The sequence below is a fragment of the Myotis yumanensis genome, unplaced genomic scaffold (genome assembly GCF_028538775.1).
Source record: "Myotis yumanensis isolate MYYU_CA2020_CCGP unplaced genomic scaffold, mMyoYum1.0.hap1 SCAF_14, whole genome shotgun sequence".
NCBI classification, from domain to species: domain Eukaryota; kingdom Metazoa; phylum Chordata; class Mammalia; order Chiroptera; family Vespertilionidae; genus Myotis; species Myotis yumanensis.
The window spans coordinates 27,165,560-27,236,506 of NW_027223765.1; the positions used below are offsets into that span (position 1 = coordinate 27,165,560).

The 70,947-nt window shown below is 51.4% G+C and overlaps 1 protein-coding gene across 1 annotated transcript; it reads right to left on the reverse strand.

Moving 5' to 3' along the window:
• Window positions 1–9,836: 9,836 nt before the first annotated feature.
• Window positions 9,837–53,894, reverse strand: KY (kyphoscoliosis peptidase). Its single transcript, XM_070391219.1, has 11 exons — window positions 53,756–53,894; window positions 50,599–50,661; window positions 46,593–46,655; window positions 35,830–35,904; window positions 33,992–34,054; window positions 31,973–32,055; window positions 28,809–28,917; window positions 27,458–27,575; window positions 19,355–19,543; window positions 17,888–18,078; window positions 9,837–13,497 (listed from the first exon to the last, which is right to left on the reverse strand). Exons 1-11 carry the CDS (start codon window positions 53,889–53,891, stop codon window positions 12,602–12,604), a joined length of 1,986 nt encoding a protein of 661 aa, XP_070247320.1. The 5' UTR covers window positions 53,892–53,894; the 3' UTR covers window positions 9,837–12,601.
• Between the last annotated feature and the right edge of the window lie 17,053 nt (window positions 53,895–70,947).

A 70,947-nucleotide genomic window follows, 5' to 3' on the forward strand; every position in this document is an offset into this window, starting at 1 on the left:
ATTTGTGATATAATATGTGCCTCTATTAATTAGTTAAATAACATGACCGAGCAGCAGGTCTATCCCCTCCTATGCTTTGAAGCAAGGATGCATGAAAATAATATTTTGAGGTGTCTGCCACACTGTAATGAAATATGAAAAGATCTGATTTCCATGGGAAGAAAGCTCCAGGTCTGCCAGCACTGCTGTGGCTCATGGCCTAGAATCCTAATGAAATAAAAGCTCAAGTTCAGGGAGAACTATTGAGAATAAGGATGTCAGTGTTTTCTATCCGAATTCATGGAGCCCTAAATTCTGTCTTTGGACCCCATATTAGGGAGTCTGTGGACTCCAGGTGAAGAGGCCCTGAGCTTCCTTATGCTTTACCTCCTGTCTGGTCAGTCTGGTTGTCTGTGAACATTCACTTGTGTAGAGGGGGCAGTACTTGTGCTTAGGGTCACCTGTCACACTTAGTCTTTAAATGGATGGGACTGCAAACCGACTTACACACATTCATGGCACACATTTGGGCATCTTGGAGAACTAGTGTTGTACATTAGGCAAGTCAGAGCATTCCACCTGGGTTACTGGCGAGCCTTGGGGTCTTAGAAGCCCTTCACATTTGGGGCGGCCAGGCCAAGCCCAGGATGGCCAGAGCTTCTGGCTTGGAGCTCCTTGGAGGAAAGCCAGGTTTGGCTAAGCAACCCAGAGTCTCTGTACAGTACAAACCCAATGAATGACACATGGCATCTTGGGCTTGCTGCATGTGACCAAGGGGAAGCTGGACCACTTGTCCATCTTCTTTGATACTGTGGACAATGGGCGGGGCCCCTGGCATATTGGAGGAGCTGGTGCTCTGTGCACTAAAGGGGAAGTTTGTAGTCCCAGTGCAGCTGCCTGGGGACAGTAAGGCAAGGGACAGATGGAGGGTGGTTGGTATAGAAAGGCCAGGTGGAGTTCCTATGGGTGCAACTCTAGATAGCATGTCCAAATCTATCACAAAATCAATGGTCTGAATCTTTCTGGAATCTCAACTCATGTACTTTGGACCCTTGGCCTAAAGATAAATACCACAAACAAGGCCAAAAGTATTCTCCAGCCATGGTCATTGAATCATGGCTGTCTGCTGGCATGCCCTGCTGCCTCTCACCCCAAGCCAGCTGCAGGCTAACTGATCCAATAAGAAATTCGTGTTTTGCATTATTTAACACTAGACCTGAAAATGTTTGATTGGATTTAAAATCTATTCATAATATTACCAGAAACTTCAACAGTAAATTTGCCAGTGTATGAAAAGGAATTACAATTAGAGTCTTTAAATACAATTTGTATTGATGTAATTTTCAAATTAATGTTGTAATGAAACTTACTACTTTGCAAAGTTTCTCATCACAGCAAGCTAGGAAGAATTTAAAGACATTGTTAATTTAAAAACATCATGATCAGAAATTGTGTGTAACAAATTCAAGCATAAATCCTGATATAAAAAGTTAAGGTCACGAAAGAAAGCTCAGTTTTCATTAAAGTTTCTTGAAAAGATCATATTGGAAGTTTCATATAAATTCAATGTCTTTTCTAATACTTACATTTTATTTTTATCATCATAATTAAATACTGCAGAGAAAATGTAATGAAATTTGTTCCCTATGGACACCCTTAAATCCTCTTTCGGTTTCCCCCAGAGGGCTGTGCAGATACTATTGTCTATGCTTTTCGGGGGAGGTCCTCTCAAATATTCAGCCATGAGGTGAGAGACCTTGTGGCGAGGACCTAAGTTGTAGGCCAGCCCTTCCACCTCTTCCTTTCTGCCTCAGCTAAAATATTTCTGCAGTTAAAACCTCATTTGATTAACGGTTAAACATATGTGGGTTACCCAGATGACAATTCATCCATTTATTAATTCATTCATCAAATGTTTAATCAAGCAAACCTCTGATCTTAGAAGACTGAGCTCCTGCTAATTCCCTGAAGATGCCACACAGACCCCAGCTCCCTTCACGCTCCCAGAATCTCTGACAAGTGCATACGGCGGACACACCTGCGCTTTTAGCAATTTGCATTACCAATGCTTACAGTCAGCTCAGTGCCAGGGCCATGGGGCCCAGTGGAATGAGTCTGAGAGCGAAGAGGAATGCCTCAAAGCTGCCTAGCCACTCAGCAGCTGTCTGCCCTTGGGCGGTTCTTCCTGTGCAGAAAGCAGACTCTGATCCTCCCTCAGCAAGGCTGCTACTGCCCAGGTGAGACGCTGAACGCTGAAGGGGGAAGAGAATCAAAAAGCTGTAGATGAGGCCTCAGCGGTCGCATCAGGCATGGAAGAGGGCAGCTGTGGGAAAGCACCCACTCAGGGTCAGCAGCTGACCCGGCCTCGGGGCCTGGGAGACGATCAGAGGGGCAGGAAGGGGTCACTGGAGAGTCGAGTCAGTCTGTCCAAAGGTGGCCTGCAGCTTGGTTTTGTTTGGAGGTTTTCACAGGCTTCTTGGGAGATGCTGGCCAGTCAGCTTTTAATGTGATTTCCTGATTGGCACCGATTAACCATTTGTATGCCATAAGCGTCTATAGACGCAAGCGGCAGACCTTTTTTAATTAAATTCAAAATATCGTGACAGTTAACTGGTTAACTTTTTTTAAAAAACAAAACAAAAACATTGTGCAGGCTGAACAGCAAAGTTTGCAACCTCTGGCCACACCAGTGTTGGGATAATAAAGATGGGCCCATTACCACAGGCACGATCCCCAGGAAAAGGCGTGGGGAGGGCGGCAGGAGGAGGCCGCTTGCCTCATCTGCAGGGTTCCCAGGGACACCGATGCCACAAGAGCTGGCCACGTGTGCGCTCCATCCTCCAGGGAGGAAGGGCTCATTTTGCAAAGAGTTTGACTTCTAGGAAGAGAAACCCATAAAACTTCTAGAAGAAAACAGGAGACAATTGTTGTGAGCCTGGATTAGGCAAAGACTCTTTATTTTAAAATGGTGGCATGGATCATCTCTTTCCTCTTGGGTTTAAGAAATGCCACCACCTCATATACGCTTCTAAGCTTACATAGAATAAAAGCTTTTTGAAAACTTCCTTGTGGCCCCTTCTGTCTCCAGGAGCAAGCTCTCCTGGTGACAGCACTGACACTTCACAGCCATATTTTTGTGTGTGTTGTACACCTGCGCAAAGAATACATAGCACGGTTTCATGCATCATGACTGTATTTATATGCACTAGAAACAATTAGATAACGAGCTTGAAATTGATACCATTTTCCACACAACTACACACCTGATAATACCTAGAAGCATATCTAATAAAAGGTATGCAAGACTCCACAGAAATCTGCACCTCACCGAGAGAAAGTAAGAACGGGCCCCCTCATTCTCCGAGGTGGGAGACGGGAGAGGGAGGATGGGGTTGGAATGGCATCAGATGTCCACACACTGCCTGACCCACCAATATTCATAACGTGGACATCATTATGACCATGGAAATATCAGGATGCAGTGGACTATAATTAATGTGACTCCCACCATGGAGTTAGCATTTATTTTGTTCTCTGCATACCTTTCACCAAATAGTCCCCCAAACGCCTTAATGTCACTACAAAAATCCCTCAGTAAAGTCACCTGCATCAGGTGCCCAACTGATGGGTCCCCTTTTATTGTCTCCTAAGGTGGGCTTCCTGGGCCGGTCTGCCCTGCTCCTCTCTAGACGGGTTTGATCCTTCCTGCTGGCTGCACAGCCAGACACACCCCTACTGTCCTCCTAGGCTCCCTTTGTCTCTCATTTGGGTAGGATTCCCCAGTCCCAAGCGGCCTCTGTTCTTGGTTTACACCCTCATTGGGTAGCACTCTCTGCCAGTGGAAGGGCTCATGGGAAGCTCTAACGCCTTTTCTGTCCTCATCTTGAACATCACACACCCTCCTTTCTGCCACATTCTGTTTGTTAGTAGGGAATCACCAAATACAGCTCCCACTTTAGGTGGGTGGGAATTGCGAAGGGGGTAAGGGTATCAAAGAATTTGTGGGTATAACGTTCCAGCCCCACAGATGTCATCTGTAAGCAGAAGGGGTCCTAGGGGGTCCCGGTTCTTTCACTGGAGTCCTGCTCACAGAACCTGTGGGTCTTGTCTAGTGTTGCTCAGAGAGGACTCTTCCAGTCTGTGCTTGGAGAGTATAAGCCAGGCCCAGGTTTGGGGTGCTAAGGTGGATAGAGGCTTGGGGTGGTCTCACCACTCAGTACACAAGTTGTACATATTTTTAAACTCTTACCTTTCTTCCGTGGCTTCAGATGTTGGCTTGCAGGCTTTCTTGAGTGGGAGGGTTTCCTCTCTCTGGGATCCCCTTCCCTATATCGAAGTTACAGCTGTTCTACCGGCTCCCAGACCCCAGACTAGAGCTGGGCTTTGTACAGATGGCTCAGGGCTTCCTGCCGGGTGGTCCCGGACTCTAATAGGTAAGATCATGAGCCAGTGGGCATATTGGCTCATTTGGACCAATTTAAGGCCATTACCCATGAGGGAAGGGCCTTTGGAACAGAGGTGTCCAATAAGGTAACAGCCGCTCGAGGAAAGGGGAGCTCCTGGTCTCCGGGAGGATTCCAGGAGAGGCAGGGTGGCTGGTGTTGGAAACAGGGTTTCTTCTTACAGAGCCTGAAATCAGTGACGTCCATGGTTCCATGAGGGGCCTGGGCCTTTGGATTCTTCAGGGAACAGTATCACCCTCATATGCGGTGACCACTGTGGTGTGTGTGTGTGTGTGTGTGTGTGGGGGGGTGACAGCCAGCCCTCCCTGAGCATTGGCTGTGTGTTGGGGACTGGCCTGTTCCCTGTGTGGGTGTTAGCGCATTCCATCCCCACAAGAAATTTACATGGCCAGGCTCTGAGTGTCATCCCCTTAGCTGCCAAGGAAGCCGAGACAGGCGGCGGCAGACCTGGGGTAGCACTCCTCACGGTGTCCCATCCTGCTGTGTCCCCCAGGGTCTGAGCCCAGGCCCCCAGCCTCAGGACGGCCGGAGCTCTGTGAGGAGGCCTCCAGCTAGCTGCAGGGCTCTCCCGGTCCAAGCCATGTTTGGAGAAGGGAAGAGAGCCTTCAATCCCATAGTCGTGGCTCCTGACTGCGCAGGACGGCTTTCAGCCAAACAGGGACCAGCGGCTGAGAGGTCATCTTTCCAGAAAGAAGCCCATTCGCCTCTTTTATTTTTCCTTTTTATTGAATGAATTGGAGTGACACTGGTTAACAAAATCATACTGATGTCAGGTGCACAATTCCACAGCACGTCATCTGGACACTGTCCCCTGTGTTCACCACCCCACGTCGAGTCTCCATCCATCACTGTTTATTCCCCCCCCCCCTCCACCTCCCGCACCCCCAGTCGCTTCTTTTAAAAATGGCCTTTCAACACTCTCGCTGAGCTTTAAAAATGCCAAGCGAAGCTTTTACTGACAGCGGGCTTCCTCCCATGACCAGGTGACATCTTCTCCTCGTTGTGTTCCTCCTGGGAGAGGGGAAGGGGATCCGATGCCGATGAAATGGGTGCCCGAGCGTGCCTGGTGCCCACGCTCGCCCCAGACCCATGGGCGGATGACCACAGAGGAGCTGGGGGTGGGGGACAGCCTCCAAATGCTCTGGCATCTCAGCTGCGCTTAATTTTTCATGACATCATAAAATGTTAAATTTCAGACCCTCTGGGTGTTCACATACATACAGATACATACACATCGCAAGGTGTTCACTGGGCAGTTTGCAATTCTGCGGTCATTTTTCTTTAAATAAACGTTTCCTTATTTTCCCTTATCACCGTTGTTTGTCCGTATGGGAGCTGCCGGGGCCTCTCACTCCTGACATCTGGGCTGCATTAATGATGCTGCCCAATTGTTCCTGGTCACTCACGGAGTGGCTGCCTGCTGCCCTCGCTCCACCAGCCTGTCCACAGAACACCCTGCCCCCCTAGAGGGGGCCGCCTGGGTCCCCCACACCCACGGTGAGATGATGGCTGATTCCTTGTGTCAGGGAGGCAGTCAGCCGTCCCTTTGATGAAAACAAAGGATGCCAGCAAGCGCTGAAGGCAGAGGCTCCCTGGGAAGAAGGGCGCTCCTCCCATCGATCCGTTGCCCCGATTGCACGCATGCCCAGCCAGGTGGCCATTTCTTTCTTCCTGGAAACAAACATTCCCCACAGGGCCCCCGCTTACACTGCGTTAGTTAGCGGGGATGAAGGAGGAAATAACTACGTATTTAGCGGTGGTAACTCAACAGTCTTTTCGGTCAACTGCCCATGTAAATAAATCCAGTGATGTGTTCATTCATTTCTGAAATGACAAATTGATGTTCGCTTCAGATTTACTGATCACTTATTCCAAAGGCAAGGCATTGTTTGATCATGGAGATGAAATAGCAAAGGGGGTTGGCTCAGGTTCGCTCCTCCTGGAGCAAAGGTCTGTGCACTTGTGTGCTAAGGTGGGTACGTGGAGTGGCACCTCCTGGAGCCCAGAGGTGGTCAGGGGGCCTCCCGCGCATCCTTGAACTCACGGTTTGGCAGTTGACTGGCTGTCAGTCAGTGGGCTAGGTTGCTGGGAAGCCAGTGCTCGCCCACGGATCGGAATCACCTCCTTTAGTATTGTGGTCTTAGCCTGAATTGGCTGCCTTTAAGTCAGGATTGGCAAATGCATGGCATATCTCACCCTTCAATCGAGGGGCTGTGGCTCCCTAGCTAATCACAGCACTCCTTCCTGCAGAGCTCGATGTGACCTCAGAATCCTTCTTAACCCCGTGCTCCGGGCAACAGTGGCCAAACATCTGGAGAGCTGGTGTCAGGTGAGGCATGAAACACTTGGCAGGCCCTGTCCAGGTTTCCTTCTCATTCTCAAACCCTCCCGAAGCAGCTTTGCCACCTGGAAGTGCCAAGAACCTCGAGGCTCATTGTCTCTGACACCTCACCCTGCAGGCGTTCCCTGCAGGACCAGCCCTGAGGACAGCCTTGCTTGAAGAACCCAGCTCTGACTGTTCCCTGGAGCACTGTTTTCTAACGAGCAACTCTCCTGGAGACAGTCCCACACCGGGTGGGAAATGTTTATGCATTTTGCTCTTAAATAACCAAAGATTTGCCATTCCACAGCTCTTTCCTAAGATAGCATGTTCTCCTGGGACTCAGGAGCTTTCTCAGGAAGGTTTATTTGTCGGGCTCCATTTGGGTGGGTGTGGGTGGGACCAGCAGATGCCCTCGGCTCCATCTGTGTGCTTTCCAACAGGAGCACCCAGCTGAGGGTATAGGATCTCATTTAAACGGGGCTGGGGGTGGGGGAAATCTGGGCAGGACCCCTAACTAGATTGAGAAAAGGAAATGCCATAAAAGTATTCATGGCCCCAGGGAGTCCCTGAGCGTCCTCTGCCACCCACCTACCTGTGGGTACCATGACTTACAAGGTGTAGCTTGCTCACCTTCAGGGCTGCGCCGCTGCACCCTGCCTCAGGTCCCCACCTGGCCGTGGTGCTCAGAGCCATCCTACGCACTGTCGCCTGAGAGTGAGGACTGCAGTGCCTGGCCTCGGAGCCCCCCAAGACGGAGGGGATTCTGGGATGTTTCCTGTCTCCCGATTAAGAGCAGTTTTTGTTTGAAGACCCACCTTTACCATCAGTGCCTGAGGCAAATGATGCCTTCTCCATAGGTGGGTGGCCAACTTCTTCTGGAAGGCTTTCATGGAAACCTTGTCTTAACACGACCCTATAGTCCTGGTGTTCACATAAGAGGGGGAGCCATGGGGCAGGTAGGTGGAGGGTTCCTGCCGTCATAGGAAGCAGTCACCATCGTGTAACGGAGAGACGAGGAGGGCTTGAATTACGGCAAAGGCCGTGCAATGGAGTGGACGTGGAATTACTAGTAGAAGAGTAGGTCAGATATGAGCCACAGCCAGCAGAGACCAGATTTCATCATTGGGCGAGGGGTGGGGAAAGGGGATGAAGGAGTCACTAGTGGCCACCAGCAGTTTAACTTCGGTACCTGGGGGATGGGGAGGCATTTGCTGCCTTGGGGGCCTAGGGGGAGTTGGAGGTACTCGAGGCGAGAAAAGTGACTTTGGTTCAGTATCTTCTGACTCTGGGATGCCTGTGAGACATCTGAGAGAGGACGTCTCAGCTGCCGCCTGACTTTTCATTTTCTTTCGTTCTGCTTGCAAAATCAGAGAGAAGCAACATAGTGGCAGGGGCTGTTGCTTCCCCTTTGCTCCGAGGCCGGGTTCTCCCCAGCCCCTTGCCCTCAGGCGAGAGAGAAGCCAGCAGCACCGTCTGCTGGGGGCTGCAGGGCCGGCTCTCATCGCAGCGGGGCCCTTCAGATGTTCCGCAACTGACAATCCCAGGTCTACCGCCTGCCGGCACCTGTTCTCCGAGACACGGCATCACAGGCCCTTCCGACTGGAAGGGACGTTAGAGGTCACCATTCCAGCCTCGGGTTGGCATTCTCAGAGTGTTCTAACAATTCGGGAGTTCCTCCGTTTAGTCACGCGAAGACTGTTTCTTCTGACTCCCCTGAACATGCTGTTAGAGGCAGGGTCCCCCTGTGGGCCTCCTTCCTAAGGAGGCGCATGTGGGACTCCTGTTCGTGGATCTCGCAGCGAGGGCCACGACCGGGCGGTTTGGGAAAACACATTCTTTTTGTCCTTCACCGCACAGCTACGAGAATGGTCTCCATGGTTACGGCCGCTTCCTAGAGGTGTCTATAGATTTTCATTTGCTATATTTCCCTAAATGTCTAATTTATGAATAATCTGTTTAGAAAGCCTGCTGGAAAGTTTCTGCATGTATATGACTATCAAGAAATATATATTTATATATTCAAATAAATAATACGGCGAGAGGCATTTTGGGTAGATATTTTTTTTTTTTCTCTCCCACTAAAAACAGAAATTCGGACTGACTTTAAAAATTTCAAGTTAAACAAGATTCAATGAAAGAAACACTGCCTTCATGTTCTTCAAAGGCATGTGAGCAGAGAGGGGCGGGAGCTAACCTAATTATGTTTTCTTTAATGTGAAGTAGCTATTTGCCTGACATGCCGTTTGCATCTCACCACCACATTCAAATGGCTGGGGCATTGATTTCTCCCTCCCATCCCTCGGGCTTCCTTTGAACATGAAAGTGTTTCTTCCTCTGTGTGTGTGTGTGTTTCCCCTTCTCGTGAGAGCAGTGATAAGAATGGATCGATAATTACATTGTTGGATAAAAATGAATATAAATTTTATTGAAAAACAACACCAGCAACAATGTGGGAAAAGCATACTCAACAGCCACCGGCCCACACAACTCGATGCACGCATAATGAAGAGTCATCACGTCGGAAAGATGTCCAACTAGTGATTCCCAAGGAAAAGAAATGACAGACCTCAGGTCACCTGGCGTGGGACACAGACGCCCACCGCGAAGGGGCGGCAACACCGCCGGCCCTGTGCTGGCTGCAGGCGGTCAGGTGGGACCGGTTTGGAGAGAGCCTGGTCCTTGCCGTTAGTGTGGCTTCTAACACGTTTCCACGTCCCACGCCCTTTGAGAAGAGGATTTCACAGACTCTATCGGCAACTTGTCCCTCCTGCTTAACAACAGGAAACAGTTCTTTATGTCTAGCCTAAATCCTTCATGCCCCGGTTCATCTATTTATTTCCCTTTAATCTCAGCAGGCTGTGTGTGGAGTCTGTCCTGGTGGGACAATGTAACGTATGGGGAACTCACAAGGATCAGAATCAGACTGAAAACGGAGCCCAGCTGTGCTGGAGCCGCTTCCCAAACAAGCTGAAAAGAAGTTAATTGCCTTCGCGGGTGTAGCCCATTTGCTCCTGCACCCTCCCTCCTTCCCTCCCGAACCCAGAACCCACCGCACCTTTCCGCCTGCGGCCTGAGGGCTGGCCATCCTGGACTTGCCAGCCAAAGCTCTCTGAGTTTGACCGGCTTCGGTCCTTCACTGGCATAGCAATGAGTGTGGTCAAAGCTGTCCCATCCTGTCCCACGTGCAGTGTTTCTGTTTCGGGGATTTCCCCCGAATCCTATTATAGTCCGTGTCTTCTCGCCAGGCAGTCCCCCAGGCTCGCTTCACAGCTTGTGCGTGGCAAAAGTGTGCTCGGTGTGCACACGAGAAAGCACTGAGAAGCCACGAGAGAGCACCAGGTGAATTTAACACAAACATCTCAGCAGCACTTAACAAATTCTGCGGAAAAACCCTGGCGAGAGGGTCAGCCTCGCGGAGGTGTGCAGCGACGACAGTTCTGCACGTTGGGCACCAGGGGGCGCCCGTGCCATTCCACCGGCCGCGGGGACTCAAAGCCGGGGAAACAAAGACGGGGATTTGAATAAAAGACTTCAAAAAATGCAACCCCAAATTCCACCCTGAGCAGCATGCGTGTAAAAATTCATGAATATGGGATTTCATTTCATGTATTTTTACTTCAGTGGAAGAGAAATGCAGGTGATTTTCTGGCTGTGTCGACAGCTGTCTTTACAACGGGGGTGCCTGGTTAAATGAGGAGGGAAGGGCACGCGGAAGCCCCGCAGGCACTTTGAGAGGCTGGGCCTCCGTCTCTGGACAGCTCCAGTTTTGCTGGGTGGCATCCTCTGCATGGTCCAGAATATATTGATTAGGTGTATTGCTTTTAAAGAGATGCGTGTCTTTCTCGGCAGGAGGCGGCCTGCTCTGGGTCCAGTGAATGACAGGAGTCATGGAAGGCACTTATTATTTTGATGAAACAGCACATTCCTTTCAGCCCATAAAATCAAAGGTGTGAGAAAAGGCTGTTTTGAGGGTGTAAGCACTCCCCTTGCTTCCCTGTGGTGGAGCACAGCGGTTCCTTCTCCCAGGCCTTTGTGTGTTCTCCAGGCAAGTGACATGGTGCTGAATGCCTGGGTGGCAGAGCCTGCCAGAAGGCACTGGACGCAGGCCAGGGTCGCTCAGCCCCCCGTGGGGGTACTCCCCTCGGGTCCCAGGGCCGCCAGCCTGGTGGGGGATGACGGAACTTCAGACAGGTCTGGGTGAGGAGGCTGCTGCCACCCACCCTGAGCTCTGGGATGAGGGGCAGGGCCCCCTTTGTTTCCTCTGTAGCCCCAGCATGTAGCACAGTGCCTGGTGCTTATTAAATACCCCCACAAACATGGGTGGAATACTACACCAATGTGAGGATGAAGGCAGAGGAGGCTGAGGGTCCCTGGCTGACCCTGGCTGTAGCTGAGCCTGGGGGCAGTTGGAGCAGCAGTGGGGGGAGGAAGTGCTGGGCAGTGCTGGCTCTCAGGGGTGGGGGCGCTGAGATAGGCAGCGGCCACAGAGCTGGAGAAGCCAGGAGGTCAGCAGGGGCCACCTGGGGAGTCTCTGTGTGTTGGATGGTGTTGCATCAGCCATGCAGGGCATTCTCCATCCTTCTCTCTCCCCTGCCCCTGCAGGAGCCGGCCTTTCCACTGTTGCCATGGCAACGCCTGCCAGAGGTGCTGCTGAGGGCCAGCTGGACAGTCTCGGACCTGAGTAAGCAAGAGACTCCGAACTGTTCCCATGGAAGGTGGGATCCCGAGGGTCTCTCTTGTCAGAGAAAGGGAGGGAGATGGGATAGGGATGAGCACAAAAACTGCTCCCAGGGCAGGCTGAGGCCCCCCCAGCTGTGGCTTTGCTGGCGGGGACTCCTGGGGCCTGCAGAGCCCTAGTTTCTGGGAGCCTCCTTGGCATTGCAGGGTTGCACTCCTCCCTCGCCTGGCCTCCCGCCCAGGTCTGTGTTTAGGGTTATCCACAAGGCTCCCCAGGGGCCTGCAGGCCTCTTGAGGCTCCCTGTGCAGGGTGCAGGCTCAGAGAGGGCCTGGAGGGGCACCCCCAACTGATCCAAGGGTCTGGCAGGCTCCTCCGGGAGCACAGAGCCGGAGGTCTCGGCCCTCGCTTCAGCACTGAGCTGTGGGTGTCAGAGTTGCCTTTGGCAAAGATCTGCCAGGATACCCAAGAGTGGGTACTGGCTTCTCTCTGCTTCACAGTCTCCTCATCACATCTCTGTTGCCACATTTCCAGTGTACACAGGGGTGGTGGGGGCCACCAGCCTCCAGCCAGTTGGGGGAGCTCCAATCCTCTTCACACCTTTCCCCCCTGGGCTCTCGAAAAGCAAGAAGCACCTAATGAAGAGGCAGCAGGAATTCGGAAGATGGTCAGGTCTGGGGAACAAATGATAGTCCGACCTGGGATCCAGGAGTGAGTGAGAAACACTGTGATGCTACTGGGAAGGGGATTGAAGGCGACTCAGCCTTGCAAATCACGTCCCTCTGGGGCCCAACAGAGCATGAATTCTCTCACCAGCACGTCAAGAGCGCCCAGCCTGGCCAACACCCCTGCTTCCCCACAGCAGCCCTACAACAACGACAACAGCATGAACACGAGAAGGGGCATCTGGGCAGTGGTGTACAGTTTACAATACCGTGGATTTACATAGCACCTTTTTCTTCTAAGGGGCCTTTGCCTCTGTCCCCCTCGGCCACCACCACCACTGAGCGAAGCCCTCAGAACACAAACATCACAGCTCCGGCAGCAGGGCGGGGAGACAGAGGCAGAGGCCTGGGAGTGATTCCATGCAGACTCAGTGGTGTCCAGGGCTCTCTGCACTTCCCGGGGGCCCTCCCTGGCGGGGTAACAGGGCCCGGGCCCTCACTGGTCGTTCACTTTATATTTCAGGATGTAGGAATAGAAGTTGTGGTTGGCGTTCTCCAGCACCATGACGTAGACTTCCTGGCAGCCGGCCGTGCTGCAGCTGCCCTCCCAGTAGCCCTCGCTGTTCAGGGTCAGGGGCCACGTGTCCTGCCCCTTCACCAGGGCTTTGGCGACACCGTGCAGCTTCAACTTGAATGGGACGTTGCGGTTGGCGGGAAGCACACCCGACAGAGGCTCCAGCAGCTCGTTGTCCTGCCCCCAGTTACCAAAGCTCTCGGGGAACATGGGCCAGTTCACCTTGGTGTTGGAACAGCACAGGAGATAATTGAAGACAAAGGCATAGTTGCCCGGCTCCTGCCTCTTCTTGACGAAGATCTTGAGGGCAAACTTGCCAGCGTGGGGCAGCTGGACTTTCAGCTCTGTCCGCTTCTCCCGGTGCAGCTGGAAGATGTAGCGCCGCTGCGTCTCCTCGGTGACGGGGCCGTCGTCCCCGTGCAGGGAAGCCAGGACGCTGATGCCCTCCTCCACGCCGAAGCTGATGGAGCAGCGCCCGTCGCTGGTGTGGATGATGGGGTCAGGGTGGGAGGGCTTCCGGATGCCCATCTGCTCCGAGAACCAGCTGGGGCCCACGGGCTGGTGCAGCTCCGACGGCAGCCGCACCCCCACGTCCACGTAGTTACACTTGAGCGTGTACTCCAGCACGGAGCTGTAGATGTCGGAGTTGCCTTTGGCAAAGATCTGCAGCTTGTGGGTGCCCATGGTTGGAGGGTAGACATCCAGCTTCATCCCGTTCTGCTGGAGTCTCAGCAGCCCGTGCTCCTGCTTGCCATTGAGCATGAACATGAACAGGGTCGGGGCACAGCTCTCCACGGTGATTGTGGCCTTCCCGTTCACTGTGGAGGGAAAGCCAAGGCCGGGTGAGATGGGTTCAGCCTGTGATGATGTGCTGGTAAATGGTTAACAGCTGGCTCTCTGGATGCAAAACCCTGACTTGTAGTGTTTGCCCCTTTCCATGGTGTAAATACTTTCACCATGATTGATTTCAAGTGTCCAATGTGATGTCCCCAAACATGACATAAGCCAACTGCAGCACACCCCGGGGAGGGTCCTCCTACCCGCTTTAGGAGGTTCTCTTGGAGGGAGTTGAAAGCTGGGGTCTCAAGAAAACAATCGGCCCCCAGCTGTCTGTGCTCACCTCACTCATCTGATTCACCTTATGAAAGCTGCATGGAGACCCAGCCTGATTCCAGAGCAGGGGAGGGGCCCAGGAGTGAGGAGGGCCCGGGCCCCGGCTGCAGAGCCACCCTGTGACCATCTCCTCCAAGTCCTGAGCCTTGCTTTCACACCGCTCCCTCCAGCATCTGCTTATTACAGTGACAACAGCTGTCACGTCAACACATCACCTTAAAAATGGTTTGGAATGGCTTCACTCCTGCTCAAAGGGTGGGGTTGCTTCCTTGCTCCACCCCCCTCTGCCTCATGCTTCCTCATGGGCGTGTCTTAGCCATGTTTGTGGAGTGAAGATCCAGTGGGTGCACAGGAGGGTCTTTGGCCTCAGCCCTCCCTCTGCCTCTTCCCTTACCCTCTCAGGCACTGCCAACTCCTCACCCACCTTACACCCCCAAACCCTTCCCCCCGGCAGGTCCCCTCTACTCATTTGGCTCTGAAATCTGGCCTCTGTCTCTATTCTCCAAAGTCTTCAGTGGCCTTGGAGAACCCAGGCTGCAGGCCACACCCTCTCCTCCCCTTGGGCCGCCACCCTCTCCAGCTTGGCCCCTCTTTCCATTCCGATGACTGCCGACTGCTATCATTCCTTCCCTTTCCATTACACTAACTGTGGGGTTCTTTCTGCTATTTTCGTTTTCTACACTCTTTGTCTACAGCCTTCAGGACCTATGGGACACCTGTCCCAAGGTCTCCTCCCAAGAAAGTGACCAAGAACAATAGAGGGTTGCAACCCTCTCCCTTCACTTCCTCTTCTAAGTCAGCTCAGTGGGCAGAGTTATCTCAGCCCTCAGCTGCTCGTGGCCCCGTCCTGTTCTAACATCTGAGTTGGTGGTGAGGTGCCCCTGCAATTCACGTTTGATGTGTGGGACACCCGCCGGGGCCTGCACACGGCAGCCTGAGGGCTCCTGTGAAAATATCCCCCCTGCCTCTCCTGGGCTCACTTCTGCGGTCACCACCCAACAGCAGACCATTGCCCAGGCCTGGCCAGCACCAGGGGCCTCCTCCTCAGGGCCACAGGGCATTTTCTCACATTCTCCAGGGGCACTGCCCTTCACCCCCAGGACCCTCTCACCTGTTCTTCCCCTCCACAGCATCCCCCAAACCTGGGTAAGACCTGACTGCCAAGGAGCCTTCCAGACCCCCCAGATGAGGCTGAGCATCCTGAAGGCCCCTCTCCCGCCCTGCCTCCCTTTCAGGAACGTAGCACTGCTGTCATGAATTTGTCTTATTTTAAAAAATACTTTGATTGATTTCAGAGAGGAAGGGAGAGAGAGAGGGAGATAGAAATATCACTGACAAGAGGAACTCATTGATCGGCTGCCTCCTGCACGCCCCCTACCTCAGATCGAGCCCGCAAGCCGGGCAGGTTCCCTGACCAGGAATGGAAATGATAGTGGAGAAGAGCACGTAAGAAGAATAGAGCCACAGTTGTTTAAGAATTATTCACCTTGCGAGCTACAGATAAGAAGGTTTCTTACAGACCCGGGGAAACTGGAAGATGTGTGGCAAGAAGAAAACAGAGCTGTAAAAAGATAAGAGACACCTGGGGCCCTCAAGTTTGCCTCAGGAATGCTGACCATTCTCTGTCCCAGGAAATGGCAAGCTGTTTTACTACTACTGAAAATTAACTACCTTGTTATTGGACTTCAAGATCCTGGAAGGAGACACACAGACCCTGGGCCCTGCAGCCATGTCCTCCCCTCCCCATCACCATCCCCCTTGCATGCAGCCTTTCTTCCTTATTTCTATACTAGAGGCCTGATGCACAAAATTCGTGCAAGAGTAGGCCTTCCTTCCCCCGGCTGCCAGCATCAGCTTCCCTCTGGCACCTGGGACCTGGGCTTCCTCTAGCCACCAGCAGGGACCCGGGACCCAGACTTCACTCACAGCCCCGGCTTTGTCTGGAAGGTCGTCCGGAAGGACATCCAGTCTAATTAGCATATTAAGCTTTTGTCATTATAGATAATCAGCCAGCTCCTAGGAGGTGGGAAAGCAGATTTTCCCGGATGACCTGCTGCTTCCCCTAGTGTCAGCATATGTGAGCGTTACTGGAATAAATGCTCACATAGGAATCAACTCTGTCTCCGCTTAATTGGCTCAGGTAGTAACAGGCAGCCCAGACCCATGGATTGTCAGGTTTCAGAACCGTGACCTCCTGGTTCATAGGTCAACGTGCAACCACTGAGCCACACTGGCCAGGCATGAATTCATTTTGTGTAATGTCTGTCCTCCCTGCTGGGTGGGGGTGCTGTGGCCAAGGGGCCCTCCTTTCCTGCTTGTCCCAGTGCCACCCAGAGGGTTCTTGGCAAAGGTGAGTGTTACGGCTGGGGACACAAAAATAAAGGGCTGGGGCCACCTGGGGACGTAGGAGCCCATGTCCCTTTCTCCTCCCTTCCCCTTCATGGCCCTCCCAGCTCTCTGCTCTCAGTGGCTTGCCACCCCACTGTCCTGTGCCCTCTTCCTGTCCTGCTTGTGCACCCCGGTTTCCCTCTTCTGCTTCCTCCCCACCCCCACTCTTAACTAGCTCCAACCCAGAGGCATTCTTTAAATATGCATCTCGAATATGGAATCACATTGCAGATTACTATCTAAGAAAGCAGCCCGTGCTGACATTTCTTGCAAAGGCACAGTCAGCTCGGGGGCACTAGTTAGATGTTGGTGTGCCTGATGCATTCGTCCCTGTGGCTCCTCAGACGACAGGCTCCCCACCTGAGGAGACCCTGGCAGCCCAGGCCATCCTGCCTCATCTCAGGCCAGTGGCCTCCCGCTGTTATTTCAGTAGCAGGAGCCCCCAGGTATTTGAGTTTTAAAAAGTAAGCCGGATTCAGCCTGGTTAAGGAAACCCTTGTGAGGCAGAGGGACAAGGCAGCTGGAACTAACACAGCTGCCCCCATCCCCTGGCAGTGGGCCCACCCACAGGCCACCCTGTGTGTGCGACCACTAGTGTGAGCTCAAGCCTTCCTTCCTGAGAGCACACAGGCCCCCTGGGATTGGAGAGGGAGAGCCCTGCAGGCCGTCCTTCGTTGAGGTGGAGGGGAGCACTCGGCTGTGCTGAGCCCTGTGGTGTGTCTAGCCATGTGCCCAGCCCAGGACCAGGCACCAGGGCCTTGGAGATGCATAAGACACAGTCCTCTGGAGAGAGTCCTGCGAGGCCCACGACCACAGTTTTGGATCCCTGGAGGCGGCCCCCATATGCCTGATAAAGTGCAGATGATGCCGCCTTGGGGACGTGGAGAGCAAATGTCACGCAGGCCAGCCATGGGGACAGCTCAGCTTGGGGTCCTGCACTGCCCAGCCCAGCCCCAGGGGAGCTGGCTGGAAAAGGCTGGGTCCTGTCCCGGGAGGAGAGAGGTGGAGCAGAGGTCAGCAGAGCCAGCAGCATCCCGGGCACGGAGGAGGCTGCGCTGCCCTCTGGAGCCTGGCTTGGGTCTCTAGCCTCAGGCTTCTGGAGCTTGAGCTCAGAGGTTCCCGGAACATGTCCGTCCTCGAGACCCAGGATGCCTGCTCTGCTCCAGCTCCAGCTCCAGCTCCAGCTCAGTGGCCACCTCCCTAAGAAAGCCTCTCCCCACTCTGGGTCCTGGGAGACCCCTGCCACTCCGGGCTTCTGGTTAGACCACTGACACACAGAAACTGACCAGCTGGGCCAGCCGTGCTCTCTGCCGAAAGTTTGGGAAGAGAATACAGCAGGGCAGTCAACTTCAACTGGGAGGGGGTGCAGCCAGGGCTGAGCTGTCTCTGCTGCTGGGAGCTGAGCGAGGCTCAGCCAGCGTGGGGGACTCAGCCCTTGGGTAGGAAAGCCCGCAGGCTCCCTCCATGCCCCCATCTTGGTACATCCTGATGTGAGGAGGCTTCTGTCCCTGCACGTGTGACCAATGGCTTGACAGCTTTGGCTGCCTCAGTGCCCACCCCCCACCCCCCCGAATGCCCCCACACATACAGCTTACACCGAGCTCACAGGCCTGGAAGGACAGTCCCATGGGGGCCCGGGCGCCTGGAGGCACTGAGCAGGCTGCCCTGACCCTGCTGCGGGCGCACCGGCCACCTGCCCGGGGTTACCTGTTCTGATCACGGGAGTCTCCGGGTGGGCACTCAGCATCCCCTTGTTGTAGAACTCACTCTTGTGATACATGTTGTTCTCGAACTGCCTCAGGGACTGCGGGGGTTTCAGCAGCTGCCAGTTCTTGTTGTCTGGGAAGTGGTCCTCGATGAACAGAGCGGGATGCGTCAGGAAGTAGAACTCATTGTAGCTGGAGCGGAGGGAAAGCTGGTCAGCAGCCGCGTGGGGTGTGCAGGGCCAGCTCTGTGGAGGGGGAGGCAGGGCCTTCCAGGGGGGTCTGCGGGGCCTGCTTTGGGCTAACACACCCCCAGGAGGGGGCCTGCCTACTCTCCAAATGGGAAGAGGCACCACCTCCAATCCTGACATGGGCGCTGGAGACGACCCCTCAGGGTCTGCTTCTCGAAACAGGAGCCAAGGCAGGATGTGAGTCCCCGTCTAAAAGGCCACAACCCACAGCTGTGCCTGGGAGAAGGGCCCCCTGTTCTCAGAGCCAGAGACTTGAAGGGAACAAAAGGCATGGCCTGCGCACCAGGCGCCAGGCAGTGGAGGGGAGGGGGCTGGGACGGAAAGTGCTCAGGGGGGCCGGCTCCATCACCCCCTGGTCTCCTTGCCTGAGCAGCTGTGTGGGAGGAGGCCTTCTGCAGTGTCTAGGGACGACCCCATGTGGCTCTCTGGGGGTCAGCGATGGGCATCAAGAAGAGAATGGGGAGACTCATCTGAGATGGGGAGGCTCTACTTGGCCCAAAGCGAGCAGTGCCCGGAGCTGAAAGGTGAGGAGGCATGTGAATGCACAGGTCCTGCGTGTGTGTGTGTGTGTGTGTGTGTGCACACATGGGCGCACGTGCAAGCTCTTGCATTTGTCCTGTATGTGGGGCTGTCAAGATTTAAACTGAAAATATCAGCGAGAGAGACAACACTCATTTCTCTGGTGGATCTGAGCTGCTGATGGACATCACAATCCACAATGAATGTCAGGGCCGTCGCTTAAGGCCAGGGTTGGCCAGAGCCTGCACTCAGTGTGGCTCAGGGTCCCTGCACACCATCAGCACCCCTTTCTGCATTCAGCCCAGAGAAGAAGAGACCGACCTGGTGTCTAGGGAGCAGCAGGAGAGGGTGCGGGTATCTGCATCATGATACAGTCAATGGCCCAAAACCTGCAGGGAACCCACGGGGAGTTAAAGAAGGTTCCTAGCCCTGCCTTCCCTCATACGTGGCCCGCGGGCAAAGGCTGGAGGCTTTTAGTTCTCGGGTGGAGGGAGTAAGAGGGAGCCAGAGGAGTTCTGCCTGTGCACCCCGTCAGTTCTGGGCCCTTATAATTGGTCTGGAGCTGGCTCACTTTGGGGCTCGAGGGAAGGTGGAGCAGCCAGCAGCAGGCCGAGGCCTCCCTGGCCCTCCTTCCCTCCGGCTGCCTCCTTCATCCTTGGCTCTCCCCGTATCCACCTCCCAGGATGGAGACTGGTACTCACAGGAAGGTGAACTTGGAGGTGGTGGTGTCCACCAGGCCACTGCCCCAGGTGCTGTCCAGCAGGTGCCACCTCCCTTCCAGGTACACGGCGTTCCAGGCGTGGTCAAACTCCCCCGAGAAGCTCTGCCCCGTCTGGTAGCCGAAGCCCTTGGAGTAGCCGGGCACCGTCATGCACTGCACTCCAGCGATTCTGGGGGCGACAGCGGGTCTGAGAGGCGGCTCCTGCTGGGCTGTCCCCCCCCAAGTCTGTCTGTCAGTGGCCCCAGGCCTCCAGTGTGTCTGCTGTCCCGGAGGCCCTCTGCGTCTCTCTTTCCTTACCTCTCACAGAGCCACACACTTACAGCCTGTGGGCTGTTACCTCCAGAACAGGGGCCTGGACAGTCCTGCTGGTCAAGACTGGCTGTCATCTGGCTGCCTGCTCCTCCCTCCAGACTAAATGTCTCTCCCCAGAGCCTGCCTGGGTGCTCACCACAGTGAGAACCACTTCAAGGACAGGGAAACCAGGGACATGGTGGCCTTCTTGAACCAGAGCAGCTCTAAACACCTGTATGACTGAGGGGCGGGATCTAGCTGACACGGTGGGGTGTCAGGGAGGTGTGCTGGAAGCCGGGGTGCAGAAGAAAGCTCCGCCTGCTCAAGGTCCTCTTTGTGGGGACCCCTGGAGTGGGCAGCCTGAGTGTCCAGCCCTGACTCTAGGATCGTTCTGGTCCGACTGACAGGCCACAGCATGCGTTAAGGTCATGACTGCTGTGGCCACAGGTTTGAAGTCCCCCACAGTTGTCCTTGGGGACGTAGAACGCTGATGGGTCTTTCCAAGCTCTTGGGCCCCTTTGGTGGAGCAGCCCCTGGCGCTCACAACTGAGCTGCTGACACTTTCTGGGGCCTGGACAGTGGGGCCTGGGTGCTGGCCATGTCTGGGAACATCGGTGATCACTGGAAGCTCCAGTGTGGGTGTCTATAGCTGAAGTCCTGAGGCCCAGATCTGAGTGTTGGGGACCACCCCAAGGCCAAGCCAGAACCGGAGAGTCCTGGGATGGTTGGCGGCCTTCCTCTTCAGTACCCCAGCCCCCCAAATGGCAGCCGAGGGGGTGGACTGCTAGTCTGACTGGGGGGAACCTGTGCTAGCCCTCTGGGGCTTTTGTGTGAATTAGAAAACATTGTCTCTTCTTTGAGACACTGTCCTTTCGCTTGTGGAAATCGGGCATAATCAATCCAAAAATCCACGCTACCCGGGGGTGCATGTGGCCCCTCAGATGGGCTCCTTGGAGCACACAGGCTGCCCACAGCGCTGACCTGGTGACCTGCCTCTGCACTCCGGGGGTCACCAGGCCTGGTTCAGGGGGGACGCTCTGGTGACGGGGTCCATCCAGGGACCAGGCCCACAGCCTCAGTTGCTCTAAGCAAAAGCGGCATGGGGCCTCTCAGGTCCTGAGGTGAAACAGCCACACACTCACCATGGGAATGGAGGAAAATTCCCCTATAAAAATGAATGTTTAATGAACGATTAGCAGAATGCTGGATTAAGTGTTACATATCTATAGCTACATATCATTTGTTGAGAGTGAACGAAGCGAGGTGAGGAGCCTGCAGGTGACCACATTCCACCTGCCTGGGTGCTTCACCTGCACGGGATGAGCCCTGCCCCCCGCCCTCCCAACACAGAGCACAGGCCGCTCTGCTGGGGCTCTTGATGGGCTTGGCTGTCCCGCAGCCCCCACTTCTGCTGCAGCCTCACAGGGAACAGACCAGCTGGGCCCTGTCGGAGGACTTTGGGAGCACGTGGGGGACGGGGGCAGAAAGCAAGAGACACTGGGTCCTGATGTTTAGATTTCCTGCTGGTAAAGATAAAAACCAACTCTCAGAGCAGCAGGGCGGCTCAGAGGTTGGAGGCCCAGGAGGCAGGGCGGGGTGGGCCCATAGGAGGGGAGAGGGCAGCATGCACACCTGCAGAGCCCCTGCCTCACCTCGCTGCAGAGGAGGGACCTGCAGGGCCGCGGGGTCCAGGGGGCTTGTTCCAGAATGAGGAGATCTGAACATTTCATAGTTTTAGAGCAAACTGCCAGCAAGAGGGGAGGTCAAAGCAAGGCCAGAGGGGTGGGAAGGAGGTCTGGGTGGGGGTTGGGCCTCTATTGGAGGGCTCCACATCCTCCGAGAGGGGGTGAGGAGGAGAAATGCTGAGAAGAACATTTAGTGAGGTAAGGAATGCTCCTGAAGCAGTGCTAATTGACAGGAGCCCATAAAACTCTGCCCTCAGCACATTGTGTATGAGAATGTGTGTGTGTGTGTGTGTGAGTGCGGTGTGAGTGACTGTGTGCCCACATTCATGGAGGATGAGAGACGGGGGCGGGGGGGGGGGGGGTGGGTTGGGCAGAGAGAGAGAGTGCAAAAGTCATCTGGGATTCTGGGGGATTTAAATTTTCTTCTTTGAACTTCTCTATATTTTCTAAATTTTCAGCAATGATTATGTGTTACTTTTGGAATTGGAAAAAATGCATACTTCCTACTTGAAATTAGTTTCTTCAGTGAGTTATTTTCCTTTCTTGCCCAGATGTCTGTGCATATCGATTCTGAGTACATGTGGGGGGAGAAGGGAGCCGGCCTGTTTGCAGGGAGAGGCACTGAGTGCAGCTGCCCCTCCGTATACCTGCCCTCGGATGCTCATCCGCTCAGAGCCACCTGGACACCTAGAGTCAGGAAGGAAGGAGGCTTCACAGTGAAATGGAGCTGGTGCTGATGCGGGCAGCATGGCCGGTTCAAACTCGGCCTGAGGGTCCTCCTAGGTGATGCCGTGTCCCTGGGCTGTGTGCCATCGGGGACCCTCCCATGGAGCGGATGGAGTGGGGGTAAGATTTGAGAATCTGCTCAGGCTTGGGGTGCTCCAGGCTGGAGTGGGCGGTCACTGGGCTGAGTTAGGAGACCCCAGCTCTACCCCCAGCTCCCATGGTCACCTCCAGTGTGACCTTGCCAGGCTTATCACGGCAAAAAGAAAAGCTGGCATTCAGTGATCTCTGACAGGCCGAGGAGAAGATGGGAGGGCCGTGGGGAATGCCCGGGGCAGAATAAAGATGAAAAAGGAAACTCAGCTCTAAGCTTATGCCATGCTTGACTATGATGTGAGGGTATTTTATTACCTGGCAGCAATGTGCCAGATGATTTGGACAAAGCAGTCCTCATGTAAAGCATTATTGTTCATATTCCATGATTCTCATGCCAAATTGTGGAACTAGTGATTCCAGCTGCTGGTAGCTAGTCAGGATGACCCATGGCCATTTCATGCCATCAAGAGCTTGCTGATGCATATACTCTGGGCCAAGCACTGCACCAGGCACCAGGGAATTACTATCATATCATATCTTACAATATAGTAAAATGTAATATTCCAAACATTAAGCTCACTGGCTGCCCTGGAAGTGCTCATAGTTGGAAGTTGGAAGGGGGCAGGTAGGTGAACTGTCACTGAAATGCTAGTGATAAACAAAGCCCCGGGAAACCCAAAGGAGGAGGGATTTGCTGGAAGGAACTGGGAAGGTTTTGAAGAAGGGGCAGAGGATGAGAAACCTCCTAAAGAGCTCAGGCCAGCTGCCCTAGAGCCCCAAATACCACCTGAGGAGACCTGTCTACTAGCTCAGGCAGGCTGCAGAATCTTGGGTTTTACCTTTGACCGTTTTGAAAATCCCAAAGCCAATGGTATTAGTTGTGGAGGATCCAGACTGACTGTCACTGTGTACAGAGATGGTCGAGGCCCTGCCATTGGAGCCGCGTGATGCTGCTTCAGCCCCACACGGCCAGGGCCCCAGCAGGTGCACCCACCAGGCTCTGATGCCCCGTCCTGCATGTCTGAACCCCGCGCGGAAAAGGGGATGGAGGGCGGGCGGGAAGGATGGTGGCTGCAGGAGAGGCAACAAAGCCTGCTCTTTTTTTTTTTTTGGCATCATGTTGAAAATATTGTGATTTCAAATAGTGAAATTAGGAAATATGGTTTCATTAACTTTAAGCCCAATGCCCACTTTCCCTAGGCAAGCGTATGTGATTTAGAAGTCTTAGGGCCTTGCTGTTGCCGAAAAGTTGGTTCTCAAGAAGGTTAATATTATTGAAATAAAGATGAATTCTAAACTGGCCAAAACAGACTGTGATTTCCATTCTGCAGCAGGACAACCACAACCATGATTTATGTTTCACATGTTATGTGGTTGACTGCTGTAAATTTGAAAGTGTCTTTATATTCCTGTTATCTGCTTCCCTTTCCCTTTTCTTTTTTAAAAATATGGTTTTTTTTTTATTGATTTTAGAGAGAGAGAGAGAGAGAGAGAGAGAAACATTGATCTGCTGCTGCCTCCTGCATGTTTCCTACAGGAAATGCCCAACCCACTGAGCCACACCAGCCAGGGCCCATTTTCCTTTTCTTACATCACCCTTATGGTGAAGTCAGTAAGTGTAATCACAGTAATAACTCTTTCTTGAAGGTCCTGTTTAGAGCCTCTGAGGTCACGTGACCTCGGGGGCCTCCTCTCCAACAGGTGAGGAGACAGAGGTTCAGAGAAGGAGGCCGACTTGCCTGGGGACACACAGCCAGTCAGTGGCCAGTGCAGCTCCAGCACTTCGTTGTCCTAATGCCCAGTTTGGGAGGCTTTGCCTTGCACCAGCCCTTGTGTTCACCAAGTTATGTTTTAATCTATAAACTTATGGGTGGTATACAGAGCAAAATGAAAGGGTGGTTTGCTATAGTGATGTCATTCATAGTTGATGAATCTGCAAAGGTGGCCTTATATGACAAAGTCAGATGTCTCTTTTGGAGGCCTTATATGACAAAGTCAGACTTGGGGAAAATTTAAGGTTACCCTGGTATCTATCTGCCTCTTTAGGGAGCTGAGAAGGCTGCTCTCCAGTTTTGAGGCCTTTGGGGACATGAGATGTTTGGGGATCATCCAGGACATCATGCAAGGCAGAAGCATGTCACTGCGCGTGCTCTCTGTGACAGCTGAAGGATGGATGGATGGAAAACTGACTGACATCTGACGGGTGACAATCAGTCCCTCAGCATCAAAGCCTCAGACTAGTAATAAGCTCCTGGCTTTATCGAAAGTCCCTGGAAAATCTGCTAGCTGGTGCCCGAGCTGTGATATCGGAGCAAGGAAGGTACTGGAGGCTGACTTAGGGCCAGGGATCTGGGGAATTAAACTGGGCCCTGCAAGGAAATTAAGCAGAATTCATTAAGGCTGTGACAATTGAAGCAAAAGGAAAGACATTAATGCCAGATGATAGAAAGTCAGAAAGAAAGCGGACCAGCAGTTACAAGCAATAGCATCAACAAATAACCTCACGTTGGTTACCAGGGAAAGACGACGAGGAAATGAAGGCTGTTGTGAAAATATCCGAATTCCCCACCAAATTACTTTATTAAATCAGTCTTTAATGAGGCCATTGCAGGGAGGCAGAGTGGACTGGCAGCTGTAACGATGTCGTGCGGGCACAGCTCTCGCTAAGAGAACATTCTGACAAGTAGGCAGGGATAAATCAGCAACTCTGGATTACCTGTCTTCGGTTATTAAGGAATGAGCTAATGAATTTACCAAACCTTCGACAGTTATTTTAAAGGTAAGGGGAAGTAGGGAAGTGATGCATAGATGAGGTTACTGATCTTTAAAGCAAAAGTTAAAAGAATTCATGGAACTGTGAGCTATTGTTAAACACCCCAGGCAAATGTGAGGAGTCTTGCACGTTGGGGCCTAACTTTAAATGATGTAAAGTGTTGGAATGTGTTTTAATGATCAGCTGCAGGCCAGAATAGGGCCATTGTTAAGCATCTGGACCAGGCCAAAAGCTGACGGTTTCACTCCAGGCAAGTGTCAGTTTTCTGAGTCGCTGGGAGTCTGCCTGGGTCTGTGGGAGAGGTCCACAGAGCAAAAGCACTGCCGTACTCAAGAGAGACAAGAAAGCTTAAACACAACAATCCCAAAGCTAGGTCATCTACCCCCAAACTGCATGTTCTTGTTTAGTCCTGCAGTCCTGCCAGCAGGCAGCACAGCCCCAGTGTACAGATGAGGACACTGAGGCACCAAGAATTAAGTGCCTTCCCAAAGGCATGGAACTGACCCGTGGTAAATTAAAGACTGGTGAACTGAGGACTGGGGGGGTCTTTTTGGCATCAAGTCTGGCCCTCCTTCTAGCCCTCTATGCTAGAAAGCTTGTGTTGGGTAGAGAAGGACATGTTCTATGATTTAAAAACCCTGAATGTTTTCAAATGAACAAATTAAGATGAAAAGAATTAAGGTCTGGAAGATGCTACACACAAATAGAGCTGCAGTCAGATTGCTGGTTATTCCATATTTTAAAAGAGAATAAGGCCCATTTTTGTAGAAGTTTGCTGGAGTATCCTGTCTTTTCCTGACTTTGAGGGCCTACGGTGTGTAGGATTATGAGATGCGTGGTCACAAGGGAGGGAGGGAGAGAGGGAGGGAGGGAGGGGGAGGGGGGGGGGAAGAGAGAGGGAGGCGCTAACAATATGCAAAGACATATAAGTCCTGTCGACATGTGAGAGGAATGAGAGGAAATGAACACAGGTTAGCACCTCTATGGGAGAACAAAGCCCAGGGAGGCATATGACAATGTTATCTGTATGTGGTAGGATTCAGAGTCATTTAATTTGCTTCTTTTGGCTTCTGTGCACTTTACACATCCCCTACAATTAACAAGTATATTTTTAATTTAGAAACGTATTCAGTAAAAGCATAAGGCAAGACAGGAGCGTGTGGATGAGGTGTGCTGATGACGTCCTGGCGCGGGGCCTGGAAGGAGCATTAGGGAGAGGGGCGCCGCGAGCTCCGGAGGTGTGGGCGGCCTCAAAGGGCGCAGGCCTGGAAGGGTGGCTGGGGTCGGATTCTGGAGGACTTTCCAGGGCAGTCTTGTTCAGGAACCTGGGGCCAGAGGAGCCTGGGCAGGGGCCTGGAGAGAACCCCAGCTCCTTAAGGGGCCCAAAGGCACATGGGGGGGGACCTAGGTCTGGGATGGGGTGGCAGTGGGCACGTTAGGGGTCGTGAGGGCTGCTCTGGCTGAGTGAATGGGAATGGAGGGGCTGGTATCTTCTGCACCCGACCTGCTCTGGTTGCCTCTGTGGTCGCAGGGGTGGGCCCTGAGGCCGGGGAGGGGAGGGGCAGGAGGGGCAGGAGGGGCAGGAGGGGCAGGAACATGGCGATGGAGATGGAGATGTGGGAGGCAAGCACTGGGGGTGAGGCCAGGAATCAGTTGAGTGGGTGGATGTCTGGTAGAATAGGACACCTTGCAGCCACCTGCAACACTTGGTTTGATGGCTCGCCCCCCGCAGCCCCGGTGCCTGAGAAAACACACTCCCAGGGGCCTGCAGAGTGGACAGCGGTGCATCCCTCCCCTGGGGAGGGGGGTTTTCAGTGGCCCCTGGGCCTGGCTGATTGTGTCCTGGGGAACCCAGCAGACCTCAGAGAGCAGGTACAGGAACTGCGGGGATCAGTGGGGCTCCTCCAGCCTTGAGTCTGTCTCAGGGTCACCCAGACCTGGCAGTGATGACCCCAAACACAAATGGTTTCCTTACCGGCCAGTCAGCCGCTGTCACCCACCCAGGCAACCTGGCCAGGTGCTCACTCCCAGAGCAATGAACACGGAACCCAAAGACTCCAAGACAGACGCGGCTTCCTAGTTATTCAGCTCTTCCAACTGACAACTCTTTCAGGTAGGAGAGTTTTTGCTTCCCCTGAGAGAGGCCCCCTGTGCCAGACTTGGAGGACAAGCCTCTCACAGTTCCCTTGGCGTCAGCAGCCACTGTCCTCCCCTTCCCAAATCTGCCATTCTTCTAACCTTCAGCTGCACAGAGATGGGAGAAGGTGGAAAAAGGGCCTTTTATAACCAAATTATTTCTGTGCATTCATCTGCCATTATGTTAATGCATCGCGAAGCCTGGCAGATGGTACAAAGTCAATTATGCTGGTGTTAAAACGGGAGAAATTGACCTTTTCAGGACTCACTTGGATTCCAGAGCAGAGTTTGCAAACTCAGGTTTCAGGGCTGGCATGTGGGCGAAGGCACATAGCACTTTGGAAGGGGGAGGGGTGGGTGGGGGTGGCCTCTCTGGTACCTGCACATTTTCTCAAAGAGCCCCGCGTAGCCATCACAGTTGGTCTTCTGGGTCTTCAGGATGTTGCTGGGTTTGAAGGCCTGGCGGTCCTTCTCCTGGGCTGCCTCGATGTCGTACTCTAGAGGGCAGAGCAGGAGGCTGTGAGAGGGGGTCCACAGCCCCTGCCCTCAGCTGTGTTTTCAACAGAATTTGGGCTGGCCTCCCTCGGCCCCGGGAGAAGCATGGGGCGTGGAGGACTCTGCATACTTATCACACCTCCACACAGCTCTGCCGGCTGTTCCAGGGACGCTGTTCCTGTCCCTGCTGCGGCCCCCAAGGCCAAGGCCTCACACTGACCCACAGGGGGCGCTGAGCTACTGTCAAAGCTTGCCCCAAATAGAGAAGACTGCTCGCCTACAGCCTGTCACTCGCTAACAAGAGAGCTGGAGGCCTGGGTTGGGGCCCTGAGGCACAATGTGCACTGAGGACACAAATGTGTGTGTGTGTGTGTGTACAGTAAAAATGTTCTACCAAATATTCTGTTTCTGATCCTGCCCCCTTAAGGCCCAGGCTGAGCTGCTGGGGTTGGGGTGGAAGCAGGTGGCCCCTCAGGCCTATGGTCACACCCCCTACCTGTGTTAGGTGAGTTCATCCTAGCTGCCTCTCTACCTGCTGCTTTGGGAAGACAAAGGAAAAGCCGAGTGGCAGCGGGTCAGGAGAGTCCCCTGGTCCTTATGTCACAGGGGAAACACTGAAAGTACACCCAACCACCTGGTTTTCCATCGACTGCAAGGGGTAGCAACCACCTGTGGGGCTTGGCTTGGCTTGGCCTGGTCAGACCCCCAAGATGGTGCTGTGAAGGGCTGTAGGCGGCTCTGAGAACCTAGACACTGCGCTGAGACCAGTGGCTGAAGTTGCTAGTATGGGAACAGGAGCAGGGAGAGGTGAGCCCATCCTTCCTGGCACTGGAACTTAAGCAAACTCTGGTTGCAATAACTTTCCAAACAGCTATGACTCCTCCCCAACTGATGATCATCCTTTTTGAAAATGACCTGCCCTGGGTTCTCATCTCTCTGGAGCAGTTTTACCAGGAAGCCAGGGCTGAAGGAAGGGCCTCAGCTCTGGCCACTGGCTGTGGGCAGAGGGCCATGTGGGACCCTCTACCCAATGACCCTTCATGGTGACTTTTATTCTGCTTGGTAAGTCTTAGGTTATTCAATCTAGTCATATGGGAGCCCTTGTCCTTTGTCTTTCATCTCATTCCACACTCACTGGTGATTGAGTGAGTCCCAGAGATACTACTCTGGGAACAGGGCCTGCAGGAGTGGCACCAAGGGGGTCCTAGAACCACTAACACCACAGATGGTCCTACCTATATGGTGGCAGATCCAGATCCAGATGGCACGGACTCTCTCCAGGTCACTGTGGGCCTCCTGGAGCAGGTCATTCACCAGCTCATCCAGGCCACTCTTGACTGTCACCTGGGGGATGGAAGGGGTGTGCTGTGTCAGGGCCTGGACGAGGGCTGTGGGGAGCCCAGCACCCTGCCACATGCATCCAGTGTTCCCTTTCCTTCAGGCAAAGAAGGAAGAGGAGAGGCCCAGAGGGACAAAGGCTGGGCTGAGGGCAACTGTTGTTGGTGGTGGTGGGGGTAGCTGAACATGATGGGTAGTGCTGACCGGCTGACTCACTGGCCCTAGAGACACTACATCTTTTCTTTGTAAATTTTGGGATCAGCCAGGTGGGTATCTGGTTGGCTGTAGCAGCCCCTAGCCATGGCTAATATTACCCAAAGCAATATACAGAGTTAACAGACTCTATATAAAATTCCAATAGCCTTTTTTTTTTTCTTTTTTACCAATACTCAAATTGATATAGAATTGCAAGGGGCTGGAATAGTCAAAACAATTTTGAAAAAAAAAGTTAGACTCATATTTTTGTATCTCAAAACTTACTGCAAAGCTACAGTAATCAAAATGGTGTGGTACTGACACAATGGGTCATATGGACCAATGGAATAGAATTGAGAGCCCAGAAATAAACTCATAATACATCTATGGCTAACTGACTTTTGATAAGGGTGCCAAGTCCATTCAATAAGGGAAAGAATAGTCTCTTTAACAAATGATGTTGAACAACTGGATATCCATATAAAAAATAATAAAGTAGAACCCCCTACCTCACACCATATAAAAAATTAACTCAAAAAGGACCAATGACCTAAGCATAAGACTTAAAGTATAAAAATCTTAGAAGAAAACATGGGCATATCATCATGACCTTGGATTTGGCAATGGATTCTTAGATACAATAACAAAAGCATAAGGCACAAAAGAAAAAATAGATTAATTGGACTTCATAATAATAAAAAAAAAACTGTGCATCAAAGATCATTATTAAGAACGTGAAGAGACCACTTACAGAATGGGAGAAAATATTTGCAAATAATATATCTGATAAGGGTTTAATATCCAGAATATATAAAGAACTATTACAACTCAACAACAAAAAGACAACCCACTTTTAAAATGGGCAAAGGACTTGAATATACATTTTTCCAAAAGATATGTAAATGGCCAATAAACACATGGAAAGATGCTCAACATCATTAGTCAATAGGGAAATGAAAATCAAAACCACAAAGAGATATCACTTCACACCTACAAGGATGGCTGTAATAAAAAAGACAGATAAGAAGTGTTGGCAAGAAGGTTGAGAAATTAGAACCCTGTACATTGCTGGTGGGAATGTAAAATGGTGCAGCTGTTGTGGAAAACAGTTTGGGTATTCCTCATAAAGTTAAACATAGAACTACCATATGATCCAGTAATTCCACTCCTAGGTACATACACAAAAGAACTGAAGACAGGGACTCAAACAGATAATTGTTCACAAACGTTCATTGCAACATTATTCACAATAGCTAAAAGGTAGAATCCACCCATGTGTCCATCAGAGACAAAGGGATAAATAAAATGTGATAGGTCCAAACCATGAAATATTATCCATCCATTGAAAAGAATGAAGTTCTGATATGTGTTACAACATGAATGAACCTTGAAATCATGATGCTAAGTGAGATAAACCAGCCATAAGAGGACACATATTGTATGATTACACTTATATGAAATATCTAGAATAGGTAAATTCATAGAGACAGTAAGTAAATTAGAGGTTACCAGGGGCTGGGGTGAGGGAGAATGGGAACTTATTGCTTAATGGGTATAGAGTTTCTGGTTTTGGAAGTAGATAGTGGTGATGGTTATACAACACTGTGAATGTAATTAATGCCACTTATAAATTATTAAAATGGCAATTTTATGTTGTATATAGTTTACTACAATTTAAAAAAGGAACAAATTAGCTTTTCTCACAGGGGCCCTCAGGAGGAAAAAGGTTGGGGTTGCTGAAAATTCAATCTTTCTAGAGAAGATGGGGCCACTGGAGGCTCAGTCGAGCCACAGTTGCCCACATGTCCCTCAGCCCCCACCCTAGGGCACTCCTTGACCTATTATCTGCTGCGACTGCCCCACTGCTCACTGGAACTCCAGGACCCACTCTCTGACCACAAGGAGACCTCTGGGCCCGTCTTCTGTCACCCACTCGCCCTGCTGCCCTCTGCTTCTTTTTCTTCTATGTCCAGCACCAACGCCACATTCTTGTCTTTGTCCCTCTCACAGGGCCTAGAACACATTGCAGGTCCACACTATGGCCAGGCTGACTCCCGATTTAACCCCAAACTTTAGCCCGTGGCTTCTGGTCCACTGGTCCCCACCCCTGACCCTCCCTGGCCCTCTCTGGCTCTGGTTTTCCACTGCTCCATGACAGTGTCTGTGGCCTCAGCTAGGCTTCTGGCATTGCCCTCTGAGCCTGGCCAGCAGCCTATAGATGACTTCCTGGCTTGCCAGCCTCGGTTGGCTCATCTGACATCACAGCAGGTCCAGCTCCTTGGCCCTTCCAATCAGATTCTCTGTGGTGAGGGTCCTGCTTGGCTCTCACGACCCCAGTGTGCCCCTAGTGCCTCAGCTCTTATAGCTGCTCCTCCCCACCCCCATGCCACACGTGTCCAGGCCCAAAGATGTGAGAGCTCAGCAGCCTACACGCTCAAGGGATGAGCTTGGCTATGGTCACAGTGGGTGCTGGCCATCTGCATTTATGGTCCTCTCCACCCTCCTCCTCCCTCCCTTCCTGGGCTGGGGCTGGCATGGCTCAGTAGTAGCAATGCCAAAATGGGCAGGCAGAGGGCAGGACAGGGGGGCCTGCCAATGAAGCGGCTGCAGGGTGTGCAGCCTGGGATGGAAGCATCAGGATTGCGGTGGGGCCGCGGGTGGTGGAATGGCCTTTGGTCCTGGGCAGGGGCCTGCTGCCTTGGGCCTTCTGTCCCCCAACCATACACTGTGAAAAGGCACTCTGGGCCATCCATCCAAGAGACTCAGGATACATTCAGGAGGGGCTTAGGGAAAGGTTGAGCTCCCCTGGCTCGGGGAGCTCTGAGCCACCCTGGAGCGTGGTCGGCAGAAGGGCCAGCTCTCCTACCTGTGAGGCATACGTGTCCAGTTTCTCAAACTGCTGCAGGTCCAGGGGCATGGATTTCAGGCTGGACCGATCCCAGGGGTAGGCTGGAAACACAGGGGGGCTTGGTCAGCTGCTGAGACCTGCTGACGAGGGCTGCCTGGCTCAGGCCTCCCTGTCTTTTTGAGAAGCTGTGCCTGCCCGACTTTTAGCATGGTTCTCAGAGCCTGAAACTCTGCTCCCAAGAGCTGTCTCTCTCAGAAAGATCCCTTGGTCGAGTTGGTTTGGGGTCTTGGAGACACAGGGGAACGAGACAGTGGAGCAGGTTGTACGGTCAGTGTCACTTGCTCCCCGAGGGTGCAGGGTGGGGTCTCTGCAGGCAAGTGCAGGAGGCCGGCTATGAGCCTCAGCGCCCTGTGCATTTGCCACACATCCCGCAAGGGCTATGAGAGCCCACACCTTGGTGCTACAGACCCCAGAGTTGTGGTGAGAAGGTGAGGATGGGTGTCACCACCAGCTCCGGCCTGAGCTGCTCCATGACCCTCGCTGGGCCGGCACTGGATGAGAGGCTGTGCCAGCTGGTTAGGCAGCTGGTCAAGTTTAGCTGCCAGGAGCAGGCCGCATGGATCCTTCTGCATCTCCCCACCGCTCTAAGGTCCCTACCGTAAAGCTGTGGCCTCACTCAGCAACTTAGCATTTTCTTTCTTCTTTTGCTTCTTCTATGAGGACTAAGGCATTTCCTGGACCCCACAGCCCAGATCAGGGGTGGGCAAACTTTTTGACTCGAGGGCCACAATGGGTTCTTAAACTGGACCGGAGGGCCGGAACAAAAGCATGGATGGAGTGTTTGTGTGAACTAATATAAATTCAAAGTAAATATCATTACATAAAAGGGTACGGTCTCTTTTTTTTTTAGTTTTATTCATTTCAAACGGGCCGTAGTTTGCCCACGGCTGCCCCAGATCCTGCTGTCCTGCACAACTTCACATTAGCGCTCCCAGGAAGCCCAGCACCATCATGGTTACCGCTTTGGTGCCGGAGCTGGGACTTCTCCTCTACCATCACTCAGGGCACCATCAGTCCCTGCCCTGCGTGGTCTGAGTGCAGCCCTGGCCCAGCCAGCCCCTCAGAAGGGCCGGGGACATGGCGGCAGGCCCTCATGAGCGCCCCCATTTCTCAGTGCCCTCTCCCTCCATGGAATCTGGCTCCTGCCATTCTCTGACAAGGGCCGACAGGGTGACCTAAGTGGATAAGAAAGGGACTTGCACATCGAACAATTTCTGCTCAGTACAGCTCTGCAAATGAGGCCTCCCTGCCCCCATTTAGAAGAAAGGTGGCGTTTCTAAAATGGGACTGAAAACCCTACCCTTTCTTGGTTCTGTTTTACAATATCTGAACATTAAAATTACCCAGAATGATTTATGCCTCATTAAGTTTACCTCCTGAGCAGATTATATAAATCCAAATATGAGTTTGCACAAATACATTTAAAATGCCAGTGGCATTAACAAAATTATTTTAATTTTAAAGCCAAACAATGGGAAGAAGTGCCAACCTGTACCAAACCTTAGATGCCATCTGGTTTACTGAGGGGGAAACTGAGTCCCAGGAAAGGTGACGGGGGAACAAAAGCAGGATTCGAACCCAGGCTGTCTATCACCCCACGCAGGGTTTCCTCCTCTGCCCCGCTCTGCTTATTTGCATGCCTCCGACCTTACAGGTGCTTGGCATTCTATTCAAAGTTAACACAATTCTGGATTCTTGTTTTAATATGTTTCCCACAATGGGCTGCCTTGTTATTGGTGGGGTTTGTGCTTTAGCTTAGGGCTCACATCTGGTGTGTGAGTTTTTTACTTCGCCCCCTGTGTCCATGGCAGACATTGCTAATCATTCACACTCCTCCTCCCTCCCTGAGCCCAGAGGTGGCCCCTGACTCTCAGCACAGGGACCCAGGGAGCCATTTTCAATAGATTGGAGACTCCCCCATGAGGCTAAACCGATTCCGTCTCATAGAACGGCCCAGCAGACGGTCCTGCAACTTACCATGGGCATCCTTCCCTCCAGGCTGCCGGGGTCTTGTGTTTCCATTTTTATCACCTTGCAAACCTACAATATCCCAAAGAGCAGGAGTAGAGATGCTTCAGAAGAAACAGAAATGCAAGCACAGACGATTCTCTGTGGTCTTTGCTTCTGACCCCTCCCCTCCACTCTCCTTCTCAGAGCCTTCTTGCTCCCATCCCCACCTCCCACCAAAGTGCTGCTGGAATTGCCCTAGATATCCTGGCGGGGCAGAAGGAGGCCTGGGAACCAGGGAAGGGTGACAAGAAAGACCCTGCCGTCTGCCAGCATTTCCTCCGACAGCAACAGTTTGGATTATTTAGTGGCCCGCCTGGGGCCTGCAGCTCCTGCCCTCCCCCACACGCTCCTGCCTCCAGCAGCACAACTGGGGATGCCGGGAGCACCAGCGAATTCATGCTAGATAACCCTGGACAAGAACGGACCATGGACAGAATGAAAGTGGGGCGAGAGAAAAGTAGTTTGTATGGAGCTGAAACCCAGAGAGCAATTATTAAATTATTCCCTGGGAAGGTTCCAGGGCAACCACATCCTATAAATCCAGGACTGTTAAGGCAGGACGGTTGCCAACAGTTCTTAGACTCCATGGGCAACAGGAGAGGAACTCTTCCTGCTGATCTGAAAGCAGGTCAGGAAGATGAGGTTCCTGGTGGGACCTGGAGGAGCTGGGGGTGGGGTGCCGAAGCAGCTGTCTCATGCCCCTGAAGCCCACTGTAGGCTGTAAATATAACAACAGAAGGTCGCAGAGTTATGAAGGCCATTCTAGTAACAGTGGGCCTTTTCTTGCACCTTCATTTTTTCCCCCTATCTACCTTCTCTGGTAGAATAATGGGGGTTCAAAATAGAAGCTTGCCTTTATTGTGTCCTTAGTACGCCTGGCTTGTGCTTTGTATTGGCACTGTACCTGGTACCTCTCATTCAACTTCACGAGAATCTTATGAGGGATGCCGAATTGCTTTCCTCCTTTTACAGATGAGGAAATGGAGTCCAAGAGAGAGGTCAAGCCAGTTGCCCAAGGTCACAGGGCTGAGATTTGAACCCAGCCAGTGGATTCCCAGGGTCTGTTCTCTCTCCATTTGACTGTCCTCCCGAGATCCTGACTGCGAGGGCTGTAGGACCAGGCAGACTTGGAGGGTCCGCCTTGGCCCGCTGAGTGGACTCGGAGAGAACCTGAGTCTTGGCTGCTCTGTAGCCTCTGTTCTTCGGCTGGCATTTCTCTAGGCCCTTGTTTAGCCACAAGATGGACAGATACAGGGGGAAGTCTAAGAAGGGAGTGGAGGAGACATCATGGACCTGGGTCTGGGCCTGTGTGCACTGCACTGAGGCTGGCCACATATGGTGGGGAAGAGCATAGGCCTCAGGTGGACCTGGGTTCTGACCCTCTTCCCAGCTGGTCACTTAGCAGTTATTTCACCTTTCTGGGCCTCACTTTACTGATCTAAAAAGTGGGTATAATACTGGTATATGCCAAAGTTAACGAATGTAAAAAAAACTTACATGGTACCTTTCAGACAGTCAATAAATGGTATCTAAAAACAATAACACTCTTGTGATGTCACTCATCTTTAGCTAAATGCCTTGTTTACCCACACCAAACTGCAGACACTCAAGAATAGTGATTTCTGGGAATGGAGAAGAAACAGAACCCTGTATGAGGCTGTCATACCTGTGCCTCTTACCAGTGTGTACGTCAAGGTTACTCCTCTCCTTACCCCAGAAGATGCCCAGGCTGGGCTCTGTCCATTCAGTTGCCCTCAATCCTCCCTGCCAGACCTCCACACACAAGCAGCCCTGTACGTACGTACGTTTATCCAAGGAAAACTTCTTAAGCAGCTCGGGCATGGCGTCTCGAGGGTGGACCTCCACAGTCAGCTGCGTCCCTGTAAAGGAACAGGAGGTGACAGTCTTCCTGATGCTACTAGGAAAGGATGCAGTGTTTCACGACAGATGTTTGAACAACAAAACACAATTGGGTTTAGAGTTTTTTTTGAACAGACAAGTGATTCTTGTTTAAAAAGAACAAAGACAGCCCTAGCCGGTTAGGCTCACTGGATAGAGCGTCTGCCTGGGGACTGAAGAGTCCCGGGTTCGATTCCGGTCAAGGGCATGTACCTGGGTTGCAGGCACATCCCCAGTAAGGGGTGTGCAGGAGGCAGCTGATCGATGTTTCTCTCTCATCGATGTTTCTAACTCTATATCCCTCTCCCTTCCTCTCTGTAAAAAATCAATAAAATATATATTTAAAAAAAAAAAAGTAAATGATAGTTGGAATACTGGGGGAGAAGATTAGGATTTAAAGCATCACCAAATTGGCAGTGCGGTTACCATTCCCTCTCCCCTGTGGTATTACTTAGGTTGGACTCCACAGTAGCCCCAAACCCAGAAGTGCACAGCGGGTGCAGGGAAAAAGTGCTCCAAGAGGAGCCTTCTCTTCCAGCCTGTGGAGTGAGAGAGAGAATCTCTGAGTAAGAGAGTGGGTGAAATACCGTGTTGTTCTCCCCTCCCCTTCTGTAATTTCCTCACTCAGCCCCCAGGAAATTCTATTGGTAGTAGTGCAGAGTGATTTTGGTGGCCAGATAGACACATAAAGCTTTGAGAGAGGGCACCAGAGAAGTTAAAATTCCTAAGCATGTGGGGCAAATTCTTCTTCTTATTTTTCACTCTCTGTTCTCACTGATCGGCACCAAAAGCAGACACAGTTGTGAGAAGTACCTGGCAGAGTGGAAAAACGAAAGCTCCAGCTTTTTGGCCAGAGGACTAGAAAGCAGGTTGTGAAGAGGAGGGAGTCAGGAAAACAAAACCATAAAGTTATGGATGAACTCTTGTAGTTACCTCTGAGTTGTGTGTCCTGGGATCTCATCCTAAAATCCTATCACAGTCTTTGAGAACTAAACTATAAACTGACGAACAAAACAGATCCAGAGACATGGAAGCATGGAACAAACCGATGAATCTCAGAGGGAAGGGGAGAGGGGAGTGGGAAGAGATTAGCCAAAGAACTTACATGCATAGCCCATGGACAGACAATAGTGCTGTGAAGGCCTAGGGAGTGGGGCCACACATAAGAGCAAGGTGGAGGGAGTCATTGGTGGGAAAAAAGGGGATATCTGTAATACTTTCAACAATAGGATAAATTATTAAAAAGTAATAAATAAATAAAAGCTAAATTATGGGGTAGACTAAATGCTCAGACAGGCCACTGGGTGGTGCATGTACAGGGCAGGCAGAACCGTATAACATTGCAAAGGCTAAAATCCAAAATTACTACCCAGCATAGGAAGACCTAGGGAAATCTCAACTTGAAAAGGAGAAGATAATCCACATATGCTCACCCTACAATGACACAAAATTTGGAATTATCAGCAAAATACTTTAAAACAGCCATGCTCTAAAAGGTGAGGGCAAACAGTCTTGAAATAAATGTAAAAATACAAAGAATAAGAAAAAAATTAAAAGTTATAAAGAAGAAACAAATGAAAATTCGAGAACTGAAAAATATAGTTTAAAAAATTCTCTGGATATGCTCAATAACAGAGATGACAGAAATAAGATTTTTTTTTCTTCCTACTAACAACGTTTTAATTTTATTTTTCAATTATAATTGACATACAATATATTAGTTTCTAGTGTACCACATAGTTATAGACATTTATATAACTTATGAAGTGATCACCCCATAATTCTAATACCCATCTTATATCATATGTAGTTATTACAATATTATTGACTATATTCTCTATGCTGTAGTTTATATCCCCGTGACTATTTTTTTTTTATTGCTTAAAGCATTACAAAGGGTATTACATATGTGTCCTTTTTCCCCCCCCACCCTTGACAAGCCCCTGCCCTCCCTTACCCCCCAGTGTCTTATGTCCATTAGTTATGGTTATATGGATGCATACAAGTCCTTCGGTTGATCTCTTACTCTCCTCCCTCCTGTCCCCCAACCCTCCCTGGCCTTACCACTGGACAGAAATAAGATTTAATGAACTTGGAGATAGAGTAATAGGAATTATACAACATGAATAACAGAGAGAAAAAGTGAACAGAGCCTCAGGGACCTGTGGAACAATACCTAAAGGCCAAACATTCATGTCATTGAGATACAAGAAGGAAAGGAGAAAAGTGTGTTGCAGAAAAAAATATTTGAAGAAATTAATGAGAGAATAATCAATGAAACTAAAAGCTGGTTCTTTGAAAATATCAGTAAAATTGATAAACACTTTAACCAGACTGACAAAAAAAAGAGGTAAGACACAAATCAGAAGCCAAGACACCAATATCAGGAATGAAATGGATGGTATCACTACAGATGATCCTAAAATTTAAATGAAAAGATACAGCAACTAGAATAGCCAAACCAGATTTGGAAGAAAAAAATCAGAGGATTCCAACTATCTTATTTTAAGATATACTATAAAGCAACAGTAATCACAACAGTGTGATAGTGGCAAAGAGATAGATACATCAATCAACAGACTATAATAAATAATTAAAAAATGGAGCCACACGAATGTGGCACATTGATTTTTTACAAAAGTGCACAGAACAATCCAACTAGAAAATGGGTAAAAGAACAGATATTTTGCCAAAATAGAAATGGCAAGTAAGCACACAAAAAGATATTCAACATGATTAGCCATTCGAATGCAAATGAAAACTATAATAAAATGTCACACTTATTTGAAGAGCAATAATAAAAATATAGTGATAATACTCTATGCTGACAAGGTTCTGGAGAGACTGAAGCTCATACATTCCTGGTGGTATGTAAAGTGGTGCAGCCTCTCTGGAAAATAGTTTGGCCATTTCCTATAAAACAAGGCATATACTTAACATATGACCCAGCTACTGCACTCCTGGGCTTTTATCCCAGAGATATGAAAATTTATGCTCACACAAAATCCTATGTACAAGTGTTTACAGAAGCTATTCATAATCACTCCAAACTGGAAATACTCTTCAGCCCTAGCTGGTTTGGCTCACTGGATAGAGCGTCGACCTGCGGACCAAAGGGTCCCGGGTTCAATTCCGGTCAAGGGTGTGTACCAGGCCCTGGTTGGGGCACATGCAATGTATTTCTCTCACATCGATATTTCTCTCTGTCTTTCCCTCTCTCTTCCACTCTCTCTAAAAAAAATTAATGGAAAAATATCCTCAGGTGAGGATTAAAAACAACAACAACTCTTCAATAATGCCAAGAAACTCTTAGGAGTGATGGGAAGATGTGATTACAAAGAGTCTTACAAGATAATTTTGGGGGTAACAGAACTGCTCTGTAGTCTGGCTGTGCTGATGGTGACATAAATCTATGCATATGTTAAAACTCATAATTTAAAATAAAATAAAAATTAAAAAACCCCAACCTGATAGAAAAAGCCCAAGCAGAATTAAAACAAAACAAAAACCTGAGTGATCGAGAAAGATACAAAATAGAAATTGAAAATCCAAAGTAGGATTATTGGAAACATGCTTTTTTGTAATCTGCTTTCTTACTTAAGTCTTTACAAGTCAGTGAATACAGTCATATGTCATCATTTTACATGGCTGCATAGTACTCTATTCAATAGATGGTTTATAATCCATATAACCAATCCCTTTTCCTGGGAAAATTAACTTTCCCCAAATGTTTTGCTAATATAAACAGTGATGTGATGAACATTCTGACACATACCTCTTTACATACTTTTCAAATCAGTTCCTTTGAATAAATTCTTTAACCTGGATCAAAAGCTGTGAAGATTTTTTAAGGCTTTTGTTAGATATTGGCAAGCTTTACCCATGAATGAATTTATCAGTTTACGATCACCCTACAGTGCAAGAGAATGCCCATTTTGCTCGTTCTTGCTGTCTGATTGCAACATTGGCCACAGTACTTTGTACTTCCTCCCGTGGAGAGGTGTTTTGGTTTGGCCTAATGACTTGGCTTGGCCAATTAACATGTGGCAGAAGTGATGATGTATAAGCTCTGAGCCTCAGCCTCAAGAGACTTTGCAGCTCCTGCTTTCATTCTTAGGATCCCAGTCACAACTGCCATGTGAATGAGGCCAGGCTAGCCTCCTCGCATCCCAGGCTGGAGGATGAGAGACCACATGGAGCGGAGCACAGCTACCCCAGGTGAGGTCACCCTAGACCAGTAGGTTTCCAGCCAACCCTCCAGCTGACCACAACACATGAGCAAGCCAGCCAGGACCTGTGCTCAGCTGGGTGTGGCTCAGACAAGAACGCCCAGCCAAACTGTAGACTTGTGAGCTGGTAAATGCTTATTGTTTTAAGCCCCTGAGTTTTGGAGTGCTTTGTAATGCAAAAATAAATTACGACTACCCTCACTGACATTTGATTTTCACTACTTTTACAAAATAATAATAACAATTATTTTGTTACTCCTCACCCAAATATATTTTTTCCGTTAATTTTTAGAGAGAATGGAAGGGAGAGGGAGAGACAGAGAGAGAAACATTGATGTGAGAGAGACACATCAACTGCTTGCCTCCCACATGTATCTTGTACCATGACCAGGGCTGGGGATCAAGCCTGCAACCGAGCTACGGGCCCTTGACTAGAATTGAATCTGGACCCTTCAGTACACAGGCTGACGCTCTATCCACTGAGCCAAACCGGCCAGGGTGAACTTTTTTTTAATGAATAATGACATCTAGTGTTTTTGTGTATTTAATTTTTAGTATAGTATTTTTCATATATTTATTTGCCATTTTAAATGCTTATTTTGTGGATTGCCCCATTTCCAACTGATATATTATTTTTTCCTTACCAATTTTGTCAGAGCTCTTTTTATTAACCCGTTGCCTGCTAAATGTGTTGCAATAATTTTTCACAGAATAACAATACTGACTTTCTTGTGCAGCTCAAAAACTTGCTCAGCATGCCAAAGAGAGTAATTCTCAAACAACTTTAAAAGCTACCATGTGGCCTCCAGAGCATTACTTTGAAGGGGTTAACATTCATTTTGAGTGTAGTTTCTAGACCATTCACTTCCAAAGAAAATGAGCTATGGCTTTACAATTACAACTTTAAGCATTTCAGAGTTAAAAGCATGCTTCAGATTTGGCCTTAGGAACCGAACAGGTAGCATTGCCATCAGCAGCAAAGACTCCCTTCGTGTCCTCCCGTCCTGGGTGAGGCCTGTGCCTGTTCTCCTTTGCCTCCTCACTCGCCCACCCAAAACACTCCCAGGTGTTTCTCCAAAGCGGGTGCCAAACTGCATCTGACTGCTCGATGCCTTGTGAAAACAAAGGTTGAGGAACATGACCACTCTTCCCCCTTTTGCGGGTCCCAGTGCACAGTGCTCTGAGAAACCCCACAGCAGAGAGCTCGCCTGACTCAGTACTACTTTGTCAAAACAATTTGGAAATGCTGGGCTAGAGCTATCTCGAAAAGCTTAGAGAAACTGCAAAACGGAACAACGTGGTTGATGGTTTAGGGCTCAACAACCAGCCTCTTCCCCAAACTTCTTCTCATGTCCAGGTACTTCCCACCTGTCCCAGTTCAGCCACATCTCTTTGTCAAAGAATGAGCAAGCTGAGCTGAAAAGAGTGGGTCTGAGGGAGTAACACACAGAATGCACCACCATTTCTCATCTCTCCTTCCTGCACTTCCTCTTCTCTCTTCCCTCTTGGCCAGGGGCCGATGTCCAACATTCTCCCAAGTCCCATTTCCTGGCTCTCCCTGAAAGTGGTGCTGCTGACCAGCACCCTCTGAGCAAACAGCACTGCTCCCCGCCTGCCTCTTCTGTGTGGGAGCGATCCCAGCTCCCGTTTCCGGCCTGTAAGGGCACTTCCGGAGGCTCTCTGCTCCAGGAACTGAGCCTGAGCCTGGGCCTGGGCTTGTGGCCTCCAGGTGAGCAGCATTCACAGCACAGCCCCATGCTTCCTCAAGGTAGGAACTGGTAAGAGTTTGCAGACTACAGCATTCCTGTATCAAACAACAGTCTTAATTTAAGGGGAAAAAATTAATTTGACCAACCTCCAATGATAAGGAGTGGGACATCATTTAGAACAAAATTTAAGGTGAGCTCTAAACTCTAAGTATAGTCAGATACTGTGACACTAATCTTAACGGTCACAACCAAACCCAAAGGGACTTTAGGTCACCTGGCTGGCGCTTTCATGACGTCCCTCCCCACTTCTACCAGCTGTCACCCAACTAGCATTTCTGAAGCTGCAGCTCTGGCTGTCCTAGTGAAAGTGTCTAAATGATTGTTTTCCGCGAGCCTAAGAAGTGGCTCCCACGGGTTTCTCCAGCTGCCACTGGCTCCGCTTCCCTTTCCCTCCCCCTCTCAGGAGCGGAGGTGCGGCCGGCAAGCCCAGCATGTCCCCAGCACGCTGCTCCGGCCTGCCACTCACCCAGCCAGGAGAGTCCTCCCACACGACAGCTTCCCTCCAGGTCTCGGCAGGTTGGAATCAGGGTTTGTCTAAAGGCCTAATTTGCTCAGAATTACTAATGCAGAGATGGCAAACAGATTTTGTGTTGTTCATTAACTCTGATTGGAAGTGGCTGCCTGGAGCATTGATCAGTTAGCAGAGGCTGCGTGTACAGGCGGGTGTGTGTGGGGAATGAGGGACACATCTCAGATAGCTGCCTTTATTGACTGAAGTCTTCATTAACTCTTTCCGTAACTGGCTGCCACGTTTGCAACCTGAATTCGTTGCCTTGGGATATTTTTCTGCAGGAGCAGAGCATCAGCAAACCTCAGCTAAAGCGTCTGAAAAATACCCCTAAAACAGACTCTAGCGAGGTAGGTGATCAAGAGACCTGCTGTGGTTTCTGCCCCAGAGTGCAGCAGTCAGCGTTAGTGCAGGGCGTGGTGAGCTGTGGCACCGAGAGCAGCCTGCTGGATGGTGATGGGGAGAGCCCGGCTCTGTGGAATGCTCACCGGGTACTGCTGGACACGCTATGAAAGCCCCACTCAGCAGCTCTAGTTATGAGATGACAACCGAGCATGCCAGAGCTCGGGGTGAGGTCACCGGGGCCCCGGCCGGCGTGTGTGACGAAGGGCGTCTCTGTGGCCCTAACTGACCTGGCTTCCACTGGGCTCTTGAAAGCACAGGGCCATTGACAATTCCTTCCGCAGAGCGGAGCGCCCTAGGGCCGTCCCAGATCTGGGAACAGGGCGGTGTGACGCCAATGCGTGCATGATCAAAGAAGGCAGGGGGTCTGCAAGGGGATAAGGGCGGAGGACCTGCAGGACGAACGCCTCAACAGAAAACTGACTCCAAGAGTCACTGTCGAGGCCTGAAGTTAGGGGGGAATTAAGCACGCTCTTCTCATTCAACCTCACACCTGTGACAGACTAATCTTCTGAAGCCCCTTCCATGATCTTTTGTCACCCATTGTGTCAAATCTTCCACTGAATGACAAGGTGAGGAGGAGGGGGAAAGCTGGACCACTCTGAGGAACAGTTCGGACTGAAATTTTGAACTTCTTGTCTGGCGGGAAAGTGGAGGGGGTGCCGCACCCAATCGTCCCCACCAGATTGGTCCCTGCCCTGTATGGAAGGGGGCCAGGGGTGGAGCAGTTATGCCCACTGGCTTTGGAAGCTCCCAGACATGGGCTTAACTTCCAGGCCTGGCATGTGCCAGCTGTGTAACTTCAGGCAAGTTACTAAAATCTCTCTGGTCTCAGTTTTTCCATCTGTAAAATGGGAGTGATAAACTACACAGAAGGTGGTTGTGGGGTTAAATGAGGTGACCCCCCAAAAGGGGCTTAGGTCACTGACTGGCCCACACCAAGTGTCCCCCTGGGGCCCTGCTGTTACTGTCATAGAAAGAGCTGCCGAGGAAGCTGCATGGGGGCTGATGTGGTTCCCAGAACAGAGCTTATGAGGCTCAAGGCTCACTGGATGAGCAGGAGAGTAGCACATGGAATAACTGATGTCCTTGGTCACTGTGATCCAAAATAGCAGGCATGTGGTTGCTTGGCGTTGGCACCAACCTCAGCAAGGCCCAGTCTGAATTCTTTAGGTTCTTCCCCTAAAAGGCGCCTCCTGCATCTCCTCCAGCTCCACCCTCAGCTCCCAAACCTTGACTCCTCTCTTTCTCTTACACCCCAATCCACCCTCGGGGAAGCCTCTCTTGCCTGGATCATCATGCTGCCATCTACAGGTCTTCTGGCACCCACCCTCGCCCACTTCTGTTTATTCTCTACCCTTTGGTGGCTCTCCTGTTTAACACTGAGTGGCTTCCAACGGCACTCAGATTAGAAGCCAGCATACTGCGGGTAGCCTCGCAGTCCTGCAGGGTCTGCCTTGTGTCCACCTGACCCACGCCCCTCAGACACAGTGACCTGCTCTCCGCTTCCTGAACACACCAGGCCCTCACACCCGGGCTCCCTCTGCTGGAAGCTCTTCCCCAGATACCTGCATGGCTTGCTCCCTCACCTCCTCCCTTACTTGAATGTCACCTTCTCAGGGAGGTCTTTTTTCAACTATTCTATTTTAAATCGTCCCCTGTGGTAGGCTTCATAATAGCCCTTAAGGATATCCATGTCCCAATTCCAGGAACCTCTGAATGTCACCTTATACACCAAAGGGGACTGTGCAGATGTGATTAAGCGAAGGATCTCAGGTTAGGAAGATTATCCAGAAGAATGAGGTAGGCCCAGTGTAATCACAGGATTCTCATAAAACAAAGGGTGAAGGGGATTTAACTACTGATACGGAGAAAAGGCAATGTGACAATGGAAGCAGCGGTTAGAGCGATGCAGCTACAAGTCCAGGGGTGTCATCAGCCTCCAGAAGCTGAAGAGGGGAGGAACAGGTTCTCCCCATGACCTGCCTGAAGACACTTGGACTTTAGCTCTTGAGATGGATTTGAAACTTGGGGTCTCTGGAACGATTTAAGAGAGTGAATGTGTATTAAGTCACTGACTTTGTGATAATATGTTACAGCAGCCGTAGGAGGCTAATACACACCCATGTGCACATACACCCACCCCCTATCCTTCCTGCTTTATCTTCCCCTCCAGCCTTAGCTGAGTCCGTTCGTTAGGTCATCTGTCTCTCTCACTAGGGTGTCAGCTCCATGGGGACAGGAGCCTCTGTCTGTTTCCTTCTCTGATGGATCCCCAGTGCCTGCATCAGGAAATGCTTTTTGTGGAATGAATGGGTCAGTATCAGCATGAACTCTGGCTACATCCCTAAAGATGGGGAGCCCTCCTCTCTCTGTGACCCAGGCTCCCACAGGACCCTGCCCTGCCCATCCGTACCAGTCTACACAGGGCTCCAACCCTTATAGGAAGACAAGGCTGCCCTTCTTCCTGTCCCCCTGGAAGCCTTGAATGCTGGGAGGTGGCATGCAAGTGGCACACACGAGCCAGGGTGCCAGGTGCAGCTCTGGTGACCAGCCCACCCCTGTCTGCCTGTGGCACAGGGAGGCAGTGCAGTGCAGAGGTCTGACCTTAGAGCCAGGCTCTGGGATGGCAGCATCCCCAGCCTCAACTTTCTCCTGTGCAAACAGGGATAACACCAGGACCCCATCAAGGGGTTTGGCCAGAACTAAGCAAGACAAACGGTCGCTAACCCATTCTCATTTTAGTGAGGTATTGCTTATTCTTGTTCTGTGGCCTGCTGTGTGCTGCCAGTCCAGAGAAGGGATAAGGCCCACGCTTGTCCTTGCTGTGCTCAGGGCAGGTGGCAATTCATAGTGGGCCCACCAAGAGGCCCTGGGTCCTGTCCTGGAGCCGCATTCTCAGGAATTCTGGCCTAAAGGGGTACTGAAACCCGCATGGCCAGGTCCTTCCTGCACAAGTTTCAGGGGACAGTCCCCCGAGGCCCTTATTCTCCAGGGAGCCACCACTGCTCCCTTGATGTCATTAGATAATCTCGTTACTGGTTAGGACAACGGTGCTGAGAACACTGGTGATGAACTTTTAGGGCTGGGCCTATGGGAACTCTCAGACCCAGGCCTTGAGTCTTTAATGCAGAGCAGAAAGCTGAGGCAGGGGTGGGGGCTCTAAACCGGCCTCACCTCCAGCCTCAGCGGTGGAACCCTCCTGCTCCACGTGAGCCAGCAGGGGAGACGGGTGTTGGGGTTGGGGGGGCGGCTGTGGTGAAAGCAGAGCTTTGAAGGTTAACAGCTCAGGACTTAGTGGTGGTTGGCGGAAGGTCAATTTCCCAGCTCTGAGTCTTACTGGCCATTTAATCTTGGACAGATGTCAACCTTTCCAAGCCTCAGTTTACTCACCTGTAAAATGAGGATAGTAGGAGTACCAATCAAAAAGGACTGTTGTGAAGCTTAATTTATATGAGAACAATCATGTAAATGGCTTGGCAGGGTGCCTGGCACAAGGTTAGCACTCAGTAAGTGACAGCTACGGCGATGGCAATGAGGGTGATGATGATGATAGAAGTGGGTTCTGTGGCCCAAGGTCTATTTCTCGATCCCAAGATACCATGCAGCCTCTCACTGCTTCCCATGGGATGTAAGAAGAGGGAAAGGGGGCTCCAACATCCATAGGACAGACAGGACCTGCTCCCCAGTCTGAGCTCCACACCGGCCGTCTCTGGCACACAGGAGCTGGAGAAGGGGTCATGACGTGGCGAATTCCTTACCTTGGTTGTCGCAGGAAGTGATGACCTGGGTCTGCTGAGGATGCTGCTTCTCTGCCAGGTTTCCTATTTAAGGAAGACAGAGGAACCTGCCGTGACCACTGGGACCACAGTGGAATTTTCCCCGGGCAGAGCGGGGAGCTGCGTGTCTGCAAGAAAGGCAGGCTGGTGGGGGCCCAGGTCATCCCAGGCCTGGCCTGAACACAGGCACACCCGCCTGCACAGCCCCACAGCATGCATACGCGGGAATCAGCAGTCACACACCTGAACGCAGAGGCACACGATTGGAAGCCCTGCGCACACACCTTCACACCTCCCAGCAGGTGCCAACACAGATTCTTTTTTTTTTGTACTTTTACTACTAGCTTCATTTGACTATTGGAGTCATGGTTTTTAGTGTTCCTCATAGTTTTCAAAGAATATATATCCAAATTTTCATACTATTATGGGAATGTAGTTCTTTGGCCTTTTTTGAGGATATTAATGTGATTCTCTTCCTTTAAAAAAACTTTTATTGAATTTATTGGGGTGACATTGGTTAATAGAATTCTATAGGTCTCGGTGCACAATTCTATAATATGCCATCTATATGTTGTATTGTGTGCTCACCACCCAATACAGAGTCTTCAAAAGAAACTGGGGATGCCTCCATGGGTTAAGTAACCATGACTTCAGACTTTGGTGTCGCTGGGCACAGCCTTCAAAGCGCATGGGGATGCCTGACATTCCCACGGTTTAGTAGAGCAGGCTGAGAGGTTCCCGTCCTGATTTTACAGCTGAGGGACCTGCAGCTCGGACTGGTTAACTTTTGCCAGTCTCTGCAGCTAGGGAGCATCAGACCTAGGGCCTGACCCCAAGCCCCCGGGCTCCTAGCTCCACCTCCTGCCTCCCTCTGAGAAGAATGGGGTAGCCTGCCTCTTACGCCAGCCCAGGAGTTGGGGTGATTTGCAGTTTGGTTCAGCTACACAAACATTTGCAAGGCGCCCACTATGTGAAAGCGCTCTACATGTGCTAGTAATGTTTATGTCCCTGGAACACGGAGCTGTCCTCAGGGTCTAGTGGGGTCAGGCAGGAGATGCCCCGTTCCTGCCATAGGCCATGAGGAGGAACCCACAGGCTTCTTGGGGAAGCACCACCTTTCCTACATCTCTCCCTCTACAGATGCTGAGGTGGCCTGGTCTTACTGAGGTTGCTCTTGAATTTCTGCTTCAGAGAGGTGGGGGAAGGAGCTGGGAAGGCCAGGGTTGTGGTAGCCGGGGAGGTGACGATGATGATACCTGATGAGACCCACTGCTACCACCTTGGCCAGCCATCTTCTCCCCTGGCCTCCACTGGTCTGCAGAGAGGCTGTCGGGCCTGCCACTGGAAGTGACCACTGGGACCAGTTTCTGGGTCTGGAAACAAGCCTGACTCTGGGGCACTGGCCTGACCAAGTTTCATTCAGATGCGTCCCTCGTGCACCCAACCAGATCTGCTGCTCAGAGCTCCCACGCCTGGGTCCAAGCAGAAGCCAGTCATGGTGGGTGGTGGGGCCCTGAGCTGGGCGGGGCTTTCGATCCACCTGGTAGGGTCTTGCCCTGGAGAACCCTGCTGGCTCCAGCCTTCTGTAAGCAGGTCAGCCAGGACCCTGAGCCCCCCGGGCCATGATAGGTTGATCAGCTGAGGGCCAGCTCCAGGCCAGACTCAGGCTAGGGGACAGGGAGGCCACCTCCTACGGGCACAGCTGGCTGTATTTCGGCTGGCCGAGGGAGGAAACAGGATCTGGGAAGGGAATCCTCAAGGAGGCGATCAGCTGGCATAGCTGTTGTGGGGTATTTATAGTCAGGGCTGCACAATTGGTTTCCCTGTAGCTATGGGGCGTCAGTCCCTGTGCTGCTAGGCAGACTTCAGCCAGGACCAAGGAAAGCAGCCAATCACAGCAGGGGAAGCCCGTTGCTGGGCAAGCTGGGGGGTGGGGGTGGCTTGGCCCTACACACCAGCTGCTTGGAAAAGTTTGGAGCCCTCTAAGCTCCCCTCACCCTGCCAACACCCCAGCCCAAGGAGTGCACAGAGCAGCAAAAGGGGGCACATGTGCCCTTCTGGATCAGTCCCAGGTTCAGCCACATTCGTGCACACTCCACCAGCACAAGCCATCAGCTGTTTCCTTCTCAGATGAGCACGCCATCCAGTTCCCAGGGCTGGGCGGGAGGGCCTGCTGGTACCAGGGCTGGGTGCCTTGCGCACCAGCAAGGCAGATATGTACCCAGAATCTCACCATCAGAAAATAGAAAAAAACCATACCTTTAACTTCTGCATGCATGCAAGTGTGTCATTTAAAAAATAAATAAAATTTTACTTTAAATTACATATATTGGAGGAGTGGTTTGGGTTCGAGGCCCTACACGTACCTGAAACTCTTAGTTTTTGCAAGAACTACTTTAATCATCCTCTTTTTTGGATGACACATTCTACTAAGACCTTTTAGAAGAGTCTTGTAAAAGTTACCGTGTCCCTTTGTGTTTTGTTGTATTTCCCACTAAACTTCCCCCAAATCAGGACCCCCAAAGATAGTAAAAAGAGGATGAATTCAATATAATTCAGTGGTCTCCTGATGTAATAACAGGCCCGAGAAGACAATGGATGAATTTCAGACAACCCAGGCAAGGTGGGAGGGCTGCAACAAACCACTGCGGCCCGATTGCCCACTTGCCCGTGGGCACGGTGGCCCGGCACACAGGCCTGCATGGGCTATGTGTTTCTGTGGCCAACAGGTCTCTGGAGGTCTGAGTGTTATCTTAATTCTCACAAGCCTGCAGCATAGTTTTGCTAACTTCGGTGTCTGCTTCAGTAGAGCTGTGGCAGCAGGTGCATCTCCCATCGGATGGCCCCACAGCAAGGTTAAGGAAGCCACCCCACCCATGCACGCCCATCAGCTGGGATTCAGCGGGTGGTCTCTAGAAGTGCATGTCATGAGAATGATTCATCCCCATGCACAGGGCAGAGGACAAAGGCATGCTCTTCACCTCCAGGACATTGAGACCTCATAAATGACGTTATGATTACAATCATTTTAATGTAGCCCCGTGAGGGCAGGGGTTCTTGATTGTATTGTCTACCGTTTCATCCCCAACAATTAGAACCCCATCTGGCACAGAGTAAGCACTGTAGACCTTTACTGAGGAAATGAATGAGTGAATTTACTTTTAGAACCTCATCCTTTCCTTTTGTGACTGTCAGAAGGATGGCAAAGCAGAGCTGTTTGGTCTTGTTCAATTGGGGTTCTGTTTCCCCATTGGTGGAGGGTCATAGAGGGTGGTTCCTTCTCACTGGCATTTGATCAGTCAGTCATCTGTTCTGGGGTCTGACTGAGCCCCCTATTGGAGTTCTGAGTGGTGGTCTGACTCTTATTAGAATTCTCACAACCCCCAATGAAGTTACACTGATGTTTGTTCCTGCAGGCTGGGTAATGAATCTCTGACGGGCACAGAATAGGGCTTAGTAGAGTTGGTTCATGCATAGAATCCCCAGATCCTGGGCTTGCAGGGCGACAGGCACCTGGCACCAGAGAGAGGAGGCTTTGGAAGCTGACTTCTCTCAGATTTTATGGTCGTCTGGGTCCCGGGCCAGCAGGTAGCCACTGGCATCTCCCAGGCCTCCAGGCAGGACGCTGTCCCCTCTATTCAGAAAAAAGTTCCAAAGATGGATGCCCTGCAGGACATGAGCAGCCCCACCTCTGTGGGAACACACCCACCTCACATCCCAAATGACACCCGTGAACACGTGGGTACAAAAACGTATGGCATTGCCCCCATCCAGCCTCCAGGAAATCAGGGGACCTGATGCCAGGGAAAGCTTTCCAGGGTCACAGTGGCCCCAGATGCCTGGCTGAGTTACAAGCAGCCACTTCTGAGCGGTTAGGTGACTAGAGCCAGTCTTCAAACAAATGAGACCCAGTGTGTCCAGTCATTTCAAAACGTGTTGAATTCCAGAAACTAAAAAGAAAAAAAAAAAATGAAAAGGGAGAATTTACCATACAGGCCGTTTCCTTCTATTTTCTGCCATTTCTGTATTCCGTTTCCGCCGCCTTGGAGTCCTGTGAAATAACAAGCACTGGCATGAGGCTCTCTGTGGTGCAGAGACCCAGGCCAGCAAATGACGTGCTAGTTGTGTACACATCTGGATTAACGTGGGGCTGGTGGAATGTGGCTCTCCCGGGATCTGAGGGAGGCTGCCCAGGATTGAGATACACGTAGGAGCATGAATACAACCATTCATATTTTAAACATTTAAAAAAAATATTAAAACAGTAGTTTTCATTGGGGAAGGGTTGGTTATCAGAATCATCGCAACAGAGAGGCCCATTTTTCACTCCCACATCTCCACTGCATAAATATGGGAGGATTATTGTCAAAGACATTTGCCATTCATTTTGCCTGCCTATTTCTGTATGTGGTAAGTCTCCCACTTTTAGAGTCTTGATGTGGGAGGGGAGTGGGCAAAGATTGCCTATCCCTATGGAAACTGTAAGTGATAGTAGCCTGCTCTCCCAGCCTCCCTTGCAGCTAGACCATGGACATGTGTGGCCTAGGCTTGGCCAGTCAGTGGCACCTGTGTCCAATTCCATCTTGGGACCTGGTGAGGCAACAGGAAAGAGAATGGAAGCTTTCTCTACCTCCGGTGACAGTTGGAAGTGGTGGCTGCAAGGTCAAGTTCCTGGCACAGAACTGGCATATGTTCTGGCAGTGGGAACAGCTGCAATAAAATCAAGTTCCTGGTGGGAAAAGAACACCTAGGGACCCTTGGTGGCAGTGGAGGTCTCCTCACTAGAGCAGCTCATGAGGCTGTTCCTGGAAGTTCAGCCTCAAGCCTGATCCTCCAGCCCTTTCCACCACTCTAAGGCTCCCCAGTCCCTCCTCCTGCAGAGCCCTGCACAGTCAGTGTCTGGGACCTACCTCCTGGAAACCTCACCAGCACACCTTTGGAGAGGAATGCATACGTCACATCAGCTTTGGGGATAACATCTAAAACTTTGAAGCTCTTTCAGTCTTGGTGCAAACAGCTTTAGCCCACCTTATCCACAGCCACAGGAATGCCTGCGTGGACTCCAGGGCCTCCAGGCATGGTTTGGAGAAGCACTGCTCTAAGCCTTAGAGTGGAAGTCATGGCTGGGAAAATGCTAGGGCCTTAGAGGAAAGAGGAGAGAGCACCTGTTGGCCTTACAGCCCAAATTCCTGGTGCCACACTCCTTGCCTCCTGTCCCCCTGACTATTTTTTGCCACAAGGACACAGCTGAAAGGCCCTTAGTCACATCTTCAGTCAGTCCTCTGCATGGTGACAGTATCTGAGCTCAGGCCATCCTTTGCAGAGCAGAGGACCTGGAGCTGGGCATGAGTGAGTTCTGGGTCTGTGCACCAACAGGGGGCCTTGGAACAAGCTAGACTTGCTCAGCATTTCTCCTCCTTAGGTTGCATGGGCTTGCAAGCTGGCTTAGCCAGGGGTCTCCTGGACAACACCACTGCCCAGCAGGCCTCGCAGGCTGTGCACGCCCCCTCTTCTCTGCTCCGGTGCAGAACTGTCTGACTGAATATGAGACACAGGTCTCTCCACTGACATAGGGTCTGGGAGAAACATCTGTTAGGAAAATATTTGGAGAAAAATATCAGCAGAAAGGGCTCACAAGCAGGGTCTTTTTTCCCTGAGTCACAGCCGTGAGTGTCGAGTGCACCGGTCTGGAGTCCTGCAGGGTTGGTGGTAGGCGTTTGACACCTTCCGGAGCAGTCCTGATCCCAGGCACTTCTGGGGCTTCATCCTTTCTTTCTAGTGACAGAGCCTTTAGGAGACGTGATCAGAGTGGGAGAGGAGCTAGGGACTCATGCGCTGGCCCAGAGCTGGGCCTCGTGGGGGCTCTCTGGCTGTGCCACACCCTGCGGGAGGCCTCTTGGTATCAGAAAGCTGGCGGCCTCTGCCCGTTTCCTCATTGCAGATATCCTGGGTGGGCATTTTCCCTTCTTTTAGGAGCAGCTCTGAGAAATAAAGAACCAACCAACCCAAACAACTGTTGGCCCCCAAATTGCTCCCGAGACTGGAGTACCTGTTAACATTCTCAGCTCTCCAGAATCTATGCCCCCCGCCCCCCTGCTTGCCTCCCCAAGGGGTCACCAGGAGCTATGGGACAGCTCCAGCCTGTGTGGCTGGTGGGGGCAAAGCCATCCATGGTGTCATTGCTTCAACGCAGATGGTGGAAGGTGGACGTTCCATGTGCAAGGGGGTTCTGAGGTCAGAAGAGCTGGGCAGACTCCAAGGAGCTCTGGAGCTGGAGGGGAGGCAGGAGGCAGAAGCCATTTTGCTGCGACTGTCAGGCATCCCTCTCAAAGCACGGGTGCACAGGCAGCCCAGTGCATGCGCACACCTCTCCACCAGGGTTCCTGGGGCCTTCCTCCTAGACCCAGGCCCCAGAGGCTCCCAGACATCGGAGGGGCTTCGTTAACAATTATTATGTGTCTGTACCCCCTTCACCCTGTGAGAATACAGAGACTCAGGACCTGCCTCCCACAATCGCTTTATAAACAATCACTTTATTTTACCCGTCTGCACTTGGACAGAAAGTCCGAAGAAAAGGAAAATTAGTAGATAAGGTGGGGACAGCAGATTTCAAGCCTAACCCTATCCAAGCCTGTGTGCCCTTTACACCTCTTAATGCCTTCTGTGGAGGAGGGGGGAGGGCTTTAGAAAGGGAAACCGAGGCTGTGAGTTGTGCAAGGGCACCAAGGGAGCTTCCCATCTTCACGTCTGACTCAGCACCCAGATTTCCCTGGGACCCTTGCTCCCTGCATGTGCAATGGGGAGCAGGCTCTGGCCACCCAGGAGTCAGGCCTGAGGCTCTGGGCCCCTTCTTCCCGGGCATCTTTCAACCCTGACCCGCACCTTTCGGAGAGTGGTTGGAGGAAACTGGCTGCCTGGGTTGACGGAAGCACCGCAGGCCTGCACAGAAGTCAACTCAGGGCAATCACGGGGCTGCGTTGCCAAGGGACGCCAGAGCCACAGCTTGGAGGCGCAGGCAGCCATGGGGAGAGGGTCGTGTCGCTGTGCTCGTTTGGGGGCGTGAGGGGCGTCCCCACGGCGGGCGGACCCTGGGGTGAAGAGGCCGAGGTGCTAGGACCTCTGGGGGTCGGCCGGGCGCGCGTTACCTCCTCTGCGCTGCGGCGGCGCGCCCGGGTCCGCCTGCCGGTCCGAGTGCGTGCCCTGCGCGGCGCGCCGTTTCTCCGAGTGCACGATCAGCAGCATGTCGATGGACACGGTGTTGCTGTCCTTCTTCAGCTCCATGGTGCCACCTCGTCCCCCGCCGGCGCGCCGCGGCCGCTCCTAAGGCTGCCTGCGCTGCAAATGGCCCCGTGCGCGCTGCTGCCCGGCGCGGGAGATGGCGAGGGCGCGGGAGAGGGCGCTCCCCCGCCACCTAGCCGCTGCGCGCTGCGTTTCGCTGACTCTGCCAAACACGCCATTAGGCCCGCCCGGGAGGGCGCTCCCCTAATGTAGCGGCTCTAAGTCACCTTTGAAAGGAAATCCCCAGTTGAGCCCAGACCTGCACCGAGGCCACTGGCCCCAGAGCCTCCCGCCCTGCGCCCCTGCCTGCCGCTGTAAGCACTTGTCCCTGACGCCAGGACTGCCTTCTGGGTGGCTGGTGCACCTCATTCCTGCCATCTCGGGGTGGGGGGTTCCCCAAGAGGGCCTGAAGCAGACCTTCTCCAAAAGCCATGGCAAATACAGAATCTCACAGTGCTGTCAACAGTGAGTCAGTTCAGAGGAAGGAAAAACAGGGCTCCAGATTGCATGGCAAGGTGTGGAGAAATTGGCCAACTTTTGGCCTTGGCCCAGCTCCTTCCTGGGGTGGGTTTTGGAGATTGACAGCTCCCTCTCTAGGAAGGAAATGGCTGGGGTCTTGGAATCATAAGCTCCCCCTTTCCCCCGCCCTGATTATGGCTCTACCAGAACTTGGAACATGCCCACTGGGCATCAACCCAACAGTTCTCTCTGGCCTGAAGTGAAAACCTTAACATCTCAGTTCCTTCTAGAAGCCTGGATCCTGCCCGTGGGGAAGTGGGGAGCGGGGAGGAGGAGGCTGGGCCCAGGGAGCAGCCTGCCTGCTGTGGTCAGGGAGCTGGACCTGAGGGCCCTTCTATTTTTAGCCAGGCCTGGCCTGCCCAGGCAACAGCAGCAGGGCCTTTGGCTCCAGGTCCTAAGAGTGTTTACAGCGGCATCTTTCTGGTAGCCCTTGGCATGGGGGGGCCACCTCGCCAGAGCCAGTCCCCTAACTTGAGTGTCCACCATGAATAAATGCTGAGCATACGGAGGCCTTTCCTTTCTCCTTGGAGCATGGTCCCCTTGGAGGCAGACTGTGCTGCGCAGGCCTGGGTTCCAGTCCCAGCTCCACTACTCATTGCCTGTGCAACCTTCGACCAGCTCTCTCCCCTTGATTTTCTCACCCATCTCATAGGCATAATACACATTCTCACGGGGCCCCTGTGAGAATGAGGTGCACCTGAGGTGCCTGGCTCATAATAAATGGCCTCCAAATGGTAGCTGTCATTCTTGCCTCATTTGAAGGGTGAGGAAAGGGACAGGCTTTAAAGAGAGAAGTCAGTGATGGAGCGGGGGGGTCACCCTGCTGTACCCTCAGACTCCAAAGATCTCTCCCCTCTGACTGTGGCTCACACTTTGGCTGCCTGTAAAGGCAGCTGCCTCATTGCATCACCACCACCCCCTCTCCCACTGGGCATCTGATGGAGAGAGAGGTCGCTGCCTTCTGACACTGTTGAACTGGAGTCCTAGAGAGCTGAGCTGAGGACCAGTGGAGGTGGGTGATGCCCTAGGCAGGTTTCCTCATGCAGTGAGTCCTGTCTTCTCTGCACACGGCTGAGAGGCTGGCAGAGCCTTGCTCAGATGGCTGGGGAAGTAAGATCTATGGATTACTCAAAGCCCCTGGAGGCTTGGAGATTGCTCAGGCAGCTCTCTCGTCTCAGTGTACCCCCATCTCACCTGGGACAGTGTGGCCCACCTCCTTCGAGGGTACAGATCCCAACAGAAGCTCCTAGGCAGCACCTTTCCTAGGAGGGGGCTGAGTAGGGAGAGTGGTGACCCTGACGCCCCTTTACCTGAAATTTGTGTTCCCACCCCCCACACATACTCCCCTGCTTCAGAGGGTCTCACTTAGGATCTAGCTCCCCATGATGGCCTTCACAGAGCTGCCTCTGGAGGGGATGCTGAGCAGGGCTTCTCCTCTGTGGCACATGGGCATTTGGGGACCAGGTAATTCTTTGTTGTAGGGGGATGTCCCGTGCATTCCTGAGATCTAACGACTAGAACCCAGAAAAACCACTTTTCTTTTGTGACAACCCAGAATGTCTCTAATCGTTGACAATATTTTTGGGGGACAAAATGCAGTGAGAACACTGCTTTGGAATGAAGCCATGAAATAGGGGTGGTGTTGCCTTAACTGCTCTGGGAGATGCTGCCGCTCCTGGATCCTGACGCTGCATAGAACCTGGAGCCACTGCTCAGGGCTCCCACCCATGGCCCCCCAGTCCAGCAGCAGGCTTCCTGGGTCTGCAGAGCGGCTCCCTGCCTGGAGCATGGGCAGAGAGATAGATGATGTCCTCACTGCCCACCTCCTCCTTTTGACAAAGTGGTCAAAATGGCTGGACTGTTGTCTTAATCCTCCATCACAGGTGATGACCAGGCATGCCCAGCTGTCACTCATACTGCCCCCACCCCTGTGCTAAAAGGTGGGATTCGTCAGCTGACTGGTTCTGAGCCATGAGCTGACTCTGCATCTTGGAGAGGGCAATGGGCGACAGGGGGAGGCTTGCTCCTAGTAGATGAGGCCTTCGCCAGAGAAGGGTGTGTTCTGATGCACATTATTGTCTTTCCTCAGAAATAGGAGTTCCTCAGGGGCCATTAGCCATAACGCTTTTTCCTCTCCAGAGATTCCCAAGAGGCACATGGAGAGTGGGGAAGGGCCTACAGTGACCTATCCAAGGTCCTCCCATAGGTAGCAGGTGACACCCTACCTTTATGATTTCAAAGCTCCCTCCCCATGACCATCACATGCCTGTGAGCCCAGGCTGCTTAGCGCCCTGGTCTAGGGTAGAGTAGCCACCAGCCTGCAGGGAAGATGGTCTCAACAGCCCTGATGAACACAGCTTGGGCCGGGGTCTAAGATCTCTGCCGAGACTCTGGGAAAAATCCTTTGAGCTCAAGCCTTTGGGGACAGCTTTCCCAGGCTCTGTGGCCAGAGTGGCAGAGAGCTGCTGGCAGTGGCAGGAGTCACAAGTTGTTGGTCAGGCGCAACCAACTGCCTTCAGGAGCAGAGAGGCAGCCCTGCCAGGGATGCGGGGGGAGGCAGAGGCCTGCCCTTTTCAGAGCCATGACAAGGAATTCTGTGCTGCAATGAGCTCCATCGCATGAGGGGGGGCTCCAATGCTGCTCGGTTTGCTGCCAAGCCCAGGCAGCAGCTTGTTCTTGAGCCCCAATTACGTGCAATGACATTATGGTGAAGTGGCAGAGTAAGCACAGGGAAGGGGCACCTGTCCTCCCCGACAGGAGGGTCCAGGAAGGCAGGCTACTAGGTGGAGCTGACTGACCTGGAAACAGTGGCCTTGGGGATGAATAGGTAGGAGGGAGCCAGGGAAGAAGGGCGAGGGCTTTCCAGGTAGAGGAGTAGCCTGAGGGTGGGGTGGGGGGGGGGGGGTTGGAGGTGAGAGAGAAGATGACATGTTTCATGAAGCGAAAGCAGGGCGGTCTGCTTGATGCTGAAGTACAAGGAGAAGGGGTCAGAGGGGAGCCAGAGAGCTGCCAGGGCCAGTCTGAGGCGAGAACTGCTGTGGGTGGGGTTCCTGCTGCCAACCGGAGGAGTGATGGGGATCTTTGTCAGCTGGGACAGGAGAGCAGAGAGTTCACGAGGGCGAGGGGCAGGTCTGAGGCGAACCAGGCCACCAGAGACTGTCCTTCTGGCGAGGGTGCAAGGCAAGGGGGAAGATGGGATGAAAAGATAGTCAAACACCACACGAGCTGTGCGAGAAAAAGAGCCTCTGGGAGTGTGGCACCAGTGCCTAGATCACGTGGTGAACTGGGCTCAGAGTGAGAGCACAGGCAGGTGCCAGGTGCTGGTCAGAGCAGGCGGCGAGATGGAGGGCAGGCCCAGCTCAATCCTCAGGCTCAGGTGAGTGGGCCATGCAGCTCCATGGGCGGCCAGTGACACAGGGACTCTATCACACTCATGCAAAAACTATGCAAAGAAGAAAATGAAACTACCCTGATCCCACCATCTAGAGATAATCACTTTTAAACATTTCATTATTTAGCATTTCCTTCTATTACAACATCTATAATTACTACAACATATATAATAAATGTGTGTTTGTATATGTGTGCCTATATCTGTGTGTACACACACACACACACACACACACACACACACATACTGAGTGGCCAGATTATTATGACCACCTGACGTTTGTAGGCAAATTAGCTATAATTTCGCACTGAAGTTGCTGGAGGGCCAGACCATTATAAACAGGGAAGCAGGTTGTTTACCACGATGACAGAAGTGATTTTTTTCTGAAGATATGGGTAAACAACGCGATTTAACAGCCTTTGAACATGGGATATATTTGAACATGGGATATATTTGAACATGAGTGGCCAGATTATTATGACCACCCCATCAGTACTTCGTTGGGCCACCTTTTGCCTTCAATACTGCGGCGATTCTTCTTGGCATTGACTCCACGAGATGTTGAAAGGTGATGCGAGGAATCTGACACCATGCCTGATGAATAGCACCGTCCAGTTCTGTGAGATCTGATGGTTGTAGAACCAGCTGCCTGATGGCTCTTTTAACTTCGTCCCACAAATGCTCAATTGGATTGAGATCTGGTGATTGTGGGGGCCACCTAAGCAAGGTAAAGTCTCCCTCATGTTCTTGAAACCACTCCTGCACAATACGAGCACCGTGGCATGGCGCATTGTCTTGTTGGAAGAAGCCATCTCCATTGGGATACGCCATCAACATGATAGGATGAACTTGATCAGCAACGATACTTAGGTATGTTGTGCTATTCAGATGCTGTTCCACACAAATTAAAGGGCCCAAATCATGCCAGGAAAACATGCCCCAAACCATAACACTGCCCCCACCAGCTTGAAGGGTTGTACTCATGCATGTGGGGTGCATGCTTTCATGCTGTTTCTGCCAAATTCTCACTCTGCCATCTGCATGATGCAACTGGAAACGTGATTCATCGGACCACATGACTTTTTTCCAATGCTCGACTGTCCAATCCTTGTGTTCCTGTGCGAATTGGAAATGTTTTACCTTGGTACCTGCAGACAGCAAAGGTGTTCGAACAGGCCTTCGGCTTCCATATCCCATACGATGCAGTGTACGGCTAATTTGCCTACAAACATCAGGTGGTCATAATAATCTGGCCACTCATGTTCAAATATATCCCACGTTCAAAGCCTGTTAAATCACATCGTTTACTCATATCTTCAGAAAAAAAATCACTTCTGTCATGGTAAACAACCTGCTTCCCTATTTATAATGGTCTGGCCCTCTAGCAACTTCAGCAAGAAATTATAGCTAATTTGCCTACAAACGTCAGGTGGTCATAATAATCTGGCCACTCAGTGTATATATACATGTATATGTGTATGTATATATGTGTGTGTATACTTATTTTTAAAATAAAGTTGTGATCACACCATATACAGTTTGGTATCATGATTTTTTTTCACCCAATGTGTGTAATGAATAGTTTATAAAAAACTATTCAAAACCCAATTTAAAAGGCTGCTTCATCACCTGTTACACCCATGTGCCAAAATCCATTTTTTTTTCCATTTGCTTGCTGTTGGATTTTATTTTGTTCTGCATTTTCCATTTTTATAAGCAATGTGATGATACACATCTGTGTGTTTATACCTTTGACTACATATCTGGTTATTTCTTTAGAGTAGATTCCAGGAAGTGAACTTTCTGAGTCCAAGGTTATACAGCTTGATATATATATATATAGGTATCTATATGTCTCTATATATCTCTATGTGTCTCTCTATATTTCTATCTATCTATCTATGGTCAAGTAACTGTCTGGAAAGATTGTGCCTATTTACAGTCTCACTAGCTGTATATGTCACCTCCCCATATGCCATCACAAGTATTGAATACTATTGTCACATAAACGTTTGCCAAAATATAATAGTTATATGGCAGCTCTTTCAAATTTTTTAAAATCTCTACTGAGATTGGACAATATTTTTTTTACCTAAATTTATGTGTTCACGCAGGCGCACATGTGCAGTGATTTTTTTTTTGCATTCATATTCTTAGTTCTATTTCCTACTGGAATGTCACAAACACTTAAATGTTAGTTTGAAAAAAGATTACTCTTCCAAACTATTTCGGACCATGTTAAGCTTTGTGAGGGCCAGGTCATGGTCTCCCTCAATCCTATCCTCCCCATTTATTCTCCCCTACACACATGGTGCCTTCTATGTGTGTTACTTAATTAATGTTTGAGTCAAATTGGACAGAATGAATGCTCCCAGCCAGCAAGACGTCTCCCTTTAGCCTGGAGGTGTAACAGCCTTCTGCAGATTTGGAGCGGTTGCTCTTCTGCGTCTTTCTCTTGGGCCTCCGGGGAGTGGAGGAGTCGGAGGTTAAATGAGGACAAGCGGCAATAACGGCACCTTCCCCCGCTGCTGACAGAACCATCTGGAGCTCGAATTTGGGGAGAGCTTGGTTCTGACAGCACTGCTCAGCCCCATGGAGCCACCCCTCACCCCACCCCAATCAGGAGCCATAAGCTGTGACTTTTCTGTTAAACACAATTTCCCTTCTCAACCTTCCCATATGTCTCTCCCCATTCGGCCCGTCAGCCACTCCCTGTTCCAGTATTTCTGCCCATGATGCTTTCATCGACTTTCTCCACTTTTCTGTCCCTAGCTTACTTCTCCCCGCTCCTCTTGCATTTAATGATGTGCACATGTGGGCAGCACGATATTCCAAATTCCAGGTAGTTTGAATTTTGGAGTCTTTATACTCGATGGCCTTTTCCTGTGGATGGAGATGATGAAAATCAATTTGTCTCTCACCACCACTTCCAAAATATCTCAGGCCATGCCAAGAGAGGTATCCAGTGGCACATGAAAGCCCATGGAGAGATTACCTCTTTAGCTTCGCCAAGTGTTTATTGCAGCCATTGAAGTGCCCCTTGCATATTTCTCGATCCGCAGCTCTCTCTCTCATGCAAACAAGGAGTCCTCACACCTCAGGCATGCTCCAGACCTCGTTCCCTGGCTGTCGCTTACTTCTGTATAGAATTCTGCAATTTCATGCCCATGAACTCACCTAGCCCTCGACATAGCCCAAGGCTGGGCTGATGCCTTTTTGCCCATTTTATTGACAAAGAAACAGAGGGTCAAGAAATCTATTCACACAGTTTTCCCAGCGAGGCAACACTGGTTCCCAGATGGGCCCAGTCCTGGCACCAAGCCTAAAACACTTGCCGTTCTGCATGTTTTAGTGAAAGGGGCGCAGATGTCTTTTCCAGGAGCAGGCTGAGATGAGGGTGGGCCACTCGCAGGGCCCAGGGCAGTTCTCTGAGTGACACATGTCCCCTGGGAGAGAGCCCTCACACTGGCTGGTGGGAGGTTGTCTAATGAGGAGGCGAGGAGGGGCACAGAAAATGGCTTTGGAGTGTCTGAACCAAAACACGAATGAAGTCAGAACAGCCTTTCTGGTCATTACTGTAGACCCCCGGGAACTGTCTCCCGGGGGCTGGTGCCCACGTGCCCTGAGCAGGACAGGCCTGATGGCCTGGATCCCAGGGGGCACAGGGAGACAGTTTTTCGTGTCTGGGCAGACTCCAGCCTTGCCTGCTCCTGGGGCAGAGCCTCTAATAGGAGCCATGGGTATTTTTAGTCTCACGTGTGCAGGCACAGGACACGGCGAGCTGAACGGGAACAGCTAATAAGCCACGGTGCGCAGGAGGTTGGGAGGGATGAGATGAGGGGAGGGCAGGGAGCCTGGTGGAAACTTTGGCACATGCCTCGTTTGCAGAGAACTCTCTTTCCATAATTCAGAGAGAAAGATTGAGGTCAGGGTGATTAGCACAGCCCCAGTTAGAGAAACCTGAAAGTAGAGCGTGCTCACCTCCCCTGGCCTGCGGGTCCCGGCTCTGCCCTCCGGGTGAGGAGGTTGGGCAGGAGGAGTGTTCAGCTTTGGGGCTTGGATACAAGGCTTCTGGGATGGGGGGGTGGGGGGGGGGCGGTCCTTCTAAAGGGCCAGATTCAAAGCTGATTCGTGATGGGATCCTCGGAGCCTCAGGGGATAGTTGAGCAGTATCAACTATTACCCTGATTTCACAGGTGAGGAAATGGAGGTTCAGAGTGGTGCAGACACTTGTCTCAGGTCACACAGGAAGTGGCAGAGCTGGGATTCAAACTTCATGCCCCGGATCAAGGCCGACCATTGTTTTCCATGACATTCCACTTTCTCCCAAATGATGCTCCGTCATGTCCAAGACTCATCATTCATTTGTTTACCCACAAACATTTTTTCTGTGATAACTCGGTGTCAGGGACTCTGTCATTGAAATGAGGCAGTGAGGACAGCACCGTTGCTGGTCTCAATAGCTCTGGACTTAGTGAAGGCCACACAGAAGTGACTCCCAGCTGGACCTGAAGGAGGCCAGTGTGAAGTGTGCCCTGTGGGACAGGCAAACTGGGAAGTGCAATTAGCGGGTTTCCAGCCTTTGATGTTGAGGACAGTCAAAACTCTGCTAAGACAGTCCCCCTTCTGGGTAGCATCTTCTAAGGGTGAGACTAGAGCAATGGCCAGGGAGGGACAAGTGTGCCCTCAGCACTTTCTCCAAGGCTGCTGTGAGCATTGTGATGCTTGAAGCCTGGGCAGGGCTCACTGAGTGAGGGCGAGGCAAAGCTGGAATGCAGACAGGAGTACCAGATCCAGGGTCCTATCCCTGCTGCTGTCAGCCATTCTCTCCCACATCCTTATGGTTTGAGAGAAGATGATAGAGTGAAAATATCGGTTTGAGATGTAAGCACTGCAGTGAGTTCCTTGCACCTACCTGCCTCAGCCCAAACCCAACCATGGCATGTGCTTCTGTCCATCTGTTTTTCCATCCACCAATCTACCCTTTCACATCCGTCCACCCCACCTACCCACACTCTCACCCACTCACCTCACTTAGCCATTTGTTCACTCATCTCTCCTTCTCTACCTGGATATCACTCCTCAATCCATCAACCAACCCCATCTGTCTATCCCTTCCACCTAACATGTTCCATCCACCCACTCATTCATCTATTCATCCATTCATCTCCCATCCCCATCAGTTACCAATTCTTTTAGTCCACCTGGAACCAGACACTGTGTTCCAGGTCTTTGTCTGGTGTCGTGGAGATGAATGAGTCTCTCTCTTGAAGTCAACCTAGAAAACAGATCCACTAAGAAGGAAATTGTAGAATCAAAGTGGGTCCTGAGCAGAGCAAGAGAAAGAATACAGATGAAGAAGAAGAGAGGCGGCCGAAGGAGGATCACATACTTAGACTCTTCTTCTGGGAAAGACACAATAGAGAGAAAGAACGAAAGAAAGAAAGAGAGAAAGGAAGAAAGAAAATGTATTAGGTACCCACTCTATGCTGAACCATGTGTTAGGTGCTTTTCCTAGTCTTACTTAATTATCCCAATACCTTTTGAGGTAGTTAACTGCAGTGTCAAGATCAGGTACTGGGGCTCAGATAAGGCACCTACTTAATATGAATAAACATGTGAAGGGGGTGTGTGGGAGGAGAGTGGCTGTTCTGGGCCTGCGTTACCTCAGCCGTCCTTCCTCCCCAGCTCTCCCCTCGGCATGGCCCGGCCACCCACCTGCCAGCTCAGCTGTCTCCTTGCTCACCATGTAATCCCTGCCAGGAAAAGAGGGGAAACATGAGCCGGGCCTCTCCCACTGCATCCTGCCCTCCTGTCCTCCCTCCCACCAGGAGGGACACCGGGAGGGGGCTGGGGACAGGGAAGGACAGGGCCCAGGCTCAGGGGGCCTCCTGGATGCACCACAAAAGAAAAGCGTTCCCTCTGGAGCCCATGTGCCCGCGTGCACACAGGGACTGTTCTGGTCTCCTCTGGCGACAGGGCATCCACTAGGGCCCTTCAGACCAGCAGGGCCTCTCCTGCCTCCCATGGGCTATGCCTTGCCCTTCGTGTCTCTGGGTCTGGCGTGGACCCTGGAGTGGGGTGTTTTTATTTTCATCCTAAAAAGGTCACCTAGGAATGAGGGAGCTCAATTCCAGCGCTGCCAGGCATGTCAGAGCCTCAGTCTCCTCTTGTATAATCCAGTGGCAGCCATGCCCCCTGCCTGGGGTGACAACAGAGTGGGGTGTTGCGGAGTGTGGCTCAGCACACGCCGGCACATGGTCGAGACTGCTCACCTGGCACTGCCTGAGCCTGGGACACCGCCACAGATCTCACTGTCAGGGGTGCCTCTGGTACACTGCGAAGAGGAGCAAGGGTAGAAGCTGCCCCAGTGGGCACCTTACTGTGGCCCATGTACCTGAGTTTGCCTGTGAGAGCTCTGCTGCCTGGACCTGCCGTGCCTCTGTGTTCCCTACAGCTGCTTGTTACCTGCTCCTTTAAGGCAATGTCATGTATGTGCACCTGTGTAACAAGACCACTGGTGCCGTGGACCTTGGGGGAGTCATGTCACTTCTCTGGGCCTTGGTTTTCTCATCTGAACAATGGATATGCTGATTCCTGCCTGGTGCAGCTGTTCTGGATGTGGCAGCTGCCCCCTGCATGACACATAGTAAGTTAGGATCCTGTGACATCTGTCCTCTCTTCCCCATTCAGGGCAGAGGTTTTCCTCAGGCTGCCATGGGGTCTGCTCCAGGGAAAAGGGAGGGAATGGGTGGGGGGGGGGGGGGGGGACAGAGGATTAGCAACACTGATGCTCTCTGCAGACTGAGGTGGGGCAGGGTGGGGCGGGGCTGGCTACAGGTCAGCAGCTCTAGGCCACTTCTGCCTCCCACCCCCTCTGCAGGTCTGAGAGAAATCAGGCCGAGGGCTTTAGGGTACCCCAACCAGCCTGGCTTCTTCTCTCCTCCCTCCTCAGCTTCCACCATCTCCTGGCCTGGGAGGGAGCGAGGGTGAAGGCCTTGACCATGCTTCTCAGTGAGAGAGGTCAAGGCCGGCCTGTGTCCATAGAGGACCCCCACCTCCCAGTGCTGCCCCGGAAAAGCTGGGGGAAAGCCCACTGAGTGCAAGGCTCCCCCACCGCTTCTTTGAGGCCAGGCCTCTGGCCCTGCAGCAGGGAGCTTGGCCTCTCTCAGGGTTGCTGTAGGCAGGCTGGACCCAAGGCTGGGCCAGGTCCTGGATCAAAGTGGTGACAGCAGCCTGTTTGTGGCAGGACAGTTTGCACTTCCCAGGTGGTCGCTGAAAAGCCACCACTGAGGGAAGAGCCTCTGTGATGACATGAGCCTCTGGCCAAGGTCTGACAGCCATCTGCTCCTGGCCTGCAGCCTGGAGGCCTCCAGGGAGGGAGAAGACAGGGAAAGAAGCAGAGAGAAGCAGGGGACAGAGAGCCAGAGCCAGAGCCAGAGTGAGAAAGACACAGAGATGCAGAGGAAAGAGAGATACTCAGCCAGAGAGATACAGAGACAGAGGGGCAGAGAGAGGAAGAAAGGGCCACAGAAAGGCAGAATGAGGGATGTGTAGGGTGGAGCAAACATAGATTTACAGTTGCTTGTATGGAAAATAATACAATAATTAATAAATAATAATACAAGGATAAACTCTTATTTCTCATACTTGTTATGCCCAGATTTCAAGATCCCCACAGACCAACAGGGAGCCAGCCAAGTCCGATGCAAAAGTAGAGAGTCCTTTATTATTATTAGTACAGACCCAGGTCTGGCTCCCAGCCCCCTCTGACCCAACGGCAAGAAGGGGGGAGAGAGACCGCCGTGAGAAAAACCAGGGTTTTAATAGGGGGTGGAGTGACGGGACTGTGGGCCCTGCCGATTGGCCAGGCGCAAGCCAGGTCTTGTTACATAGGATGCGGTAATTCTTATGGTGCGCACATCCCTCGACTGTCATTGGTTAGTTTAAAGAAATCCCGGGCGTGGCCAGCAGAGGCCTGGGCTTCCGGGAAGAAGGGGGTCTGAGCACGTGGCTCCTGCCCCAACATGGAGGATACGGGGTAAGATGGAGGGCATAGCCCTCACCCTTTCAATACTCACAACTCTAAACCTACTTTTGCCCCTTCCTGTATAAGAGGAAAGATAGAAAGAAGCAGACAGAGAATGAGGGAAATAGAGGAACAAGGAGAAGAGACAGGGAAGAGACATGGGGAGAGAATAAAGGGCAGACAGCCAGAGAGATGAGAGAGAGGGAGGCAGGGGACAGAGACAGAGGCAGGGAGACACTAGAGAGAAACAGAGAATCAGAGAGATGAGGAAGATGGACATGGGGGGAGAGACAGAGAATCAGTGTGGGAGAGACAGAGAATCAGTGTGAGAGAGACAGACGGGGGTACGTGCTGAGGTAGCTGGGGCTGTGGGGTTAGACAAAGATGCCTCAGCTCAGGCTCCTGGTGGGAGAAGAGCCCTCATGAATCAAGGTCCTTTCAGTATCAGCGCATTCAGGTGGAAGGAGTCACACTTGGCCCTGGGCCCCTTGGTCTGGGCTCCTGACAGGGGTTCTCAGATGTTAGAAGGCAGCAGAACCACTGGGGAGCATAGGCAAGTTCAGGTGCCAGGCCCATTCCCAGAGTCCGATAGACTGGCCAGGGGGGAGGGGGGCAGGAATCTGCATTTCCAGCTCCCAGGAGGTTCTATGGTGTGATCACCAACCACAGTCAGAGATGCTGCAGCAGGAGAGACCAGGGTAGGTCCCTCTCTCCTCGTCCCTACGCTCCCCTCACTGTGGGCCCCTGGGTGGGCAGGGGCCAGGGCTGGGAAGGCTCTGAGGGAACTTTCTCCACAGACCTGGAGGTTTCTACATTTTTTGTTTCATCAGCTAGTGACCCCCAGAAAAAGTTGGGGGCCCTCTGTCAACCCCTGGATGGGCAGACTGGGAGTCACTTACACAGGTCATGATTCAGTCCTAGCCACTCTGTGTAGGTGAGGAAGCTCAGTGGCTGGGCCAAGGCAGTAAAGGGAACATGTCATTGTAATTTTTCTCCTGTTCTGGCCCAGGCTCTGCACTAAATATTATTTCACCTCAATCTCTTAAGTAGGGTAGGGGTCATCACTGATTCCATCTTAGGGGTGAAGATATGAGGCCCAGAGATGATGAACAACATGCTTAAGATCACAATTCAACTCTCTGCTCTTTCTGGTCTCTTACCGCTCACTGGGGAAAGTTCACCCCCAAAGCATCAGCTTCCTGCTCTTCTAGATTGTCCCCTGGCTCCTCTGGTTGGAGCTGTTTCTGCTCCCACTGTGGTGGGGGTGAGAGAGGTGGTGCCAAGCTCAACCCTCACCCCTGGGAAGGCAGAGTGGGCTGGAAGTGTTGCAGCATGAAGTGAAGGCACCATGGGCTCTCCTCTGATCAGATGTGCAGGAAATGAGACAACAAAATATACATTAGCATGTGGTTAAGTTCACATTGGACCTAGAAATAGGCAGGCTTGGGTCTGAGAACACTCACTGTGTTTTCTTATTCTCACACTACAACCACACCCATGGGACTCTGACACCAGATGTGTGGGGGTTCTGCACCAAGTAATGTTAAACTGTCTAGAGCAGGGGTGGGCAAACTTTTTGACTCGAGGGTCACAATGGGTTCTTAAACTGGACCGGAGGGCCGGAACAAAAGCATGGGTGGAGTGTTTGTGTGAACTAATATAAATTCAAAGTAAACATCATTACATAAAAGGGTACGGTCTTTTTTTTTTTTTTTTTTTAGTTTTATTCATTTCAAACGGGCAGGATCCGGCCCGTGGGCCGTAGTTTGCCCACGGCTGGTCTAGAGCTAGTGGAGACCCCACAGGTTAAAGGCGCAGCCCCGTAAGACTGTCCCATAAGACTGTCCCCTACTTCAGATGCCAATCAAAAGTACTAGGTCGCCAGGTTGCCCACAACTTCCATCTGATTTGGTTACAAAAAGGTTCCTACTACCCCCTCCTCAGGTTTAATAATTGGCTAGAGTGGCTCAGGAACTCATTGATTTATTACAAAGAATATTTTAAAGAGTCCAGACGAACAGCCAGGTGAAGAGATACACAGGGCAAGGGCTGGAAGGGTCCCAAGCATGAGAGCTTCCATCTGTGTGGAGCTAAGGTGCACACCCTCCTGGGGGGAGGTGTGTTTCCCAACCTGGAAGCTCTGCAGCCCCGGGTGTTGGGATTTTACGGGGGCTTCATCACGCAGCCATGATTGATTATTAACTCAGTTTTCAGCCCTTCTCCCCTCTCTGAAGGGTGTAAGCATCTAATTATGCTTGTCCTTCTGGTGACCAGCCCCCATCCAGGAGCCCACCAAGAGTGCCTCATTAGAACACCTGTCTTTCTACCACCCAGGAAATTACAAGGGTTTTAGGAGCTCTGTGTCAGCAACTGGGCTCAAAGACCAAATATTAGCAGGCACACACACAGGGTGTCCCAAAATAATGTATACACGCTTCGAATAATTACTAATTCCACTGGGTTAAATCTGAAAAGGAAGAAACATCAATGGAGCTATCAGCTGTTAGGTGTGTATACCTTTTTGGGGGGACACCATATATATATATATATAATTATTCTATATAATAAATAATATATATATGTAATTATTATTACAGCACAACTTGACAATGTGAAAAACCCAGTGGAACACCCACGGGTGTGCTTCACAGATGTATCTGTACAGTGGCTCATCCGGGAAGGGGATTCCCTGGCTCCAAATGTGGAGGTTGACGGACTTCGTGCTCCAGCCCCCAAGGAAGGACTGGCAGGGAGCTCCCCTATAGCAGAGCACTGGCCTCTGCCCAGACCCTCCTGTGGAAGCACCCAGAATGGGAAGTGTGGGTGGGCCCGGGGGCTGCACTGTGAGGCTGCCCTGGAAGGAGACTGGGGCCCGTAAAAACGTGTAAACCCAAGTGTACACTTTGCAAACCCTTGGGATGCTCTGACCTGCTGTTTCTCAGGAGACCCTGGCCAGGACATGGGAGGGAGGAAACCATGAAGCCCACGACCATGGGCACCCCGTCTGCCCAGCTGTCAGCTCGGCAGGAGGAGGAAGTCGAGGATTGAGAAAGGCTGTCCAGGTGTGAGCCAGCCAGGAGGGGAGCTGCCAGGTGGCCCTTGGCCCCCAGGAGCTGGGCCCGCCCAGAGCAGGGAGCAGAACTAAGAGGTGGCATTATGAGTTCACTGCCTCCTTGACCTTCAAGACAAGCCAAGAACACATCCCAGAGCTGCTTTTAGCAAAGAGGGCTTTCCACACCTTCTGAATGGCTTTCTGCCTGAGTGGTGTCCAGTTAACTCTCCTGATAAAATCATTTCTGTTTCTTTTTTTAACTGAACTCAACGGCTCTTTAGGTAGACTGCCACTCACATCTTGTAGATTTCCACTACTCTCTACTGGTTCCATTTTTATAAAGCACATCTTTATTTTTTAAACTTAAATTTATTTTTATTAAGGTATAGTTGACATACAACATTATATTAGTTTCAGGTGTACAACTTAGCATTTTCAACATTTACATACCTATGATGTGATCACCACAATAAGTAATAAAGTATATCTTATTAACACATATGTTTTTGTTGATTTTAGAGAGAGGTAGGGAGAGGGATAGAGAGATAGAAACATCGATGAGAGAGAAACATTGATCAGCTGCCTCCTGCACACCCCTTCCTGGGGTTTGAGCCTGAAACCCAGGCATGTGCCCTGGGGAATTGAACCAATGACCTCTTGGTTCATAGGTCGACGCTCAACCAATGAACCACACCAGCTGGGCTTAATGCCACATTTCTATCAAGAAGCCATGATCTTCACTTCCATTTTCACCTCCACCTTCACGATTTCTACAACCTCTACCCCCTCCACCACAATAACCATTTCACCTCCACCACAATCTTCACTTTCATTTTCATCTCTACCTCCACAACCTCCACCACCATCTCCATCACCATCACCATCACCATCTCAGTTCCACCACCATCTTCACTTCCATTTTCACCTCCACCTTCACCATCATCTCCATCTCACCTCCACCACCCTCTCCACCATCTCTATTTCTACCACTTCCACTACCTTCACTCTCACCCTCGCCACTAAAGGAATGTGTCCTATGTCTCAGAGATACTCAATCTTCAAAGTAGCAGGTAATGGAAGGGAGTCAGACTGTGTTGTCAGAAGAGTACAGACCACAGATTCAGAGTAGCAGTTTTCCCCTCCTCTTTGTGAGACTGTTCTTGGGGTTCTGGCCAGATATCGCGTTGGAGAAATGTCCGGGCTTCACCATCTACCTCTTCCTCCAGCCCTGATGTTTGTGGCCCACATAATGCAAGGGTCTGGTAGTAGAGTAATGAGCGGGGGCTCTGGGTCCAGCTTGCTCTTTAGCTGTTTTGCATGGTATAACTGCATTAGGCTGTTGACAACTGCTATGCGATCCGATTGATCAGCTCCTGTGTGGTGTGCAGCATTAAGCATTTTGCATAACTCCAATTCTGACCCAGGCTAACTGTGACTCAGTTCATGTTACTTGCTAATGGGGCCGATGGTGATTTCTGTCATGACAAAGCTCTTTCATTATTGTTCCGTGGTTTCTGGAGGACTAAAATAATTGGGTAATTGGATCAAAGGTCTTAAGTAAAAATAGAACCAGAGCATGTTTAAAAGGTGGAATTTGGGGACTGGCAAATCTTTTCTGAGCACAAGAAAAGGTCTTCAACTATTACCAACTAGATAACTGAAATCAAATGTGATTTTTGAGGCACCCTGGCTGGGTGGCTCAGTTGGTTGGACTGGTTGGACTCCTGGTCAGGGCACATACATAGGTTGTAGGTTCAATCTGGTTGTGGCACATATGGGAAGCAACCACCGATTGATGTTTCTCTGTCACATCAATATTTTTCTCTCTTTTCCCCCCTTCCTCTCTCTCTCTAAATCAATAAAAACATATCTTCCATGAGGATTAAGTATATATATTTATCATATACTAGAGGACCAGTGCACGAATTTGTGCACAAGTGGGGTCCAGCCGGCCCGGCCCCAATCTGGGAAGATCAGGACTGGGCCTGTCAGGAGGAGGAGATGGAGGGAGGTTAGCTATCTGGCCAGCCAGCCCCGATCAGGGCCCGATCAGGGCCAGGCCAACTGG

What these genes read in the sequence shown, in the direction of transcription:
- KY (XM_070391219.1), bottom strand. Translation starts at nt 53,891, where the DNA reads ATGGAGCTGAAGAAGGACAGCAACACCGTGTCCATCGACATGCTGCTG. An exon ending in TGGAGGGAAGGATGCCCATG is followed by an intron (nt 32,056 to 33,991) that starts GTAAGTTGCAGG and finishes CTGTGTTTCCAG; the next exon opens with CCTACCCCTGGGATCGGTCC. An exon ending in CTCTTTGAGAAAATGTGCAG is followed by an intron (nt 19,544 to 27,457) that starts GTACCAGAGAGG and finishes TGTCGCCCCCAG; the next exon opens with AATCGCTGGAGTGCAGTGCA.